A 60,948-nucleotide genomic window follows, 5' to 3' on the forward strand; every position below is an offset into this window, starting at 1 on the left:
GACGCCGAGACAAGGTATACATTTATTGAGAAATTATGCTTATGCTTATATTATGCTTGTACAAAATTGAGACATTACCTAGTGCCTAGTACTTGCATTATAGCTTGTCAAACCGATGTCATCAAGTACATGTTGCATAGCCCAATTCTTAGTGGTAGAATTGGCAAGTGGGCTTATGCTTTAATTGAATATGATTTGGCTTATGAATCTCTAAAATCCATGAAAGGCCAAATCATTGCTAATTTTATTGTTGAGCATCGGATTGATGACAAGCATGATATTGATATAAACCTTGTCTCGTTAGTACCATGGAGATTATATTTTGATGGTTCGGTTCGTAGCAATGGCCAAGGTATTGGTATTGTTTATATATCTCCTCATGGTGCTGTTTTTGAAGCCTCGTGCCGCTTAGAATATTTTTGCACAAATAATCAAGCCGAATATGAAGCATTGTTATTCAGGTTAGAGATGTTTCTTGCCATAGGTGCTACACATATTGAGGCTTTTGGTGATTAGTTATTAGTAGTGTAGCAAATATCCAAAGTTTTCCAGTGTTTTGACGAATCACTTAATGTTTATCTTGATAAGTGTCTAGATATAATTTCTACTTTGGATTATTTTAGCATTGCTCATATATCTAGACATGACAACTGGAAAGCAAATGGGTTGGCACAACAAGCATCCGGCTATCATGTGGATCATGGCATGTTTCATATTTCTCAAAGGCCCATGTCTAGTCTTGCCAATAGAGGGGAGGCCGAACCGGAGCCCACCGTTTCGGCCACTAACGAAATATTCAATGCAGGAGAAATCAAGACAGGAGGAAACCCATTGTTGATTACTTGCGTGATCCTAGTAGAAGGGTGGACAGGGCTGTTCGGCGTATGGCTTTTAAATACACAATGAGATATGATGGTCTCTATCGCTGAACGGTTGATGATGTTCTTCTAAAGTGCTTGGACGAGGACCAAGCGAGAGTTGCTATGGGGGAGGTCCATGAAGGTATTTGTGGCACTCATCAGTCGGCTCCCAAGATGAAATGGTTGCTACGACATGCTGGATTTTATTGGCCGACTATGATTAATGATTGCTTCAGATATTACAAAGGGTGTGAAGCTTGTCAAAAATTTGGTGATATTCAGTTGGCTCCTGCTGCTATGTTACATCCCATTATCAAGCCGTGGCCTTTCAGAGGATGGGGTTTAGACTTTATTGGACAAATTCATCCGTCTTCCTCAAAGGGGCATCGGTTCGTATTGGTGGCAACCGATTATTTCACTAAATGGTCTGAAGCATTACCTCTCAAGAACATGACACATGTGGAGGTAATTAAATTCATAACCGAGCACATTATTCATAGATTCGACATTCCTCAAACGTTGAATACAGATCAAGGCTCATCTTTTATGTCACACCAAGTCAGAGAATTTGCCGAATCTTGTAACATAAAGTTGCTCAATTCCTCTCCATATTATGCCCAAGCCAATGGACAGGTTGAGTCTAGTAATAAAATTTTAATCAAACTCATCAAGAAGAACATTGAGGATAATCTAAGGAGATGGCATGAGCTACTGTCCGAAGCTTTGTGGGCGCACAGAATCTCAAGGCATGGTGCTACAAAGGTAACTCCATATGAGCTCGTATATGGTCAAGAGGTCGTTTTACCAGTGGAAGTGAATTTGAATGCTTTGAGAATAGCCAAACCGAATGATTTATCGGCGGTGGACTTTTATAACTTGATGATGGACAATATTGATGAAGTCGCTGATAAATGTTTGGCTGCTCTGGAGGCCATAGAGAGAGATAAGTTGAGGGTGGCAAGAGCTTACAATAAAAAGGTCAAGTTGAAGACTTTTCAAGTTGGCGATCTCGTGTAGAAGATGATTCTACCAATTGGTTCGAAAGACAAAAAATTCGGGAAGTGGTCTCCAAGTTGGGAAGGTCCTTTTAGGATTACAAGAGTAGTTCCTGGAAATTCATATTTGGTGGAATCCATACAAGGGGCATTGTTACCTCGAGCTCTCAATGGGAAATATTTAAAGAAGTGCCACCCAAGTGTGTGGCAAGAAGCCTAGATAGGCAACGGCCGATAAATAACTATCGCCCTTAGCATAAACATGGCCGATATATACCTATTGCCCTAAGAACATATAAATGGCCGATGGAGTGTTGACATAGTCCTTAGAACAAACTTGGTACAAGTTATTTTTCGGCATGCTAGCTTTGGCGAAAAACAGGGGGGCATGTGTTGACGCTCAAAAGTGGCACGTTTATAAAGAGTGGCTTGAAGCTATGTCAAGATTAATTCAAACTTACTATTGAAAGTCATCATGAAATGGCTCTTTTTGAGAAGATGAAGATGAATATGAAGATGGTCTAAAACGGAGCTTGGATGTAAAAGTTATGACAAGTTCAGAGATCCTCATGTCGACACCAGATTAAAGAATGTCCAGTAACCCAATAAATATGGCTTCAAATGGAGAAAGTTTCAACAAGAAAGTTGTGCGTCTCGTCGAAACGATCGATTTTTTCATATAAAGATCGTCCCAATCCGAGGTCTTATGCAAAAGTTAGAGCCCGCACAGCGCGACCCTCCAGTGAGCAAAATATGACGCCCGGAACCAGACACATATGTGGGTATGTCTGATGAGCTGCGTGAATAATTAGCTGTTTTGCGCGAGCGATTTGACCTTCGAAATGACCTCTGATGAAAAAAATGTTCAACATGAAAGTTGTTCCTCTCGTCGAAACGATCAATATTGCTTTTGGGTTCGTTTCCATCTGAGGTCGTTCACCACCTCAAAAAAGACCCACAATGTGCAGCCAATTTTAGACAGAACAGCTTTGGAAAGTTCGGACAAAACCAATCCGAATTTGACTAGGGTTTTGGACGTGAATCCAAGCCTTTTCCTTGCACGGGAAGTCCAGCCCCCTCTTATATACCTAAGGGGTGACGGCCGATTGAACAACACACAGTAGCAAACACATCTACAGCTTTTTCATCTACGTCTTGTCCTTCCCTCGTTCTTGCTCCCTCGTTCTTCGTGTTGGAGAGCTGCGAATCGCGAGGCTCTAGGGGCGGCTTGGCCGACCTAGGGCAGCCCATAGCTGCCGCACTCCCCAACGGGGTCCCTCCCGGGAGTGTAGGGTTTTGGGTCCTCAAAAGCTCTCGCCGGTCGACTTGCAAATCGCGCTTCTGGTGAGACTCCTTCGACGTGAGCTGCGGTGCATCACCCCCGGCGTCGAGGGTACACGTGACGTGTCCGTGTGCGAACACAAGTCCCGTAGCATGCGCGTATGGTAAACGTTGTGTAACAAATTTGAAACATGAGGTGTTATTTGATTGTCTTCCTTATGAGTGGCGGTCGGGGACGAGCGATGGTCTTTTCCAACCAATCTATCCCCCTAGGAGCATGCGCGTAATACTTGGTTTTTGATGACTTGTAGATTTTTGCAATAAGTATGTCAGTTCTTTATGACTAATGTTGAGTCCATAGATTATACGCACTCTCACCCTTCCATCATTGTTAGCCTCTTCGGTACCGTGCATTGCCCTTTCTCACCTTGAGAGTTGGTGCAAACTTCACCGGTGCATCCAAACCCCGTGATACAATACGCTCTATCACACATAAACCTCCTTATATCTTCCTCAAAACAGCCACCATACCTACCTATTATGACATTTCCATAGCCATTCCGAGATATATTGCCATGCAACTTTCCACCGTTCCATTTATTATGACACACATCATCATTGTCATATCGCCTTGCATGATCATGTAGTTGACATCTTATTTGTGGCAAACCACCGTTCATAATTCTTTCATACATGTCACTCATGAGTCATTGCACATCCCGGTACACCGCCGGAGTCATTCATATAGAGTCATATCTTGTTCTAGTATCGAGTTGTAATCATTGAGTTGTAAATAAATAGAAATGTGATGATCATCATTAATAGAGCATTGTCCCCCCCAAAAACAAGAAAGGCCAAATAAAAAAAGAAGGCCCAAAAAATATATAAAAATAAAAAGGGGCAATGCTACTATCCTTTTTTCCACACTTGTGCTTCAAAGTAGCACCATGATCTTTATGATAGAGAGTCTCTTGTTTTGTCATTTTGGTATACTAGTGGGAATTTTTCATTATAGAACTTGGCTTGTATATTCCAACAATGGGCCTCCTCAAGTGCCCTAGGTCTTCGTAAGCAAGAAAGTTTGATGCACACCCACTTAGTTTCTTTTGTTGAGCTTTCATACATTTATAGCTCTAGTGCATTCGTTGCATGGCAATCCCTACTCCTTGCATTGACATCAATTGATGGGCATCTCCCTAGCCCATTGATTAGCCGCATAAATGTGAGACTTTCTCCTTTTTGTCTTCTCCACATAACCCCCTTCATTATATTCTATTCCACCCATAGTGCTATATCCATGGCTCACGCTCATGTATTGTGTGAAAGTTGAAAAAAGTTTGAGATTACTAAAGTATGAAACAATTGCTTGGCTTGTCATCGGGGTTGTGCATGATGAGAGCATTCTTGTGTGACGAAAAAGGAGCATGTCCAAACTATATGATTTTGTAGGGATGAACTTTCTTTGGCCATGTTATTTTGAGAAGACATGATTGCTTAGTTAGTATGCTTGAAGTATTATTATTTTTGTGTCAATATTAAACTTTTATCTTGAATCTTTTGGATCTGAACATTCATGCCACAATAAAGAAAATTACATTGAGAAATATGTTAGGAAGCATTCCACATCAAAAATTCTGTTTTTATCATTTACCTACTCGAGGACGAGCAGGAATTAAGCTTGGGGATGCTTGATATGTCTCCAACGTATCTATAATTTTTATTGCTCCATGCTATTATATATTCTATTTTGGACGTCTAATGGGCTTATTTATACACTTTTATATTATTTTTGGGACTAACCTATTAACCGGAGGCCCAGCCCAAATTGTTGTTTTTTTTTGCATATTTCAGTGTTTCGCAGAAAAAGAATATCAAACGGAGTCCAAACGGAATGAAACCTTCGGGAGCGTGATTTTTGGAACAAACGTGATCCAGAGGACTTGGAGTGGACGTCAAGCAACCAACGAGAAGGCCACGAGGCAGGAAGGCACCTACTGCTACCTCTTGAGCACTGCGTTGGTTTTGCCTTGAAGAGGAAAGGGTGATGCAGCAAAGTAGCGTAAGTATTTTCCTCAGTTTTTGAGAACCAAGGTATCAATCCAGTAGGAGGCTACGCGCGAGTCCCTCGCACCTACACAAAACAAATAAGTCCTCGCAACCAATGCGATAAGGGGTTGTCAATCCCTACACGGTCACTTACGAGAGTGAGATATGATAGATATGATAAGATAATATTTTTGGTATTTTTATGATAAAGATGCAAAGTAAAATAAAAGGCAATAAAAATAACTAAGTGTTGGAAGATTAATATGATGGAAGAGAGACCCGGGGGCCATAGGTTTCACTAGTGGTTTCTCTCAAGAGCATAAGTATTTTACGGTGGGTGAACAAATTACTGTTGATCAATTGACAGAATTGAGCATAGTTATGAGAATATCTAGGTATGATCATGTATATAGGCATCACGTCCGAGACAAGTAGACCGGCCCCTGCCTGCATCTACTACTATTACTCCACACATCGACCGCTATCCAGCATGCATCTAGAGTATTAAGTTCATAAGAACAGAATAACGCTTTAAACAAGATGACATGATGTAGAGGGATAAATTCATGCAATATGATAAGAACTCCATCTTGTTATCCTCGATGGCAACAATACAATACAATAGTGCCTTGCTGCCCCTACTATCACTGGAAAAGGACACTGCAAGATTGAACCCAAAGCTAAGCACTTCTCGCATTGCAAGAAAGATCAATCTAGTAGGCCAAACCAAACTGATAATTCGAAGAGACTTGCAAAGATAACCAATCATACATAAAAGAATTCAGAGAAGATTCAAATATTGTTCATAGATAAACTTGATCATAAACCCATAATTCTTCACTCTCAAAACACACCGCAAAAGAAGATCACATAGAATAGATCTCCACGAGAGAGGGGGAGAACTTTGTATTGAGATCCAAAAAGAGAGAAGAAGCCATCTGGCTAATAACTCTGGTCCCGAAGGTCTGAGGTAAACTACTCACACATCATTGGAGAGGTTATGGTGTTGATGTAGAAGCCCTCCGTGATCGATGCCCCCTCCGGCAGAGCTCCGGAACAGGCCCCAAGATGGGATCTCGTGGATACAGAAAGTTGCGGTGGTGGAATTAGGGTTTTGGCTCCGTTTCTGATCATTTGGGGTACGTAGGTATATATAGGAGGAAGGAGTACGTCGGTGGAGCAACAAGGGGCCCACGAGGGTGGAGGGCGCGCATGGGGGGTAGGCGCGCCCCCTACCTCGTGGCTTCCCTGTTGGTTGCTTGACATAGGGTCCAAGTCTCCTGGATCATGTTCGTTCTGAAAATCACGTTCCCGAAGGTTTCATTCCGTTTGGACTCCGTTTGATATTCTTTTTTTGCGAAACTCTGAAATAGGCAAAAAAAACAGTAATTCTGGGTTGGGCCTCCGGTTAATAGGTTAGTCCCAAAAATAATATGAAAGTGAATAATAAAGCCCAATAATGTCCAAAACAGAAGATAATATAGCATGGAGAAATCAAAAATTATATATACGTTGGAGACGTATCAAGCATCCCCAAGCTTAGTTCCTGCTCGTCCTCGAGTAGGTAAATGATAAAAACAGAATTTTTGATGTGGAATGCTACTAGGCATAATTTCAATGTAATTCTTCTTAATTGTGGCATGAATATTCAGATCCGAAAGATTCAAGATAAAAGTTTAATATTGACATAGAAATATATACTTTAAGCATACTAACTAAGCAATTATGTCTTCCTAAAATAACATGGCCAAAGAAAGTTCATCCCTACAAAATCATATAGTTTAGTCATGCTCCATTTTCGTCACACAAGAATGTTCTCATCATGCACAACCCCGATGACAAGCCAAGCAATTGTTTCATACTTTAGTAATCTCAAACTTTATAAACCTTCACGCAATACATGAGCGTGAGCCATGGATATAGCACTATGGGTGGAATAGAGTATAATGATGGGGGTTATGTGGAGGAGACAAAAAAGGAGAAAGTCTCACATCAACGAGGCTAATCAATGAGCTATGGAGATGCCCATCGATTGATGTTAATGCAAGGAGTAGGGATTGCCATGCAACGGATGCACTAGAGCTATAAATGTATGAAAGCTCAACAAAAGAAACTAGTGGGTGACTCTCTATCATGAAGATCATGGTGCTACTTTGAAGCACAAGTGTGGAAAAAAAGATAGTAGCATTGTCCCTTTTCATTTTTTAGGCCTTCTTTTTTTTATTTGGCCTTTCTCTTTTTTTATTGGGACAATGCTCTATTAAATGATGATCATCACACTTCTATTTATTTACAACTCAATGATTACAACTCGATACTAGAACAAGGTATGACTCTATATGAATGCCTCCGGCGGTGTACCGGGATATGCAATGAACCAAGAGTGACATGTATGAAAGAATTATTGTCACGGCCCTAGAATTTGATTGCAATTAGTATCATAAGCATCCATGCATCATGTCTATATTTGTTTGAAATTTGAAATGGGGATGACAAGCCCTAGCACTAAATGAAATGCAATTAGGATCAAAATAAAAATATTTTCAATGAACCCAGAATGCCCTTTAGAAAAGTTCATTATTTTTGATAAAGGTGAAAACCTCTGCCAAAAATGATGCACATATTTTTAGGCCATTCTAGATTTTTGAATAACCCATATTGTATTTGAATTGGGGCATTTAAATACTATTAATATTTTTAAATGCTCCAATAATTCTGAAAATAGTTAAGGGCCTCTATAATAATTCATTTAATGCCCACAATTATTTTCAGGATTTATTAAAATGATTTGGGTTATAAACTAAATCAAAACAAAATAACATAAATAGAAAACAGAAACAGAATTAGAAAAAGAGAAAGAGAATTACCTCAGCCTACCTGGCGGCCCAGCTGGCCCAGCCAGCCCACCAGGGGCACGGGCGTCTTCTTCCCCGCGCCAGCGCACGAAGCAGCTCGCTGGAGCGCGCCGACGCCGCCCTGGCCACCTCCTGCTTCCTCCCTGGGCCTTCTAGCGACGCCACGGAGACGCCCCGTGGCCCCTCGCTCCTCTCCCTCACTCTCTGCTCTCCCCCTCGCCTCTGCTCCCTCTCCCGAGCACACCTGAGCGGAGCTCGTCGTCGCCGACGCAATTTACCGCGGCCACCGTCCATCCCGTGCCTCCCCGATGGGTCCAGAGGAACCACCTCGACCCCCGCGTCCTCTGCACCAATCCAGGCGCCACCAGGAGCTCCGAGATGACAACCCCGAGCTCTTCTTCCTCCTCGGAACCGTGGGTCACCGCCGGTCGATTCGCGCCACCGAGGACGTCCCCAAGCCCGCTGAGCCGTTCTTCGACCTCCCTGTGAGCTCCTGTTGTTTCCGCCTCGCTCTCCCCCTCCGTTCCTATTCCCTAGCCCCGTCTTCCGATCGAGCCCGAAGCTCCCCGCCGCCGGCCATGTCGCCATCGTAGCTACGGCCGCGAAACCTGGCGTTCGAGCTCATCGTTGCACTCACCGCACTTCCGTGAGTCGAACACGACTAACCACGGCTCCTCCCTTGCTCGGCATCGCCCAAACCATTGCCGGCCGAACTCCGGCTACTGCCCAACTCGTCGTCGCCGCCGCTACAGGCCACCCCAGCTCCAGTCGCTGCCACCACTGGATGCGCGCGTGTGCCAGCAACCCATAGCCGCAAACCTCGCCCGAAACCGTCGCCCGTAGCTCAATCCCGAGCGGACTCCGCCGCGGCTTGAGGTCGCTGCCGGCCAACTCCGGCGACAGCCGACATGGCGGGGTCATTAGTGCTAATCCCCGCCAGCTGGACCGCACCTAGTCACTGACAGCGGGCCCCGCAGTGGGTCAAAGCCCAGTTAGCGCCGGGTTTGACCCGGGGTTGACCTCTGTTTGACCCTTGAGTCACTGACATGCGGGCCTCGCCCAGCTAACCAGTTAGTTAGAGTTAAACTTAATTAAGTTAGTTTAGTTAGTCACTGACCAGTGGGCCCAGTGTTGTTTAGTTAGTTTAGTTAACCCAAATAGTTAACTGTGAGACTGACTAGTGGGGCCTAGCCATCAGGTTTGACCTGGACAGCCCTGTTGACCTGCTGACGCCAGCATGATGCAATGCTGACGCAGTTAATCATTTTCTGGGTTTAAAATAATTCAGAAATTCCAGAAAATGACTTAAACTTCAAAAAATCATAGAAATTAAACCGTAACTCCAAATGAAATAATTTATATATGAAAAATTATCAGAAAAATTCAAGGAATCTATTTATGGCATTTTCATGCATGTTAGAACAACTTATGGCTGTTGTTTAGGCCAATTCACATAAATGGAATTTAAACTCTCACATATGGAGTTTGAATTTGAACCTAGGGTTCAAACCAACTCCATTTAACATGTTGCTAGTTGCATTAGCTCAAACCACAGCATATTGACATGTCATGATCATGCATCATATTGTGCATTGCATTGATTGTGTTTCTTTCTCTGTTGCCGGTATTTGTCCCCTCTCGATAGACGTTGTGATCGTTGACACTGATGAAGACTCAATGCTATCTTCAGAAGTGCCAGGCAAGCAAAAACCCCTTGTTCATTCCGATACAATCCCACTCTCTCTCTCCTGCTCTCTTTTACTGCATTAGGACAACAACGATTCAACTGTTACATGTTGCGGTAGTTGAACCCCTTTCCTCTGCATGACCTGTCATTGCCACAGTAAATAGATGAAACCCACTAGCATGAGTAGGAGTTGTTTGAGCCCTGATGTGCCTACTCATTCATGCTTGTTTGTCATGCCTGCTAATGCATAGAGTCGTGTCAGGTCTGATTCATCGGGAATGAATCGGAGGTGTGTGAACATGTCCTACTGTGTGTGAGCTAAGTGTGTGAACACGTTTTGGTAAAGGTAGCGGTGAGAGGCCATGTAGGAGTACATGGTGGGTTGTCTCATTGAAGTCGTCCTCAGGAACTGAGTTCTGTGTTTGTGATCCATGAAACAGTTACTACCACGCATTGGGCCCGAAACCAATGGACCCTCTCGGCTTCTTGATCACCCTTGCCCTCTGTCCAGGAGTTGCAACTAGTTTCTGGTGTTTATAGGATATGTGTTGGTGGCCGTGCGTAGCGCTGACCCTAGGGGTGGGCTATGATGCGGTAGATACACCGTGGTCGGGCATGCCGGGCGCCCGTTTGGTGTCTCGGAACCCTGTACACATCGTACGGGGCCGTATGTGGAAACCTCGACCGGACTCCCTGCGGATGGAACCTGGATAGGCGATAAACCTGGACTAGAGACTTGAGTGTTTAGGTAGGCCGTGGCCGACACCCTCGTTGGGCTTCCGCTTGAAGGTTGCCGAGTACATGTCGTGTAAACGGCGGTAAGTGGTGAGAGCGTGTGTGAAGAACTACACCCCTGCAGGGTTAACATCATCTATTCGAATAGCCGTGTCCGCGGTAATGGACTTCTGGGTTGCCTATAACAGTTCATAGACAAGTGAAAGTGGATACTCTAAAACTCGCAAGATAAGTGTGAGTGCTATGGATGGCCTTCTCATAGGGAGACGGGAGCGGATCCATAGTGGTGTATTGGATGGTGAATATGTGGACTCGTGTGCGCCACCTCAAAGAGTTGCTTGTAGTCGTGGTTCAGGATAGCCACCGAGTCAAAGCTGGCTTGCTGCAGTTAAACTCCACCATACCTTCGTTGATAATGATGCATATGTAGTTAGATCTGATGTAAGTCTTGCTGGGTACATTTGTACTCATGTTTGCCTATTTTATGTTTTGCAGAGAGACGCCAGTCTCGCTAGAAGTTCCGTGTGGACTTCAACGTTTAGCTTGATACCTCAGCTACGATCTTGTGCCCTCGGCAGGATCTAGTAGATAGTCAGGCTTCTTAGCCCTTTTCATTTGTAGATGTCTGTACTCAGACATGTTAAGCTTCCGCATGTGCTTTGGTTTGTATGCTTTGAATGTTGGGTCATGAGAACCATGTTTGTATTTCTCGCTCCTCGGAGCCTAATGAATAAATGTTTGAGTCGTAAAGTCTTGTTATGATGCCATGTTGTATTTACACATGTCGAACATATTGTGTGTATGATTGAAATGCTTGGTATGTGTGGGATCCGACAATCTAGTTGTTTATCCTTGGCAGCCTCTCTTATGGGGAAATGTAGTCTTGTGCTTCCATGAGCCATAGTAGTCCGCTACAGCCCGGTTCACCGGAGTCCTGTTAGCCCAGCACTACTACTCAGGACACTTGACTGGCCGGCATGTGTTTCACTTCGATCCTGTGTCTGTCCCTTCGGGGAAATGTCACGCGGTAACATCCGGAGTCCTGCCTAGCCTGCTACAGCCCGGGTTCCCGGAGTCCTGTTAGCCCAATGCTATAGCCCGGATTTACACGCTGCTGACCGACATGCTCGATGTGATTCATGTATGCCTATCCCCATAGGTTAGTGCTGCTTTGGGTTCACGACTAGCCATGTCGGCCCGGGTTCTCTGTCATATGGATGCTAGCGACACTATCATATACGTGAGCCAAAAGACGCAAACGGTCCCGGGCCATGGTAAGGCTACACCCGTGGTAATACCGTGCGTGAGGCCGCAAAGTGATATGAGGTGTTACCGGCTAGATCGACGTGACTTGGAATCAGGGTCCTGACAATTATGAACGGTGGCTTTGCCACAAATACTATGTCAACTACATGATCATGCTAAACAATATGACAATGATGAACGTGTCATGATAAACGTGATGGTGGGAAGTTGCATGGAAATATATCTCGGAATGGCTATGGAAATGCCATAATAGATAGGTATGGTGGCTGTTTTGAGGAAGATATAAGGAGGTTTATGTGTGAAAGAGTGTATCATATCACGGGGTTTGGATGGACCGGCGAAGTTTGCACCAACTCTCAATGTGAGAAAGGGCAATGCACGGTACCGAAGTGGCTAGCAATGATGGAAAGGTGAGAGTGCGTATAATCCATGGACTCAACATTAGTAATAAAGAACTCACATACTTATTGCGAAAATCTACAAGTCATCAAAAACCAAGAACTACGCGCATGCTCCTAGGGGGATAGATTGGTAGGAAAAGACCATCGCTCGTCCCCGACCGCCACTCATAAGGAGGACAATCAAAGAACACCTCATGTTTCAAATTTGTTACATAACGTTTACCATACGTGCATGTACGGGACTTGCAAACTTCAACACAAGTATTTCTCAAATTCACAACTACTCAACTAGCACAACTTTAATAGCACTACCTCCATATCTCAAAACTATCATCAAGCATCAAACTTCTCTTAGTATTCAAAACACACATAAGAAAGTTTTTACTAATCTTGAATACCTAGCATATTATGATTATTTAAGCAAATTACCATGCTATTTAAGACTCTCAAAATAATCTAAGTGAAGCATGACAGATCAATAGTTTCTATAAAACAAATCCACCACCGTGCTCTAAAAGATATAAGTGAAGTACTAGAGCAAAACTATATAACTCAAAAGATATAAGTGAAGCACATAGAGTATTCTAATAATTTCCGAATCATGTGTTTCTCTCTCAAAAGGTGTGTACAGAAAATATGATTGTGGTAAACTAAATATCAAATACTTAAATCATACAAGACGCTCCAAGAAAAACACATATCAAGTGGTGAATAAAAATATAGCTCCAAGTAAAGTTACCGATGGAAGTAGACGAAAGAGGGGATGCCTTCCGGGGCATCCCCAAGCTTTGGCTTTTTGGTGTCCTTAGATTATCTTGGGGGTGACATGGGCATCCCCAATCTTAGGCTCTTGCCACTCCTTGTTCCATAATACATCAAATCCTTACCCAAAACTTGAAAACTTCACAACACAAAACTTAAAGTAGAAAATCTCGTGAGCTCCGTTAGCGAACGAAAACAAAACACCACTTCAAGGTACTGTCATGAACTCATTATTTATTTATATTTGTGTTAAACCTACTATATTCCAACTTCTCTATGGTTTATAAACTATTTTACTAGCCATAGATTCATCAAAATAAGCAAACAACACACGAAAAACAGAATCTGTCAAAAATAGAACAGTCTGTAGTAATCTGTAGCTAGCGCAAGATCTGGAACCCTAAAAATTCTAAAATAAATTGCTGGACGTGAGGAATTTATCTATTAATCATCTGCAAAAATAATTAACTAAGTAGAACTTTCCAAATAAAAATGGCAGCAGTTCTCGTGAGTGCTAAAGTTTCTGTTTTTTTACAGCAAGATTAATAAGACTTTCCCCAAGTCTTCCCAATGGTTTTACTTGGCACAAACACTAATTAAACACAAAAAACACAACCAAACCAGAGGCTAGATAAATTATTTATTACTAAACAGGAGCAAAAAATCAAGGAATAAAAATAAAATTGGGTTGCCTCCCAACAAGCGCCATCGTTTAACGCCCCTAGCTAGGAATAAAAGCAATGATAGATCTAGGTATTGTCATCTTTATTCTTAATTCTTTTAGCGGAGTTATGCTCGAATCCGGGAGGTTCTTTACGTTTCCTTCATATTCGGAAATCTTGAGATCTAAAGAGTCCAACTGCTTATTGCAAAGGGTAATCAACATAGTCATGCGGTGGAGATTCCCGCTAACGCTCTTAAGAGGTTCAAGAGACTTTTGTAAAATCTTAGTTACTTCGCAAATTTTCTCAAAAACTTGCGTTTCCTCTTGGGTATGATGAGGCCCTTTTTGTTGAGGTAGAGTTCCTACTATACCTTCTATAATTTCATGCGCAATACTGGGATCAAATTCAATAAAATTGCCTTTGGCAATGCAATCCAAGAATTGTCTATGAGACATATTTAGTCCAACATAAAAGTTGCGAAGCAAAATTCTAAAATTCACCTCTAGGGTACAATTACGATAAGATTCCATCATTCTAAACCAAGTATCTTTTAAGTTTTCTCCTTGTCTTTGTTTGAAGTGAAGAACCTCAAACTCGGGAGACAAAGGAGCAGATAAGGGACTAGCCATAACGACAAGGAAACGGAAAAGAGGCGAACGGAAAAGAGAGGGAGAATAAAACGGTAAGGGTGAAGTGGGGGAGAGGAAAACGAGAGGCAAATGGCAAATAATGTAATGCGGGAGATAAGGGTTTGTGATGGTTACTTGGTATGTTGACTTTTGCGTAGACCTCCCCGGCAACGGCGCCAGAAATCCTTCTTACTACCTCTTGAGCACTGCGTTGGTTTTCCCTTGAAGAGGAAAGGGTGATGCAGCAAAGTAGCGTAAGTATTTCCCTCAGTTTTTGAGAACCAAGGTATCAATCCAGTAGGAGGCTACGCGCGAGTCCCTCGCACCTACACAAAACAAATAAATTCTCGCAACCAACGCGATAAGGGGTTGTCAATCCCTACACGGTCACTTACGAGAGTGAGATCTGATAGATATGATAAGATAATATTTTTGGTATTTTTATGATAAAGATGCAAATTAAATAAAAGGAAATGAAAATAACTAAGTGTTGGAAGATTAATATGATGGAAGATAGACCCGGGGGCCATAGGTTTCACTAGTGGTTTCTCTCAAGAGCATAAGTATTTTACGGTGGGTGAACAAATTACTGTTGAGCAATTGATAGAATTGACCATAATTATGAGAATATCTAGGTATGATCATGTATATAGGCATCACGTCCGAGACAAGTAGACCGACTCGTGCCTACATCTACTACTATTACTCCACACATCGACTGCTATCCAGCATGCATCTAGAGTATTAAGTTCATAAGAACAGAGTAACGCTTTAAGCAAGATGACATGATGTAGAGGGATAAATTCATGCAATATGATAAAAAAACATCTTGTTATCCTCGATGGCAACAATACAATACGTGCCTTGCTGCCCCTACTATCACTGGAAAAGGACACCGCAAGATTGAACCCAAAGCTAAGCACTTCTCCCATTGCAAGAAAGATCAATCTAGTTGGCCAAACCAAACTAATAATTTGAAGAGACTTGCAAAGATAACCAATTATACATAAAAGAATTTAGAGAAGATTCAAATGTTGTTCATAGATAAACTTGATCATAAACCCACAATTCATCGGTCTCAACAAACACACCGCAAAAGAAGATTACATCAAATAGATCTCCACGAGAGAGGGGGAGAACTTTGTATTGAGATCCAAAAAGAGAGAAGAAATCATCTAGCTAATAACTATGGACCCGAAGGTCTGAGGTAAACTACTCACACATCATCAGAGAGGCTATGGTGTTGATGTAGAAGCCCTCCGTGATCGATGCCCCCTCCGGCGGAGCTCCGGAACAGGTCCCAAGATAGGATCTCGTGGATATAGGAAGTTACGACGGTGGAATTAGGGTTTTGGCTCCGTTTCTGATCGTTTGGGGATACGTAGGTATATATAGGAGGAAGGAGTACGTCGGTGGAGCAACAGGGGGCCCACGAGGGTGGAGGGCGCGCCTGGGGGGTAGGCACGCCCCCCTACCTTGTGGCTTCCCTGTTGGTTGCTTGACGTAGGGTCCAAGTCTCCTGGATCATGTTCGTTCCGAAAATCACGTTCCCGAAGGTTTCATTCCGTTTGGACTCCGTTTTGATATTCTTTTTTTGCGAAACTCTGAAATAGGCAAAAAAACAGCAATTCTGGGTTGGGCATCCGGTTAATAGGTTAGTCCCAAAATTAATATAAAAGTGAATAATAAAGCCCAATAATGTCCAAAACAGAAGATAATATAGCATGGAGCAATCAAAAATTATAGATACGGTGGAGACGTATCACCTACCCCCCTGGGCGCGCCCTCCAGCCTCGTGGGCCCCTCGTGGCTCCACCGACCTACTTCTTCCTCCTATATATACCTACGTATCCTGAAAACACCGGGGAGCACCACGAAAACCTAATTCCACTGCCGCAACCTTCTGTACCCGTGAGATCCCATCTTGGGGCCTTTTCCGGCGCTCCGCCGGAGGGGACATTGATCACGGAGGGCTTCTACATCAACACCATAGCCCCTCCAGCAATGTGTGAGTAGTTTACCTCACACCTTCGGGTCCATAGTTATTAGCTAGATGGCTTCTTCTCTCTCTTTGGATCTCAATACAAAGTTCTCCTCGATTCTCTTGGAGATCTATTCGATGTAATCTTCTTTTGCGGTGTGTTTGTCGAGATCCGATGAATTGTGGGTTTATGATCGAGATTATCTATTAACAATATTTGAATCTTCTCTGAATTCTTTTATGTATGATTGGTTATCTTTGCAAGTCTCTTCGAATTTTCAGTTTGGTTTGGCCTACTAGATTGATCTTTCTTGCAATGGGAGAAGTGATTAGCTTTGGGTTCAATCTTGCGGTGCTCGATCCCACTGACAGTAAGGGAAACGACACGTATTGTATTGTTGCCATCGAGGATAAAAAGATGAGGTTTATATCATATTGCATGAGTTTATCCCACTACATCATGTCATCTTGCTTAAAGCGTTACTCTGTTTTTATGAACTTAATACTCTAGATGCATGCTGGATATCGGTCGATGTGTGGAATAATAGTAGTAGATGCAGCAGGAGTCGGTCTACTTGTCACGGACGTGATGCTTATATACATGATCATACCTAGATATTCTCATAACTATACTCAATTCTATCAATCGCTCGACAGTAATTTGTTCACCCACCGTAATACTTATGCTATCTTGAGAGAAGCCACTAGTGAAACCTATGGCCCTCGGGTCTATCTTCCATCATATTAATCTTCCGTCAACTAGCTATTTCTGACACCGTTTATTTTGCAATCTTTACTTTCAATCTATATCATAAAAAATACCAAAAATATTTATCTTATTATTATTATCTCTATCAGATCTCACTCTTGCAAGCGGTTGTGAAGGGATTGACAACCCCTTTATCGCGTTGATTGCGAGGTTCTTATTTGTTTGTGTAGGTACGAGGTGACTCGCGCATGATCTCCTACTGGATTGATACCTTGGTTCTTAAAAACTGAGGGAAATACTTGCGCTGCTTTGCTGCATCACCTTTTCCACTTCAAGGGAAAACCAACGCATGCTCAAGAGGTAGCAAGAAGGATTTCTGGCGCCGTTGCCGGGGAGATCTACGCCAAGTCAAGACATACCAAGTACCCATCACAACTCTTATCCTTCGCATTAAATTATTTGCCATTTGCCTCTCGTTTTCCTCTCCCCCACTTCACCCTTGCCGTTTTATTCGCCCTCTTTTCCTTTCGTTCTCCCATTCTGTTTGTTTTTTCTTCTTTTCGCTTGTTTGCTTGTGTGTTGGATTGCTTTCTTATCACGATGGCTCAAGATAATACTAAATTATGTGACTTTGCCAATACCATCAATAATGATTTTATTAGCACTCTGATTTCTCCTCTTACCGATGCGGAATCTTGTGAAATTAATACTGCTTTCTTGAATCTTGTCATGAAAGATCCGTTTTCTAGCCTTCCTACTGAAGATGTCGCTACCCATCTAAACAACTTTGTTGATTTGTGTGATATGCAAAAGAAAAAATATGTGATAATGATATTGTTAAACTTAAGCTATTTCCGTTTTCGCTTAGAGATCGTGCTAAAGCTTCGTTTTCGTCTTTGCCTAAAATAGTATTGATTCATGGAATAAGTGCAAATATGCTTTTATCTCTAAGTATTTTCCTCCCGCTAAGATCATCTCTCTTAGAAACGATATTATGAATTTTAAGCAACTTGATCATGAACATGTTGCACAATCTTGGGAGAGGATGAAATTAATGATACGTAATTGCCCTACACATGGATTGAATTTATGGATGATTATACAAAAAAATTATGCCGGATTGAATTTTGCTTCTAGAAATCTTTTAGATTCGGCCGCGGGAGGCACTTTTACGGAAATCACTTTAGGAGAAGCTACTAAACTCCTAGATAATATTATGGTTAATTATTCTCAATGGCACACCGAAAGATCTATTAGTAAAAAAGTTCATGCGATTGAAGAGATTAATGTTCTAAGTGGAAAGATAGATGAACTTATGAAATTGTTTGCTAATAAGAGTGCTCCTACTGATCCTAATGATATGCCTTTGTCTACTTTGATTGAGAATAATAATGAATCTATGGATGTGAATCTTGTTGGTAGGTACAATTTTGGTAACAACGCGTATAGAGGTAATTTTAATTCTAGGCCGTTTTCTAGTAATTCCTCTAATAATTATGGTAATTCCTACAACAGCTCTTATGGAAATTATAATAAGATGCCCTATGATTTTGAATCTAGTATTAAATAATTTATTAGTTCGCAAAAGAGTTTCAATGCTTTGATTGAAGAAAAATTACTTAAGATTAATGAGTTGGCTAGGAACGTGGATAGAATTTCTCTTGATGTTGATTCTTTGAAATTTGAATCTAGTCCACCTAAGCATGATATCAATGAGTCTCTCAAAGCCATGGGAATTTCCATTGATGAGTTCAAAGAAAGAACCGCTAGAATGCGTGCTAAGAAAGATTGATTTGTGAAGGCGTGTTCTTCTAGTTTTTATGAGAATAAAGATGAAGATCTAAAAGTGATTGATGTGTCCCCTATTAAATCCTCGTTTTACAATATGGATCTTGATAATGATTGGACTGGAGATGAGTCAACTTTAGTTAGAAGGCGTCCCATAAATTCGGAGTTTTTAGATTTTGATGCGAAAATTGGTAAAAGTGGGATTGAAGAGGTTAAAACTTAGATAACAACGAACCCAATATCTTGGATTTCAAGAAATTTAATTATGATAATTGCTCTTTGATAGATTGTATTTCCTTGTTGTAATCCGTGCTAAATTCTTCTCATGCTTATAGTCAAAATAAAGCTTTATTAAACATATCATTGCTGCTTTGATGCAATCTTATGCAGAAAAACTTGAGTTGGAAGTTTCTATCGCTAGAAAACTTTATGATGAGTGGGAACCTACAATTAAAATTAAAATTAAAGATCATGAATGCTATGCTTTGTGTGATTTGGGTGCTAGTGTTTCCACGATCCCAAAAACTTTGTGTGATTTGCTAGGTTTCCGTGAATTTGATGATTGCTCTTTAAACTTGCACCTTACGGATTCCAGTATTAAAAAACCTATGGGAAGAATTAATGATGTTCTTATTGTTGCAAATAGGAATTATGTGTCCGTAGATTTCATTGTTCTTGATATAGATTGCAATCCTTCATGTCCTATTATTCTTGGTAGACCTTTCCTTACAACGATTGGTGCAATTATTGATATGAAGGAAGGAAATATTAGATTTCAATTTTCGTTAAGGAAAGTCATGGAGCACTTCCCTAGAAAGAAAATTAAATTATCATATGAATCTATTATGAGAGCCACTTATGGATTGCCTACCAAAGATGGCAATACCTAGATCTATCCTCGTTTTTATGCCTAGCTAGGGGCGTTAGACGATAGCGCTTGTTGGGAGGCAACCCAATTTTATTTTTGTTCCTTACTTTTTGTTCCTGTTTAGCACGCGCACTATCGATCCAATGGCTCCGCCTCGCGCAGGCTTGCATGGGGGACGCAACAAAGTTGAGTTGCAGATTAAAAATTCGTTGATGCTTGGATTGGGGCGGCAAGTAGGCGGCGGTGCTGGGCTCGATCCGGCATCTCACGTCGGTAGGGTGGGGGATGGGGGCACGACCGGCGCAGTGGGAGTGTTCCGACGGCGGGGAGAGGATGGGCTCTGGCGGCGCTAGAGATTTGTCTGTTTCTAGAGAGAAGGAGAAACCTCCAGACAAACATGTCTCAACTCAATCTCAACCTTTGATTCAAGATCGGATGGTTCATATGGCCCGAAGGCAGACACACTATCATCACCAACTCGCATTTTTATAGGAGTAAAGATCACATGGTGAAAATGCAACGTTGGCACTGGAGATGCACTGATGTTTATGTGATCTTACTTTCGTTTATTTGTATTCTCTCAGAAAAGTATGCAGACGAGACACAGATATTAAAAGAGGATTCAGGCCATGCAACTTCGCCTAGGTACGATATAAATCAAAAGCTTTAAGCCATCTAGTTTCCTGCAAACGGACACACACTACAATTCCGTGCTGGGTCGGCCCGTTTATCCTTTATTTCCTTTTTGTTTTAAACTTCAAAAGCCAAGCGCATGATTGTGACTCGAACATATGACCTCCACGTTACAGTTCACTACGGTAGCCACCTTGATGTGATTTGTTACATTCTCTTTCCTCTTTTCTTCCTTCCTCTTTTACTTTTACTTTTACTTTTCCTTGTTCTTTTTTCTTTCTTTTCTCAAAATGAGCGAAGTTTTTAATCAAAATTGATGAATTTTTTTCAAAGTCTAGTAACGTTTTTCAAATTTTGTGAATGAAAAATCAAATTTGATGAACTTTTTTTGAATTCGTCAACTTTTTTATCAAAATTGATGAACTTTTTCCAAATCCGTGAACTATTTTTCAAAATTCGTTGAACTTTTTTTCAAAATGCACGTACTTTTTTTAATCAAAATTGATGAACTTTTTGCAAATCCATGAACTTTTTTTCAAAATCCAGTGAATTTTTTGAAAATTGTGAAAAAAATCAAATTTGATGAACATTTTTTGAATTCATGAACTTTTTTATTAAAATCAATGAACTTTTTTTTCAAATCCAGTGACCTTTTTCCCAAATCCGGTGAAGATTTTTCAAAATTAATAATTGTTTTCGAACTTGTGAATATTTTTATCATATCTATATTCTCTTTTTAAAAATCGATGAGCTTTTATAAAATTTGTGAATTATTTTTAAAAAAAATATGTCTTCTTTTTCAACTTATTCATAATTGGACTGAAAACAAGGGTCAAATAGCGCTCTTTTCGGATATCGCCGTGCTGCAGTGGTTATTGCGCTAATTTGGTAGACGATAGCATGCGAGTTCGATCCCTGGATCTTGCACAAAAATAATCATTGATTATTTTTTTTCTCGCTGGACACGAGTGATGCTGGGCTGGCCCAGCAGGGATCGCCTTCGAGCGCCAACTTACCTAAGCGGCGTTGACAGGCGGCGGGACTTCCAAGTCGTGGAATTTGTCCATGAAGGCAGAGAGTTCAATACACATGCGCATAATTTCGTTAAGTGTTTTCTGTCTCTAGATCACGGTCGGTATGTTTGGCTCCTGGAGCCTTGGGATGTAATAACTTTACCCATTGTCGTTGATTAATAAAGACCGTGGTAAATCCTAAGAAAAAGAAAGAAAAAAACTAAGCGGCCCTGAGGACACCCAACAGGAGCTGCCCATTCGCTCGCTGCATTTCGGCAGGGGGATATCAATGCTGTACGTTAACCCGCAAAAAAAAATGCTGTACGTTATCATGGAATTCAGTCAAGAACAGTACATAACCTCAATTTCGGCTGCCACAAATTAAACATATACTCCCTCTGTTCTTAAATATTTGTCTTTTAGAGATTTCAAATGAACTATCGCATACGGATGTATATAGACATATTTTAGAGTATAGATTCACTCATTTTATTCCGTATGTAGTCACTTATTGAAATATCTAAAAAGATAAATATTTAGGAACGAAGGGAGTATTGTCTAACGTTTAGGCGGCATAAAACTTTGCGGACGTCCCGCTTCAGCCAGTCTCCATCCTGCGCGGGAAACGTCCCAGCGGCTACGAGACACGCCACGTCGCCATAAAGGGTGACAACGAGTTTTGGGCCCTCCTCCTGTTCGCCGATCAGTAACAACGCCACTGCGCGCGAGCTTAACCAGAAGCAGTGGGAGGCGGACTGTGGACATGTCCTGTAGATGATCGGCGCCGTCGCTGTCCTCGGCAGCCGATGCGACGACGCGATACAGATCGCGGAGGAGATGCACCTTTATCCCTCTGAATCTGATCCGCGCCTATAAGTTATGGCCGCGGAAGCTGCGTGGTACTTGCAGCAGCTAAACGGAACTAATTAGCCAGCCATGGGGAACACGCCGGGGAAGGAGAATCCAGAGGAGAAGAAGAAGCTGGAGAAGCTGCGGAGCGCGGCGCAGCGGCAGAAGGCGAAGCTGTACATCGTCGCGGCCTGCATCGCCCTGCTCGTCTGCGGCTGCCGCAGCAACAACAACCAACCAAGGCGTACGTGTGTGCATTATACTATACTTATCCAGCCTGACAGTATATAATGAAGAGCCATGCATACGTAGTAAGTAGTACATCACATCGGAACTCCACAGGCATCAGTGCTATGATAGCTTTGGCAGTCTGAAACTACATTTTTCTTCAGTTCAGAGATTTAATTATTTGGTGACAACAGTTCATGAGCTTCAACCAGTTTGGGTGTGAGTCTACAGTCTAGTGATCTGTTGTATCTCAGTATCCAGCAAGGCCAGTTGCTCAGTTCAACCCGCATTTTTTTTTGTTTGTACCGACATTTCAGTTGTAAACTCGTCCGACTCCTGCGATTATGAAATGTGGTCGAGAGCTGCAATCATCTGCATAGCGGTTACGGACTGATTGATTCAGTTTAATCATGGAGCTACAGCCTTTACTTATTACTACATTACATGATTGCAGGTCAGAAACGGGATAGGAAGAAGTAGCGGGCAGAAAACCACAAATCGGCAAAAAATAATACCACCATCATAGTATATCTATCTATCTACTGAACTTGACTGGTATACAACAGTTTGAAGTTTGAACACGCCAATACAGTTGGTACTTGCCGATTTGCTCCGCTATCTGTCTCCGGGTCGCTCGTCACTCGTGAGCCGTGATACAAAACGAAGAACTCAAGCCAGGGAGGGAGGAAAGAGAACAAGAACGAGAGCAAAATTCAGATGATTCAGGCCATCTCTGTTTCTGTTTCTTCATCTCTTTTTGCGGGAATTCAGGTCATCTCTTGCCTCCGTTCCGTTTGAAGTGACGAACAATGGAACAAGAACGAGAAGAAGAAAAACATGGCGAAATTAAATTTGGAGCTAGGCTGGAAGGCCCAAGAGCCCAAGACACACACGATCCAGAATAAGACCATATTTTGCCTTTCCAGTTGATGATGCAGAGTTGCCTCAAAAAGAAAGAAGTTGATGATGCAGAGCCGCCCTACTGCTTTGCAAGGATTTGATCGGGGTTAAATAAAGACCATGAATCACAAAAAGATTATGTACTGCCCACTATTATTGGACTGTGAAATGAGTCGACCATTGTAGATTCGCCATGATGTCGATGGACTATATAGGCATGTAGAAGCCGCCACGTGTCTTTTGGAATCTCAAAGCAGTTCTTCCCCACAAGACAGACTTGATCCTTTTCTTTATCGATTTCATTTGACGACTGAGCCTTCGGGGGAATGGAAATGGGCGAGGCCTCGCACCCGGGGCATCCGAGAGCGGATGGGAGTTGGCAAAGTGATAAGAGAGGGCTGAGGCCAACTCATTGGGGATTTGAGGTGCTCGGCCGGCCTGTACGCTTGTCTAGCAGCGGGGTCGAGCGCGCCGGAAGCTAGGCCAATACGATGCCTGAGGGAGGAGGGCCACGGCAGATCTGGGCGACGGAACAAGGAGGGCAAGGGGTCGACGCTGGCAGCGGCGGCGGCGGGACTATACAAGGACTGGCAAAATATCATTGCAACATGGACTATACAAGTGAACAGTATTTAAATCTTGCACTAAATGACTTTTCAAAAATGTGGAGCTTTGACATATAAATATCATACATTATTTAGCACTGCCACAAAAAGTTTGAGGATTACTTGAATTCATTTCAATTTTGTTTAATACTGCCCCCAAAGAAAAGCCTGGCTAGTGGGACCCGGTCTGTAAGAACCGCTGAGTATGGGCTTGTGCTATCTGAAAACAATCTGGACCCGGTCTGGAGAAATATCATTGCAGCATTGCAACCGGGAGGCTAATTATATGGCGCGGAATTTAGATAGACATGTTTTTTGCTTTGAACTCTTCTATATTTTGGGACTATGACCCCCTAGTTTCATCGTTCCGGATGTTACAAACGATCTATCTCTATTTAAGTTGCAATAAAGAAGCGGAAGCATTCTTTTCACATGTAAATGGGCTGCTACATTAGCTGCCCTATGAACAAAACTGAACTGAAAACCAGTAAACCTGCTGCTGCTGAGGTCCTCAACTTCTTCCTTCAGGACTATGCAACTTCCGATATGTCATCACCATCATTGCTCCATAAGTTCAAAGGGACATGGTCACATGGGCATCACTCTCTAGCATTACCTTGGTCATTTTTACATCAACCTCTATCTGAACACCACATCGCAAAGACATTTGCAGCAGTCTGGAGTCCTCCATTTCCATCCGTCATCAGACACCCTGTAGTATCCTCATAGGAACTTGTTGAAAACTAGCATCAACATTGATTTTCACGATGTCCAAATACACCAATCTTCTCTGTGTCTTATATATTCTCGACTCCGGTGACCTGTATCTGTTACTTTCCCGAATTTATGAGATGAGCGGCAAACTCCAGTGTAAAGACACAAAGTGAGTAGGTGACGCATTCCCGTCTTGTTATTCTCTTGTTCTCACAAGGATTTATCATCTTGCGATGTTTTAGGTCCAGATTCAGAGCGCAGCTCATGAAACAAAACAGCAAATTCAGTTGCGATAGTTTTATCCACAACCTGGTTTGAACTAACTACTATCCATACTATATTTTGCAACTTCTTTTCAATATCAAGATGGGGTTTTAAATGGCATCTGAATTTCTGTGACATGACAAAAAATCGCAACCATGTCTAAAGAAACAGATTTTCAGAGTGAGGCCACAACGGTAGCACCACCACACTGAGTGAGGCCACAAGATAGTCTTCTATGCCTACAGGGATGCACTCAGTCAAAGCACGGAAAGAAAAAAACATATATTTCTAGTACTATGTCACTTTAATTTAAATCCCTTTAAAATTCAACAGTATTGAAAAGATATTTCATTACTCAAATAAAAAGTAAAGGAATATTCTGAAGAGGTTGCACTCAATGCACAAAGCAATAGTGTAAACTAACTGTGCAAATGGATTCGTACGAAAATAATTCTATAGACTGCAAAACCCGGCAAACCAAAAAAATGTTCATTCATATAGAAAAAAATTAATAGATTTCTTTGGACAGAGAGACAAGACTGACAATAGGTATAAGGCTTTCTTTTTCCCAAATGATAAGTGCCAATACAGAAAAGGAAATAACAGAAGTTCGTGTGATTACATAGTGAAGTGCATATACAGAAGTAAAAGCAATCAGATCAGCTACAGAGCTGTAGCCTTATGAGACGTACAAGATTATTTCTAGTAACTAAACTGAAATATGTCATGGCTGTTGCCCTCTTAAATACACAAAAGAATACCAATAGTGTGCAGTGTGCTCAAATGAACACTTTACAGCAGTGTATAATACCAACAAAACCTTAACATGATTTGTATTAATTGGCGTTTATTTTTCCTTCAAAATATGGCACCTTAAGATCAAGTTAGCGCCTGAAGTGTCCACATACCTATCATGTTGTGATAGCGAATACTTTGATCTCATACGGTCACGCCCACGCATTTTTCGTTGTTCAGCCCTTTCCTCTCCACCACATAACCCAGTCTAAAGCAAGTTTTTCATTGCTGTCAAAGTAAAAAGGAGTCCAGAAAAAGACTGTTGATGCTACACAGTTTTCCACCGGTTTGTATGGTTGTCATGAACTCTTGACTTTTGGCTCCACCGTGCCTTTTACTGCTATGACCAGACCATTAAGGCTTGGGCATTTATATCTGCAGTATCTGCATCTTCAGGTTTGCCATCCTCTCCAGTTCATCATGCATCTCCTCATAGATTTCACCTTGCTCCTCTTCCTGTGCACCCAAGAAAATTCTGCCGCGACGGACTCCATCTTTGACCGGCCAAGCACTTGCTGTCAGTGACAAGCTCGTCTCCAAAAATGGCAGGTACGCGCTTGGCTTCTTCAACACAAGCAGCAGCCAAGACACCACCAACTGGTACCTTGGCATATGGTTCAATACAGTCCCCAAGTTTACTTCCGCATGGGTCGCAAATAGGGATACACCAATCAAGAGCACCACCGCACTAGAGCTCACAATCTCCCATGATGGCAACCTTGTCATCTTAAACGGGTCCACCAAGTCTATAATCTGGAGCACACAAGCAAACATCACAAGAAATAGCACCACTGCTATGCTTTTGAGTAGTGGAAATCTCATCCTGACAGACTCTTCAAACTCAGCAGAGGTTCTGTGGCAGAGCTTTGATCACCCCACAGATACACTTTTCCCTGGGGCAAAGCTTGGATGGGATCAGGTCACTGGCCTGAACCGTAAGCTCGTCTCTTGGAAGAACTTGATTGGCCCAGCTACCGGTGTGTACTGTCATAGGTTAGACCCCAGTGGTGTCAATCAGTTATTGCTTACACCATTGAACTCCTCCATACCATATTGGTCGAGCGGTGTATGGAACAACAAATACTTTCTCTCAATAGCAGAGATGACAAGCAGCAACCAAGTTTCGAACACAACATTTGTCCACAACGACCAAGAGAAGTACATGGTATTTAACTTAGTCGATGAATCTATGGTTACTCATTTTGCAGTTGACGTCTCAGGTCGATTAAAACAATCCATTTGGTTGGAGAGTTCACAGGATTGGACAATGATCTATGCCCAACCAAAACTTCAGTGTGATGTCTATGCAATCTGTGGACCTTTCACAATTTGCAATGATAATGAGCTTCCATATTGCAATTGTATGGAGGGCTTCACCATAACATCCCCCGAGGATTGGGAGCTAGAGGATCGAACCAGTGGCTGCTCAAGAATTACTCTGTTAGAATGCATTAGCAATAAAAGCACAACTCATACAACAGACAAGTTCTACTCTGTGCCATATGTTGAGTTGCCGCAGAATGCCCCAAAAGTCGAAGCTCCTGCAAGCCCGAATGAGTGCGCACAAATTTGCCTGAATAATTGCTCTTGCATGGCATATTCCTTCAATGATGAAAAATGTTCTATCTGGCATAATGAATTGCTCAACATAAGAGAACTACAATGTAGTGGTACTACATGTTCAACCGGAGAAACTCTTAATCTTCGTGTTTCTGCTAAAGATTTCCACAGATTGACAAACAACAGAAAGGAAATTTGTTATTGGAGTTGCAACTGGTGCAGGCATTTCTGCTCTAGGTTTATGTGCACTTTCTCTCCTGGTAATGATTTGGAGAAACAGAAGTAAGAGCTCTAGCCATACACTGGATGGTGTTCAAGGTTGTAACAGAATCATTGCATTTAGATACACTGATTTACAGCGCGCCACAACAAAATTCAAAGATAAGTTGGGGGCAGGCAGTTTTGGTTCTGTATTTTAGGGTTTTTTAAATGACTCAGTAGCTATAGCAGTGAAAAGGCTTGACGGTGCTTATCAAGGAGAGAAGCAATTCAGAGCTGAAGTGAGCTCGATTGGAGCTGTCCAGCACATCAATTTAGTTAAGCTTGTCGGTTTCTGTTGTGAGGGTTCCAAGAGGTTGCTTGTTTATGAACACATGTCAAATCGCTCCCTTGATGTCCATTTATTTCGAAACAATACGACGATATTGAGTTGGACTATTAGATATCAGATAGCCATAGGGGTTGCTCGAGGTTTAACCTACTTGCATGAGGGATGTCGAGACTGCATCATACACTGTGATATTAAGCCAGAAAACATACTTCTTGATGATTCATTCATTCCCAAAGTTGCAGACTTTGGGATGGCAAAGCTTTTGGGAAGGGTCCGAAGGGAATTTAGCCGAGTACTGACTACAATGAGAGGAACTGCTGGGTACCTTGCACCTGAATGGATCAGTGGTGTTGCTGTTACACAAAAAGTCGATGTGTATAGCTATGGGATGATGTTGCTGGAAATTATATTTGGAAAAAGGAATTCAAGTGCATCATGTTCTAGTGGTGGCAGCAACTGTGATGTTTATTTCCCTGTTCATGCCGCACACAAGCTTCTTGAAGGAGACGTTGGGAGTTTGGTAGATCACATGCTACATGGTGATGTCAATCTAGACGAGGCTAAATTGGCTTGCAAGGTCGCATGTTGGTGCATCCAAGACCATGAGCATGATCGACCAACAATGGGACAGGTAGTTCAGATTCTCGAAGGGTTAGTTGAGATCAGGATGCCCTCGGTACCAAGAGTGCTCGAAGCTATGGCTGAAAGTTCGCATTCCGTGTGGTCCTAATCCCTTTGTATGAGGCAAACTAGTGGGTTGCATGCCAAAATGTTATAATAGAGTTGTGTGTATTGGACATATGTACTATACAAATGCAGTGCCTATGATTGGAGATGCAATTATATTCCATGCAATAAAGTTGTAATGGTTTGAATGTACCCAGTACCATTGTTGTCTCGGTCCATGTTGTAATCAGCACCATAGATATTTCTCTTCCTTTCCTTTTTCTCCGCTTAAAATGGCAACACCAATCTGCTAATCTGGTAGTGTCATCCTTGCTCGGTGATAGCAAGCTAGACTGCAGTGAAGAGGTTGCACATATGCTCACCTGATCACGCGAGACAACTTTTGTGGGCGGTAGGGAAGACGGTGCTTATCTCCATCTCTGGCGCGAGAAACTGCAAAATTAAATGAGGGGAAAATTAGATAAGTCCAATGGCGAACCGTGACGCGAATGGAAAAGGGTCACAGTCAGACTCACCGGTCCGACCTCACCTCCAGGGCATCCGAGAGAGTCGCTGGGGTAGTTGCTCGGCATCTGGTTTTGTAAGGCCATCTCCCACGACCCCAAAACATCCGGGTCTGTCCGTTTGAAGTTAAACGAACAAAAGAGACGACCTAACGTGTATAACCTCATTCATAAAAAACGTCCGTTTCTGATCCGTCTCGCCCCATCTTGGACCCAAATTTGAGCTGGGTTTACGTCCAAAGCGACCACAAGCGGACGCTTTCTGAGTCGTCCTCATCCGGCAGTGTCCCCTTTGCATGTGACCCAGGGCCGCCTGTCATCCTCTCTCCTCTTCTCTCTCACGTGGCCCACCATGCCCACCTACCATCTTTTCCTCCTCCCCATGCCCGTGCACACCACTGTGCTGCAGCCGTGGGCGAGAGCGACGCGTGCCGGAGCGCGGGCGTGGAAGAGCGGCGTGCGGCGCGGCTGCGAGCTGGGGGCGGTATGCGGCATGGAGAGGCGAGGCGACCACGGTCGCGGTGGTGGGCGACGGGCGGCGGGGCGCGACTGCAGGAGCGGCTTCGCGCGGCGTTGGGCGTCGAGCCGGAGCGGGCCGGCGGCTACGGGGGAGGGCGGCGAGCTCGCGCGGCTGCAGGCGCAAGCAGGGGCGAGCACGCGCGCGGCGGTAGGCGAGCGCGCGGGCAGGGGCGAGCACGCGCGCGGCGGTAGGCGAGCGCGCGGGCAGGGGCGAGCACGCGCGCGCGGCGGCGGCGGCAGGGCGAGGCCGGGCGAGCGCGCGCGGCGACAGGCGGGGGCGAGCACGCGCGGCGGCTCGGCGCGAGCCGCAGCGAGGCGGCCGCGCGCGGTGCGAGGCGTGGCGAGGCGGGCTCGAGCGGGCGGGGCGAGGCGCGGCGGCCAGGGCGAGCGCGCGCGGCGGCAGGCGGGGCCGAGCCGCAACGAGGCGGCCGCGCGCGGTGCGAGGCACGGCGAGTCGGGGCGAGGCGCGGCTGCAGCACAGAGCAGGCGCAGGCGCGGGACGCGGGCGGGGCGTGGCCCGGCAGCGAGCGCGGCGGGCGGGCAGGGCGCGTGGCGCGGGCGTGGCGTGGAGGCGGGGCGCGAGCGGGCGCGACGCGGCGCGCACCGGCCAGCATGCTGCAGCGGGGAACGGGCGGAGCGAGAGCGCGAGGTCGCGGGCGGGTGAGACGCATGGCCCAGACGGACAGTTTAGGATTGGTTGATGCGTTGGGCGCCTCGAACTATACCCGGACGTGCATGTCCGTTTTGCCATCCACTGCCACCCTAAATGAACAGATTTTGGATGAAACGAACATCTGTTTGAGATCGTGCGGTGGAGATGGCATAAAGGAGGGTGGTCACAGGCAAGTGCTCGACCCGAGCGAGCGCCAGTGCGGCGAGGGCGGAGGCTAGGCGGACCGCTGCAGGTCTGGGTGACGCGACACATAGAAGCCGCGGGATCTCATTGTGCGGTGACGCTGGTTGATATGGCGGCGCTGATTCGGTGGGGCGGCGGGGGCTATAGAGGAGCCAGAGGTCAGGGGAAGGCCTGGCGAGTGGGACCCGGTGATTAATGGGAAACAGCAGAATCACAATGATGCTGAAGGCAATTAGTAAGGGGAATTAACTTTTTGATGGACAAAGGCAGGGCAAGATGTTTGCAACGAAGCTCATTCACCTCACAAGGGAAATGCATCTGAACAACAGCCAAGTCGTCGACAGAACATAGCATTGGTACAACACTACTCTTCTGAATATCCGTCTGTCTTACGCCCCTCAAAAAGACTCCGTCGTAAGACCGGATGCAGCCCCAAGCAAATGTAAAATATCCTTGATCAGCTCCAAATTTGACCAAGAGAACTCATCCCATGAGCATCTTCCAACAGTTCGCCCCCATTTGATTTTGCACCGAATAGAATGCTTGTCATGGTGTTCCATTGTTTCTACTCGTTTCTCTTGTGCCCCTGTGGCATTTTGGCATGCACAAAATCTCTTTGTGTTTGCTGTACTTTCAGCTCCGGAGACCTGTATCTGTATCTGCTATCTTCACTCCTTCATGAGCGGGACGGCTCCGACCACACGGTGAGAATTCTCCCCGTCTCCTTATCTTCTCTTCTCAAGAATTTGTCAAGTTGTGAAATTTCGGGTCCAGATCCAAACTGTACAGCTCAGGAACACAAAAACAACAACTTCAGGTGTACTGGTCTTACTGAGCATATAACCATTAGGGGGGGGGGGGGGGGGGGGGGGGATCTAACTGGGCATAATTCACAGCAGCCTAGCTTGAATTACCTACTATTCGTACAGTTTAGAATGTCGTCTGAATTCCTGTGACATGAAAAATATATTGTGTTCTTGTTTACAGGAAAAAGAAAACATAAATGTTTAGTGTGTAATTTCAAGGTCAGGTGCAACGCTTGCACCACAAGGGCGACAACAGAAGACATATTCTGACAACACTGAAGCTGAGAAAAAAGCATGGATTTCTAATGTCATTAATCCCACAGTATTGAAAAGATATTTGGTTCCTCAAATAAAACAAATAGGAATGTTTCGAAGAGGTTGCAGCCAATGAAAAAAAATGTAATATTGTGGAAATAGACCCATATTAAAATAATTCAATAGACTGCAATCCTACAAATCAAAAAGTTCATGTAGAAAAAATTACTAGATTTCTTTGGACAGACAGACGCTACTGACGATGTGTACAAAGGCTTTCTTTTTAGATCATCAGGGTCGAGCTGCAGCCAAATACAGGAAATGAAACAACTGAAGTTAGTGAGATTACGTAGTGAAACACATGTACAGAAGTAAAAGCAATCGGATCAGAGTTGTAGTGTCGTGAGAAGTACTAGATTATTTGTTGTAACTAAACATGCCATGGCTGCTGCCCTCTTAAATACATGAAAGAATACAAACAGTTGTGGCCAAAACAAAACTTTACAGCAAAGTGTATAATAGAACCAAAAACTTAATATGATTTGTATTAATTGAGGTTTATTTTCTTAAAAATATGGCACCTTCAGATCAAGCTAGCGCCTGAAGTGTCTGCATACTTGTCATGTTGTGATAGCGAATACTTTGATCATGCTCACACAAGTCTCTTTCCTCTCCACTCTCCAGTCTCCACCACGCAAACCCAGTCCAAAGCAAGTTTTTCACTGCTGTCAAAGCAAAAAACGAGTCCAGAATAAGACTGCTGATACTATTCAGTTTTCCACCGGTTTGTATGGTTGTCATGAACTCGACTTTTGCCTCCACCGTGCCCTTTACGGCTATGACCAGACAATTGAGGCTTGAACACTTATATCTGTAGTATCTGCATCCTCAGGTTTTCCATCCTCTTCAGTTCATCATGCATCTCCTCATAGATTTCACCTTGCTCCTCTTCCTGTGCACCCAAGCAAATTCTGCCGCGACGAACGCCATCTGGGCCGGCCAAGCACTTACTGTCAACGACAAGCTCGTCTCCAAAAATGGCAGGTACGTGCTTGGTTTCTTCAACACAAGCAGCAACAAACTGATACGTCTCCAACGTATCTATAATTTTTGATTGCTCCATGCTATGTTATCTACTGTTTTGGGCAATATTGGGCTTTATTATTCACTTTTATATTATTTTTAGGACTAACCTATTAACCGGAGGTCCAGCCCAGATTTGCTGTTTTTTTGCCTATTTCAGTGTTTCGAAGAAAAAGGAATATCAAACGGAGTCGAAACGGAACGAAATCAACTAGAGAAGTTATTTTTGGAAGGAAAGCTACCGGATGGATTTGGACCCCACGTCAGGAGAGAAGGGAGGTGCCCACGAGGGTGGAGGGCGCGCCCACCCCCTAGGGCACGCCCCCTGCCTCGTGGGGCCCCCGAAGCTCCACCGACGTACTTCCTGCACCCATATATACCTACGTGTCCTAAAACTTCCAGAACACACAATAGATCGGGAGTTCCGCCGCCAGAAGCCTCCGTAGCCACCGAAAGCCAATGTAGACCCGCTCCGGCACCCTACCGGAGGGGGCAATCCCTCTCCGGTGGCCATCTACATCATCCCGGTGCTCTCCATGACGAGGAGGGAGTAGTTCTCCCTCGGGGCTGAGGGTATGTACCAATAGCTGTGTGTTTGATCTCTCTCTCTCGTGTTCTTGGTTTGGCACGATCTTGATGTATCGCGAGCTTTGCTATTATAGTTGGATCTTATCATGTTTTCTCCCCCCTCTACTCTCTTGTAATGGATTGAGTTTCCCCTTTGAAGTTATCTTATCGGATTGAGTCTTTAAAGATTTGAGAACACTTGATGTATGTCTTGTCGTGCGTATCTGTGGTGACAATGGGATATCACGTGATTCACTTGATGTATGTTTTGGTGATCAACTTACGGGTTCCGCCCATAAACCTATGCATAGGAGTTGGCACACGTTTTCGTCGTGATTCTCCGGTAGAAACTTTGGGGCACTCTTTGAGGTCCTTTGTGTTGGTTGAATAGATGAATCTGAGATTGTGTGATGCATATCGTATAACCATACCCACGGATACTTGAGGTGACATTGGAGTATCTAGGTGACATTAGGGTTTTGATTGATTTGTGTCTTAAGGTGTTATTCTAGTACGAACTCTAGGGCTGTTTGTGATAATTATAGGAATACCCCAATGGATTGATTGGAAATAATAACTTTCAGGTGGTTTCGTACCCTACCATAATCTCTTCGTTCCTTCTCCGCTATTAGTGACTTTGGAGCGACTCTTTGTTGCATGTTGAGGGATAGTTATGTGATCCAATTATGTTATTATTGTTGAGGGAACTTGCACTAGTGAAAGTATGAACCCTAGGCCTTATTTACTATCATTGCAATACCGTCTACGCTCACTTTTATCATTAGTTACCTTGCTGTTTTTATATTTTCATATTACAAATACCTTTATCTACTATCCATATACCACTTGTATCACCATCTCTTCGCCGAACTAGTGCACCTATACAATTTACCATTGTATTGGCTGTATTGGGGACACAAGAGACTCTTTGTTATTTGGTTGCAGGGTTGCTTGAGAGAGACCATCTTCATCCTACGCCTCCTACGGATTGATAAACCTTAGGTCATCCACTTGAGGGAAATTTGCTACTGTCCTAAAAACCTCTGCACTTGGAGGCCCAACAACGTCTACAAGAAAAATGTTGTGTAGTAGACATCAAGCTCTTTTCTAGTGCCGTTTTCGGGAAGGTTAGCGCTTGAAGGTATTGAAGGAAATATGCCCTAGAGGCAATAATAAAGTTATTATATATTTCCTTATATCATGATAAATGTTTATTATTCATGCTAGAATTGTATTAACCGGAAACATAATACATGTGTGAATACATAGACAAACAGAGTGTCACTAGTATACCTCTACTTGACTAGCTCGTTGATTAAAGATGGTTATGTTTCCTAACCATAGACATGAGTTGTCATTTGATTAACGGGATCACATCATTAGGAGAATGATGTGATTGACTTAACCCATTCTGTTAGCTTAGCACTTGATCGTTTAGTTTGTTGCTATTGCTTTCGTCACAACATAACTGGGTGATTATAAAGGTGCTCTATAGGTGTCTCCGAAGGTACTTGTAGGGTTGGCGTATTTCAAGATTAGGATTTGTCACTTCGATTGTCGGAGAGGTATCTCTGGGCCCTCTCGGTAATGCACATCACCTAAGCCTTGCAAGCATTGCAACTAATGAGTTAGTTGTGAGATGATGTATTACGGAACGAGTAAAGAGACTTGCCGGTAACGAGATTGAACTAGGTATTGAGATGCCGACGATCGAATCTCAGGCAAGTAACATACCGATGACAAAGGGAACAACGTATGTTGTTATGCGGTCTGACCGATAAAGATCTTCGTAGAATATGTAGGAGTCAATATGAGCATCCAGGTTCCGCTATTGGTTGTTGACCAGAGACATGTCTCGGTCATGTCTACATAGTTTTCGAACCCGTAGGGTCCGCACGCTTAACGCTACGATGACAGTTATATTATGAGTTTATATGTTTTGATGTACCGAAGGAGTTCGGAGTCCCGGATGAGATCGTGGACATGACGAGGAGTCTCGAAATGGTCGAGACGTAAAGATCGATATATTGGACGACTATATTCGGACATCGGAAAAGTTCCGAGTGATTCGGGTATTTTTCGGAGTACCGGAGAGTTACGGGAATTCGCCGGGGAGTATGTGGGCCTTATTGGGCTTTAGGGGAAAGAGAGAGGAGAGGTTGGGCGCCCCCCCAAGGGCTAGTCCGAATTGGACTAGTGGGAGGGCCTGCGCCCCCTCCTTCCTTCTCTTCTCCCTTCCCTTGCCTCGACTCCTACTCCTACTACTTGGAAGGGGGGAATCCTACTCCTGGTGGGAGTAGGACTCCTCCAGGGCGCGCCATAGGGGCCGGCCCTCTCCCCCCTCCTCCACTCCTTTATATACGTGGTCAAGGGGCACCCCATAGACACAACAATTGATGATTGATCTCTTAGCCGTGTGCGGTGCCCCCTTCCACCATAATCCTTGATAATATTGTAGCGGTGCTTAGGCGAAGCCCTGCGACGGTAGAACATCAAGATCGTCACCACGTCGTCGTGCTGACGGAACTCTTCCCCGACATTCTGCTGGATCGGAGTCCGGGGATCGTCATCGAGCTGAACGTGTGCTAGAACTCGAAGGTGTCGTAGTTTCGGTGCTTGATCGGTCGGGCCGTGAAGACGTACGACTACATCAACCGCGTTATGCCAACGCTTCCGCTTTTGGTCTACGAGGGTACGTAGACAACACTCTCCTCTCTCGTTGCTATGCATCACCATGATCTTGCGTGTGCGTAGGAAATTTTTTGAAATTACTACGTTCCCCAACAGTGGCATCCGAGCCTAGGTTTTATGCGTAGGTAAGAACGGTTCTTGCTAAGCCCGTAGCAACCACGTAAAACTTGCAACAACAAAGTAGAGGACATCTAACTTGTTTTTGCAGGGCATGTTGTGATGTGATATGGTCAAGACATGATGCTAAATTTTATTGTATGAGATGATCATGTTTTGTAACCGAGTTATCGGCAACTGGCAGGAGCCATATGGTTGTCGCTTTATTGTATGCAATGCAATCGCGTTGTAATGCTTTACTTTATCACTAAGCGGTAGCGATAGTCATGGAAGCATAAGATTGGCGAGACGACAACAATGCTACGATGGAGATCAAGGTGTCACGCCGGTGACGATGGTGATCATGACGATACTTCGGAGATGGAGATCACAAGTACAAGATGATGATGGCCATATCATATCACTTATATTGATTGGATGTGATGTTTATCTTTTATGCATCTTATCTTGCTTTGATTGACGGTAGCATTATAAGATGATCCCTCACTAAATTATCAAAGTATAAGTGTTCTCCCTGAGTATGCACCGTTGCGAAAGTTCTTCGTGCTGAGACACCACGTGATGATCGGGTGTGATAGGCTCTACGTTCAAATACAACGGGTGCAAAACAGTTGCACACGCGGAATACTCAGGTTAAACTTGACGAGCCTAACATATAACAGATATGGCCTCGGAACACGGAGACCGAAAGGTCGAGCGTGAATCATATAGTAGATATGATCAACATAGTGATGTTCACCATTGAAACTACTCCATCTCACGTGATGATCGGACATGGTTTAGTTGATTTGGATCACGTAATCACTTAGAGGATTAGAGGGATGTCTATCTAAGTGGGAGTTCTTAAGTAATATGATTAATTGAACTTTAATTTATCATGAACTTAGTCCTGGTAGTATTAGCATATCTATGTTGTAGATCAATAGCTCGCGTTTAGCTCCCCTCTTTTATTTTTGATATGTTCCTAGAGAAAACTAAGTTGAAAGATGTTAGTAGCAATGATACGGTTGGATCCGTGATCTGAGGTTTATCCTCATTGCTGCACAGAAGAATTATGTTTTTGATGCACCGCTAGGTGACAAACCTATTGCAGGAGCAAATACAGATGTTATGAACATTTGTCTAGCTCAATATGATGACTACTTGATAGTTTAGTGCACCATGCTTAAACGGCTTAGAATCGGGACTTCAAAGATGTTTTGAACGTCATGGACCATATGAGATGTTCCAGGAGTTGAAGTTAATATTTCAAGGAAATACCCGAGTTGAGAGATATGAAGTCTCCAACAAGCTCTATAGCTAAAAGATGGAGGAGAATAGCTCAAGCAGTGAGCATGTGCTCAGATTGTCTGGGTACTACAATCGCTTGAATCAAGTGGGAGTTAATCTTCCAGATAAAATAGTGATTGACAGAATTCTCTAGTCACCATCACTAAGTTAGTAGAACTTCGTGATGAACTATGATATGCAAGGGATAACAGAAACGATTCCCAAGCTCTTCGTAATGCTAAAATCGACGAAGGTAGAAATCAATAAAAATATCAAGTGTTGATGGTAGACAAGACCACTAGTTTCAAGAAAAGGGCAAAGGGAAGAAGGGGAACTTCAAGAAGAACGGCAAGCAAGTTGCTGCTCAAGTGAAGAAGCCCAAGTCTGGTCCTAAGCCTGAGACTAAGTGCTTCTACTGCAAAGGGACTGTTCACTAGAAGCGGAACTGCACCAAGTATTTGGCGGATAAGAAGGATGGCAAAGTGAACAAAGGTATATTTGATATACAGATTATTGATGTGTATTTTACTAGTGTTCGTAGCAACCCCTCGGTATTTGACACTGGTTCAGTTGCTAAGAGTAGTAACTCGAAACGGGAGTTGCAGAATGAACATAGACTAGTTAAGGGTGAAGTGACGATGTGTGTTGGAAGTGGTTCCAAGATTGATATGATCATCATCGCACACTCCCTATACTTTTGGGATTAGTGTTGAACCTAAATAAGTGTTATTTGGTGTTTGCGTTGAGCATGAATATGATTTGATCATGTTTATTGCAATACGGTTATTCATTTAAGTAAGAGAATAAATTGTTGTTCTGTTTACATGAATAAAACCTTATATGGTTACACACCCAATGAAAATGGTTTGTTGGATCTCGATCATAGTGATACACATATTCATAATATTGAAACCAAAAGATGCAAAGTTAATAATGATGGTGCAACTTATTTGTGGCACTGCCATTTAGGTCATATTGGTGTAAAGCGCATGAAGAAAATCCATGCTGATGGGCTTTTGGAATCACTTGATTATGAATCAGTTGATGCTTGCAAACCATGCCTCATGGGCAAGATGACTAAGACTCCGTTCTCCGGAACAATGGAGCGAGCAACATATTTGTTGGAAATCATACATACTGATGTATGTGGTCCGATGAATATTGAGGCTCGTGGCAGGTATCATTATTTTCTGATCTTCACAGATGATTTGAGCAGTTATGAGTATATCTACTTGATGAAACACAAGTCTGAAACATTTGAAAAGTTCAAAGAATTTTAGAGTGAAGTGAAGAATCATCGTAACAAAAATAAAAGTTTCTATGATATAATCGCAGAAGTAAAATATTTGAGTTACGAGTTTGGCCTTCAGTTAAAAACAATGTGAAATAGTTTCCCTACTCACGCCACCTGGAACACCACAGTGTAATGGTGTGTCCGGACGTCATAACCGTACTTTATTAGATATGGTGCGATCTATGATGTCTCTTACTGATCTACCACTATTGTTTTGGGGTTATGCATTAGAGACAGCTGCATTCACGTTAAATAGGGCACCATATAAATCCGTTGAGACGACACCGTATGAACTATGGTTTGGCAAGACACCTAAGTTGTCGTTTCTTAAAGTTTGAGGTTGCAATGCTTATGTGAAAAAGTTTCAACCTGATAAGCTCTAACCCAAATCGGAGAAGTGCGTCTTCATAGGATACCCAAAAGAAAATGTTGGGTACACCTTCTATCACAGATCCGAAGGCAATATATTTGTTGCTTTGAATGGATCCTTTCTAGAAAAGGAGTTTCTCTCGAAAGAAGTGAGTGGGAGGAAAGTAGAACTTGATGAGGTAACTGTACCTACTACCTTATTGGAAAGTAGTTCATCATAGAAATCTGTTCCTGTGACTACTACACCGATTAGTGAGGAAGCTAATGATGATGATCATGTAACTTCAGATCAAGTTACTATCGAACCTCGTAGGTAAACCAGACTGAGATCCGCACCAGAGTGGTACGGTAATCCTGTTCTGGAGGTCATGTTACTTGACCATGACGAGCCTACGAACTATGAGGAAGCGATGATGAGCCCAGATTCCACGAAATGGCTTGAGGCCATGAAATCTGAGATGAGATCCATGTATGAGAACAAAGTATGGACTTTGATTGACTTGCCCAATGATCGGCGAGCCATTGAGATTAAATGGATCTTTAAGAGGAAGACGGACGCTGATAGTAGTGTTACTATCTACAAAGCTAGAATTGTCGCAAAAAGGTTTTCGACAAGTTCAAGGTGTTGACTACGATGAGAGTTTCTCACTCGTATCTATGCTTAAGTCTGTCTGAATCATGTTAGCAATTGCCGCATTTTATGAAATCTGGCAAATGGATAAACAAAACTGCATTCCTTAATGGATTTATTAAAGAAGAGTTGTATATGATGCAACCAGAAGGTTTTGTCAATCCTAAAGGTACTAACAAAATATGCAAGCTCCAACAATCCATCTATGGACTGGTGCAAGCATCTCGGAGTTGGAATATACGCTTTGATAAGTTCATCAAAGCATATAGTTTTATACAGACTTGTGGTGAAGCCTGTATTTACAAGAAAGTGAGTGGGAGCACTACAGTATTTCTGATAAGTATATGTGAAAGACATATTGTTGATCGGAGATAATGTAGAATTATTCTGCAAAGCATAAAGGAATGTTTGAAAGGAGTTTTTCAAAGAAAGACCTCGGTGAAGCTGCTTACATATTGAGCATCAAGATCTATAGAGATAGATCAATACGCTTGATAAGTTTTTTCAATGAGTACATACCTTGACAAGATTTTGAAGTAGTTCACAATGGAACAGTTAAAGAAGGAGTTCTTGCCTGTGTTACAAGGTGTGAAGTTGAGTAAGACTCAAAACCCGACCACGACAGAAGATAGAGAGAGAATGAAAGTCATTCCCTATGCCTCAGCCATAAGTTCTATAAAGTATGCCATGCTGTGTACCAGACCTATTGTATACCCTGTCCTGAGTTTGGCAAAGGAGTACAATAGTGATCTAGGAGTAGATCACTGGACATTGGTCAAAATTATCCTTAGTGGAATAAGGATATGTTTCTCGATTATGGAAGTGACAAAACGTTCGTCATAAAGTGTTACGTCGATGCAAATTTTGACACTGATCCAGATGACTCTAAATCTCAATCTGGATACATATTGAAAGTGGGAGCAATTAGCTAGAGTAGATCTGTGCAGAGCATTGTTGACATAGAAATTTGCAAAATACTTACGGATCTGAATGTGGCAGACCCGTTGACTAAAATTCTCTCACAAGCAAAACATGATCACACCTCAGTACTCTTTGGGTGTTAATCACATAGCGATGTGAACTAGATTATTGACTCTAGTAAACCTCTGGGTGTTGGTCACATGTCGATGTGAACTATGGGTGTTAATCACATGGTGATGTGAACTATTGATGTTAAATCACATGGCGATGTGAACTAGATTATTGACTCTAGTGCAAGTGGGAGACTGAAGGAAATATGCCCTAGAGGCAATAATAAAGTTATTATATATTTCCTTATATCATGATAAATGTTTATCATTCATGCTAGAATTGTATTAACCAGAAACATAATACATATGTGAATACATAGACAAACAGAGTGTCACTAGTATGCCTCTACTTGACTAGCTCGTTGATTAAAGATGGTTATGTTTCCTAACCATAGACATGAGTTGTCATTTGATTAACGGGATCACATCATTAGGAGAATGATGTGATTGACTTGACCCATTCCGTTAGCTTAGCACTTGATCGTTTAGTTTGTTGCTATTGCTTTCTTCATGACTTATACATGTTCCTATGACTATGAGATTATGCAACTCCCGTTTACCGGAGGAACACTTTGTGTGCTACCAAATGTCACAATGTAATTGGGTGATTATAAAGGTTCTCTACAGGTGTCTCCGAAGGTACTTGTTGGGTTGGCGTATTTCGAGATTAGGATTTGTCACTCCGATTGTCGGAGAGGTATCTCTGGGCCCTCTCGATAATGCACATCACCTAAGCCTTGCAAGCATTGCAACTAATGAGTTAGTTGCAAGATGATGTATTACGGAACGAGTAAAGAGACTTGCCGGTAACGAGATTGAACTAGGTATTGAGATGCCGACGATCGAATCTCGGGCAAGTAACATACCGATGACAAAGGGAACAACGTATGTTGTTATGCGGTCTGACCGATAAAGATCTTCGTAGAATATGTAGGAGCCAATATGAGCATCCAGGTTCCGCTATTGGTTATTGACCGGAGACGTGTCTCGGTCATGTCTACATAGTTTTCGAACCCGTAGGGTCCGCACGCTTAACGCTACGATGACAGTTCTATTATGAGTTTATATATTTTGATGTACCGAAGGAGTTCGGAGTCCCGGATGAGATCGGGGACATGACGAGGAGTCTCGAAATGGTCGAGACGTAAAGATCGATATATTGGACAACTATATTCGGACATTGAAAAGGTTCCGAGTGATTCGGGTATTTTTCGGAGTACCGGAGAGTTACGGGAATTCGCCGGGGAGTATATGGGCCTTATTGGGCTTTAGGGGAAAGAGAGAGGAGAGGTTGGGCGCCCCCCCCCCCAAGGCCTAGTCCGAATTGGACTAGGGGGAGGGGCTGCGCCCCCTCCTTCCTTCTCTTCTCCCTTCCCTTGCCTTGACTCCTACTCCTACTACTTGGAAGGGGGGAATCCTACTCCCGGTGGGAGTAGGATTCCTCTAGGGCGCGCCATAGGGGCCGGCCCTCTCCCCCCTCCTCCACTCCTTTATATACGTGGCCAAGGGGAACCACATAGACACAACAATTGATGATTGATCTCTTAGCCGTGTGCGATGCCCCCTTCCACCATAATCCTCGATAATATTGTAGTGGTGCTTAGGCGAAGCCCTGCGACGGTAGAACATCAAGATCGTCACCACGCCATCGTGCTGACGGAACTCTTCCCCGACATTCTGCTGGATCGGATTCCGGAGATCGTCATCGAGCTGAACGTGTGCTAGAACTCGGAGGTGCCGTAGTTTCGGTGCTTGATCGGTCGGGCCGTGAAGACGTACGACTACATCAACCGCGTTGTGCTAATGCTTCCGCTTTCGGTCTACGAGGGTACGTAGACAACACTCTCCTCTCTCGTTGCTATGCATCACCATGATCTTGCGTGTGCGTAGGAATTTTTTTGAAATTACTACGTTCCCCAACAGCTATCTCTTTAGATCTTGCAATCGAGTCTTTTAACTTATTGTTTTATCACTAGTTTAGTTTATAAAAGAAAACTATAAAAAATGGAATTAAGTTTGCTTCATACGCTTCATCTTTTTAATATCTTTCGTGAGTATGATGGAATTGAAAATTGTGCTCATGTGCTAGAAGAAGAATGCATTAGAATGTTTGGAACTAAATATTTGAATGATGAGCATGATTGCAATGTTGTTAGTACGAATTCTTTGAATATCCATGAAACTAATAATGATTGCACTAGTTATGATGAAAATGTCTCGTATAAACATGTCAATTTTTGTGGAGTGCATTGGGTTTGTAAGTACACACTAAATAGAGAAGATAGATATTGCAAGAAGCATAAGTACTTAGAAACTAAACTGTTGTAAGAAGAGCTAGATGATTGTGCTGAAAATTTAAATTTTCTTGGCCATACTTGTGAGCTTTGTAATGAACGTGGTCATTTAATTATCCGATGCAAATTGTTTCATGATCTAATCGTGTCCAAAATTTGTGATGACTTGATTTCCCTTGCACATTATAATGAACTTAGTTTTCTTATGGGCTACGAAGAAATGAAACGTATAACTAAGGATATTCCAAAATTTTCCCTTGATAGAGTTCTTCATTTTGACCTAGAGGAAATTTATATGTATTGTGCGGTGAATTGCATTGAAAATTCTTATATTGCCAATTACATAAAGAAAAGAAAACAAATAGAAGATGAAGAGAATACTAATGAAAGGGAAGAGACTTCCCAATATCCTCCTATTATTTCTTATGATGAATCAGGTAACGAGGAGGAGCCTCCTATTCAACCAATCTCATTAATAAGGAGCTCCAAAAAGAGGATTGAACCCACACATGATGTGGTGAAGAAGAAGAAATGAAAAATGAAGAGAGGTAAAAAGATATCTCTCTCAAATAATGCTGCTCCTATTACTATTGTGCCTCATGAAAATATAATTGTGGAAGATAATGATACTTCTTATGATCTTGAAAATCTTTTGGCACTTGCTTGGAATAATATGATAATTGCTATACTATTGGTGATATCCATCCTATTAATGATGAGAGTGATTATGCTTATAATATGAAAAGGCCCAAGCTTGGGGATGCTATGTTTGATGAAGATGATGTTTTTGAGAATATATTTGCTGCAATTAATATTTTCCCCAAGCTTGGGGATGCTAAACTTAATGAAGATGATATTTTTAGTATCCCAAGTTTTGATATGCAAATTTATAATGATAATAACATGCCTCCTACTTATGATAATTATTGTGATGATACATATGCTATAAAAAGTAGTGAGGACTATATTTATAAAACTTGTCATGATTATGGTTACCCCTTTTCTGAACATTACTCTTCTGATGTGGAAACAATTTATAGTATTCGAGTCTCTTATGATACTCCCACTATTCCGAATGAGAAGAATCTTGCTTATGTGGAGAGTAGTAAATTTTCTATGCTTGTAGATCATGAAAAGAATGCTTTAGGTACTGGTTATATTGTTGAATTCATTCATGATGCTACTGAAAATTATTATAAGGGAGGAATATATGCTTGTAGGAATTGCAATAATATCAAGTTTCCTCTCTATGTGCTTAAAATTTTGAAGTTATGCTTGTTTTGCCCTCCTACGCAAGTTGATTATTGTTACCATAAGTTGTTTAATCACAAAATCCCTATGCATAGGAAGAGGGTTAGACTTAAATGTGCTAGTCATATTCTTCATGATGCTCTATTTATGTTTCAATTCTTATCTTTTATGTGAGCATCATTGAAATCATCATGCCTAGCTAGGGGCGTTAAACGATAGCGCTTGTTGGGAGGCAACCCAATTTTATTCTTGTTACTTGCTTTTTGTTCCTGTTTAGTAATAAATAATTCATCTAGCCTCTGTTTATATGTGGATTTATGCTTTTAATTAGTGTTTGTGCCAAGTAGAACCTTTGGGAAGACTTGGGGAAAGTCTTGTTGATCATGCTGTAAAAAACAGAAACTTTAGCGCTCACGAGAATTGCTGCCATTTTTATTTGGAGAGTGCTATTTAGTTAATTCTTTTGGCAGATGATTAATAGATAAATTCCTCATCCGGAAATTTATTTGAGAATTTTATGAGTTCCATAAGTATACGTTTGATTGAGATTACTACAGACTATTCTGTTTTTGACAGATTCTGTTTTTCATGTGTTGTTTACTTATTTTGTTGAATCTATGGCTAGTCAAAGAGTTTATAAACCATAGAGAGGTTGGAATACAGTAGGTTTAACACCAATATAAATAAAGAATGAGTTCATTACAGTACCTTGAAGTGGTGATTTATTTTCTTATACTAACGGAGCTTACGAGTTTTCTGTTAAGTTTTGTTTTGTGACGTTTTTAAGTTTTGGGTAAGGATTTGATGGACTATGGAATAAGGGGTGGCAAGAACCTAAGCTTGGGGATGCCCAAGGAACCCCAAGATAATATTCAAGGACAACCAAAAGCCTAAGCTTGGGGATGCCCCGGAAGGCATCCCCTCTTTCGTCTTCGTTCATTGGTAACTTTACTTGGAGCTATATTTTTATTCACCACATGATATGTATTCTGCTTGGAGTGTCAATTTATTTTGTTAGGATTTGCTTGCTGTTATTTAGAAAAATGTTTTGTATATTTTATTTCAATAAAAGTGGCATTGATAGCCTTTACTATGCCTATTTTACAAGTCCACATGTTGCTGTTTGAAAACAGAAAGTTTACCGCTGTTGCAATAATTCCCTAGAAAAGTCAGAATGTGATAAATGTTGAAACCTTTTGCATATTAAGCTCTGATAAATTTAATACAGTGGGAATTTTCTTTTATAATTTTTTTTGGAGCTAGGGAAGTATGGATGTTGCTGTTGGGGAACGTAGCAATTTTAAAAATTTCCTACGCACACGCAAGATCATGGTGATGCATAGCAACGAGAGGGGAGAGTGTTGTCTACGTACCCTCGTAGACCAGAAGCGGAAGAGTTAGCACAACGCGGTTGATGTAGTCGTACGTCTTCACGGCCCGACCAATCAAGCAACGAAACTACGGCACCTCCGAGTTCTAGCACACGTTCAGCTCGATGACGATCCCCGGACTCCGATCCAGCAGAATGTCGGGGAAGAGTTCCGTCAGCACGGCGGCGTGGTGACGATCTTGATGTTCTACCGTCGCAGGGCTTCGCCTAAGCACCGCTACAATATTATCGAGGATTATGGTGGAGGAGGGCACCGCACACGGCTAATAGATCTCAAGGATCAATTGTTGTGTCTATGGGATGCCCCTTGGCCACGTATATAAAGGAGTGGAGGAGGGGGGAGAGGGTCGGCCCCTATGGCGCGCCCTGGAGGAGTCCTACTCCCACCGGGAGTAGGATTCCCCCCCCCTTCCAAGTAGTAGTAGGAGTCAAGGCAAGGGAAGGGAGAAGAGAAGGAAGGAGGGGGCGCAGCCCCTCCCCTTAGTCCAATTCGTACTAGGCCTTGGGGGGGCGCCCAACCTCTCCTCTCTCTTTCCCCTAAAGCCCAATAAGGCCCATATACTCCCCGGCAAATTCTCGTAACTCTCCGGTACTCCGAAAAATACTTGAATCACTCGGAACCTTTCCGATGTACGAATATAGTCGTCCAATATATCGATCTTTACGTCTCGACCATTTCGAGACTCCTCGTCATGTCCCCGATCTCATCCGGGACTCCAAACTCCTTCGGTACATGAAAACTTATAAACTCATAATATAACTGTCATCGAAACCTTAAGCGTGCGGACCCTACGGGTTCGAGAACTATGTAGACATGACCGAGACACGTCTCTGGTCAATAACCAATAGCGGAACATGGATGCTCATATTGGCTCCCACATATTCTACGAAGATCTTTATCGGTCAAACCGCATAACAACATACGTTGTTCCCTTTGTCATCGGTATGTTACTTGCCCGAGATTCGATCGTCGGTATCTCAATACCTAGTTCAATCTCGTTACCGGAAAGTCTCTTTTACTCGTTCTGTAATACATCATCCCACAACTAACTTATTAGTTGCAATGCTTGCAAGGCTTAAGTGATGTGCATTACCGAGAGGGCCCAGAGATACCTCTCCGACAATCGCAGTGACAAATCCTAATCTCGAAATACGCCAACCCAACAAGTACCTTCGGAGACACCTGTAGAGCACCTTTATAATCACCCAGTTACGTTGTGATGTTTGGTAGCACACAAAGTGTTCCTCCGGTAAACGGGAGTTGCATAATCTCATAGTCATAGGAACATGTATAAGTTATGAAGAAAGCAATAGCAACAAACTAAAAGATCAAGTGCTAAGCTAATGGAATGGGTCAAGTCAATCACATCATTCTCCTAATGATGTGATCCCGTTAATCAAATGACAACTCATGTCTATGGCTAGGAAACATAACCATCTTCGATCAACGAGCTAGTCAAGCAGAGGCATACTAGTGACACTATTTTGTCTATGTATTCACACATGTATTATATTTCTGGTTAATACAATTCTAGCATGAATAATAAACATTTATCATGAAATAAGGAAATAAATAATAACTTTATTATTGCCTCTAGGGCATATTTCCTTCAGTCTCCCACTTGCACTAGAGTCAATAATCTAGTTCACATCGCCATGTGATTTAACATCAATAGTTCACATCACCATGTGATTAACACCCATAGTTCACATCGTCATGTGACCAACACCCAAAGGGTTACTAGATTCAATAATCTAGCTAGTTCACATCACTATGTGATTAACGCCCAAAGAGTACTATGGTGTGATCATGTTTTGCTTGTGAGAGAAGTTTAGTCAACGGGTCTGCCGCATACAGATCCGTAAGTATTTTGCAAATTTCTATGTCAATAATGCTCTGCACTAAGCTACTCTAGCTAATTGCTCCCACTTTCAATATGTATCCAGATTGAGACTTTGAGTCATCTGGATTAATGTCAAAACTTGCATCGACGTAACCCTTTACGACGAACCTTTTGTCACCTCCATAATCGAGAAACATATCCTTATTCCACTAAGGATAATTTTGACCAATGTCCAGTGATCTACTCCTAGATCACTATTGTACTCCCTTGCCAAACTCAGGGCAGGGTATACAATAGGTCTGGTACATAGCATGGCATACTTTATAGAACCTATGGCTGAGGCATAGGGAATGACTTTCATTCTCTCTCTATCTTCTGCCGTGGTCGGGTTTTGAGTCTTACTCAACTTCACACCTTGTAACACAGGCAAGAACTTCTTCTTTGACTGTTCCATTTTGAACTACTTCAAAATCTTGTCAAGGTATGTACTCATTGAAAAACTTATCAAGCGTCTTGATCTATCTCTATAGATCTTGATGCTCAATATGTAAGCAGCTTCACCGAGGTCTTTCTTCGAAAAAATCCTTTCAAACATTCCTTTATGCTTTGCAGAATAATTCTACATAATTTCCGATCAACAATATGTCATTCACATATACTTATCAGAAATGCTGTAGTGCTCCCACTCACTTTCTTGTAAATACAGGCTTCACCACAAGTCTGTATAAAACTATATGCTTTGATCAACTTATCAAAGCGTATATTCCAACTCTGAGATGCTTGCACCAGTCCATAGATGGATCGTTGGAGCTTGCATATTTTGTTAGCACCTTTAGGATTGACAAAACCTTCTGATTGCATCATATACAACTCTTCTTTAGTAAATCCATTAAGGAATGCAGTTTTGTTTATCCATTTGCCAGATGACAATTGCTAACATGATTCGGACAGACTTAAGCATAGATACGAGTGAGAAACTCTCATCGTAGTCAACACCTTGAACTTGTCGAAAACATTTTTGTGACAATTCTAGCTTTGTAGATAGTAACACTACTATCAGCGTTTGTCTTCCTCTTGAAGATCTATTTAATCTCAATGGCTTGCCGATCAATGGGCAAGTCAATCAAAGTCCACACTTTGTTCTCATACATGGATCCCATCTCAGATTTTATGGCCTCAAGCCATTTCGTGGAATCTGGGCTCATCATCGCTTCCTCATATATAGTTCATAGGCTCGTCATGGTCAAGTAACATGACCTCCAGAACAGGATTACCGTACCACTCTGGTGCGGATCTCACTCTGGTTTACCTACAAGGTTTGGTAGTAACTTGATCTGAAGTTTACATGATCATCATCATTAGCTTTACTAATTGGTGTAGTAGTCGCAGGAACAGATTTCTGTGATGAACTACTTTCCAATAAGGGAGTAGGTACAGTTACCTCATCAAGTTCTACTTTCCTCCCACTCACTTCTTTCGAGAGAAACTCCTCTAGAAAGGATCCATTCTCAGCAACGAATATCTTGCCTTCGGATCTGTGATAGAAGGTGTACCCAACATTTTCTTTTTGGGCATCCTATGAGGACGCACTTCTCCGATTTGGGTTTGAGCTTATCAGGTTGAAACCTTTTCACATAAGCATTGCAACCTCAAACTTTTAAGAAACGACAACTTAGGTTTCTTGCCAAACCATAGTTCATACGGTGTCGTCTCAACGGAATTTAGATGGTGCCCTATTTAACGTGAATGTAGCTGTCTCTAATGCATAACCTCAAAACTATAGTGGTTAATCGGTAAGAAACATCATAGATTGCACTATATCCAATAATAGTACGGTTATGACGTTCGGACACACCATTATGATGTGGTGTTCCAGGTGGCACGATTTTGTGAAACTATTCCACATTGTTTTAATTGAAGACCAAACTCGTAACTCAAATATTTGTCTCTACGATCAGATCATAGAAACTTTATTTTCTTGTCACGATGATTTTCCACTTCACTCTGAAGTTTTTGAACTTTTCAAATGTTTCAGACTTATGTTTCATCAAGTAGATATACCCATATCTGCTCAAATCATCTGTGAAGGTCAGAAAATAACGATACCCGCCGCGAGCCTCAACATTCATTGGACTGCATACATCAGTATGTATTATTTCCAGTAAGTCGGTTGCTTGCTCCATTGTTCCGGAGAACGGAGTCTTAGTCATCTTGCCCATGAGGCACGGTTCGCAAGCATCAACTGATTCATAATCAACTGATTCCAAAAGCCCATCAGCATGGATTTTCTTCATGCGCTTTACACCAATATGACCTAAACGGCAGTGCCACAAATAAGTTGCACTATCATTATTAACTTTGCATCTTTTGGCTTCAATATTATGAGAATGTGTATTACCACAATCGAGATCCAACAAACCATTTTCATTGGGTGTATGACCATAGAAGGTTTTATTCATGTAAACAAAACAACAATTTATTCTCTTACTTAAATGAATAACCGTATTGCAATAAACATGATCAAATCATATTCATGCTCAACGCAAACACCAAATAACACTTATTTAGGTTCAACACTAATCCCGAAAGTATAGGGAGTGTGCGATGATGATCATATCAATGTTGGAACCACTTCCAACACACATCATCACTTCACCCTTAACTAGTCTCTGTTCATTCTGCAACTCCCGTTTCGAGTTACTACTCTTAGCAACTGAACCAGTATCAGATACCGAGGGGTTGCTACGAACACTAGTAAAGTACATATCAATAACATGTATATCAAATATACCTATGTTCACTTTGCCATCCTTCTTATCTGCCAATTACTTGGGGTAGTTCCGCTTCTAGTGACCAGTCCCTTTGCAGTGGAAGCACTTAGTCTCAGGCTTAGGTCCAGATTTGGGCTTCTTCACTTGAGCAGCAACTTGCTTGCCGTTCTTCTTGAAGTTCCCTTTCTTTCCCTTTGCCCTTTTCCTGAAACTAGTGGTCTTGTTAACCATCAACACTTGATGTTTTTCTTGATTTCTACCTTCATCGATTTCAGCATTACGAAGATCTTGGGAACTTCTTTCGTCATCCCTTGCATATTATAGTTCATCACGAAGTTCTACTAACTTGGTGATGGTGACTAGAGAATTTTGTCAATCACTATTTTATCTGGAAGATTAACTCCCACTTGATTCAAGCGATTGTAGTACCCAGACAATCTGAGCACATGCTCACTGCTTGAGCTATTCTCCTCCATCTTTTAGCTATAGAACTTGTTGGAGACTTCATATCTCTCAACTCGGGTATTTTACTTGAAATATTAACTTCGACTCCTGGAACATCTCATATGGTCCATGACGTTCAAAACGTCTTTGAAGTCCTGATTCTAAGCTGTTAAGCATGGTGCACTAAACTATCAAGTAGTCATCATATTGAGCTAGCCAAACGTTCATAACGTCTTTATCTGCTCCTGCAATAGGTCTGTCACCTTGCGGTGCATCAAGAACATAATTCTTCTGTGCAGCAATGAGGATAAACCTCAGATCACGGATCTAATCCGCATCATTGCTACTAACATCTTTCAACTTAGTTTTCTCTAGGAACATATCAAAAATAAAATAGGGGAGCTAAAAGCGAGCTATTGATCTACAACATAGATATGCTAATACTACCAGGACTAAGTTCATGATAAATTTAAGTTCAATTAATCATATTACTTAAGAACTCCCACTTAGATAGACATCCCTCTAATCCTCTAAGTGATCACGTGATCCAAATCAACTAAACCACGTACGATCATCACGTGAGATGGAGTAGTTTCAATGGTGAACATCACTATGTTGATCATATCTACTATATGATTCACGCTCGACCTTTCGGTCTTCGTGTTCCGAGGCCATATCTGTTATATACTAGGCTCGTCAAGTTTAACCTGAGTATTCCGCGTGTGCAACTCTTTTGCACCCGTTGTATTTGAACGTAGAGCCTATCACACCCGATCATCACGTGGTATCCAGCATGAAGAACTTTCGCAACGGTGCATACTCAGGGAGAACACTTATACCTTGATAATTTAGTGAGAGATTATCTTATAAAGCTACCACCGAACTAAGCAAAATAAGATGTATAAAAGATGCATCAAGAACATAATTCTTCTGTGCAGCAATGAGGATAAACCTCAGATCACGGATCTAATCCGCATCATTGCTACTAACATCTTTCAACTTAGTTTTCTCTAGGAACATATCAAAAATAAAATAGGGGAGCTAAAAGCGAGCTATTGATCTACAACATAGATATGCTAATACTACCAGGACTAAGTTCATGATAAATTTAAGTTCAATTAATCATATTACTTAAGAACTCCCACTTAGATAGACATCCCTCTAATCCTCTAAGTGATCACGTGATCCAAATCAACTAAACCACGTCCGATCATCATGTGAGATGGAGTAGTTTCAATGGTGAACATCACTATGTTGATCATATCTACTATATGATTCACGCTCGACCTTTCGGTCTTCGTGTTCCGAGGCCATATCTGTTATATACTAGGCTCGTCAAGTTTAACCTGAGTATTCCGCGTGTGCAACTCTTTTGCACCCGTTGTATTTGAACGTAGAGCCTATCACACCCGATCATCACGTGGTGTCCAGCATGAAGAACTTTCGCAACGGTGCATACTCAGGGAGAACACTTATACCTTGATAATTTAGTGAGAGATTATCTTATAAAGCTACCACCGAACTAAGCAAAATAAGATGTATAAAAGATAAACATCACATGCAATCATAATATGTGACATGATATGGCCATCATCATCTTGTGCCTTTGATCTCCATCTCCAAAGCATCGTCATGATCTCCATCGTCACCGGCATGACACCATGATCTCCATCATCTTGATCTATATCAATGTGTCGTCACATGGTTGTCTCGCCAACAATTGCTCTTGCAACTATTGCTATCGCATAGCGATAAAGTAAAGCAATTATTTGGCGCTTGCATCTTATGCAATAGAGAGATAACCATAAGGCTTTTGCCGGTTGCCGATAACTTCAACAAAACATGATCATCTCATACAACAACTTATATCTCATCACGTCTTGACCATATCACATCACAACATGCCCTGCAAAAACAAGTTAGACGTCCTCTACTTTGTTGTTGCAAGTTTTACGTGGCTGCTACGGGCTGAGTAAGAACCGTTCTTACCTACGCATCGAAACCACAACGATAGTTTGTCAAGTTGGTGCTCTTTTAACCTTCGCAAGGACCGGGCGTAGCCACACTTGGTTCAACTAAAGTTGGAGAAACTGACACCCGCCAGCCACCTGTGTGCAAAGCACGTCGGTAGAACCAGTCTCGCATAAGCGTACGCGTAATGTCGGTCCGGGCCGCTTCATCCAACAATACCGCCGAACCAAAGTGTGACATGCTGGTAAGCAGTATGACTTATATCGCCCACAACTCACTTGTGTTCTAATCGTGCATATTACATCAACGCATAAAACCTGGCTCGGATGCCACTTTTGGGGAACGTAGCAATTTCAAAAATTGCCTATGCACACGCAAGATCATGGTGATGCATAGCAACGAGAGGGGAGAGTGTTGTCTACGCACCCTCGTAGACCGGAAGCGGAAGCGTTAGCACAACGCGGTTGATGTAGTCGTACGTCTTCACGGCCCGACCGATCAAGCACCGAAACTACGGCACCTCCGAGTTCTAGCACACGTTCAGCTCGATGACGATCCCTGGACTCCGATCCAGCAGAATGTCGGGGAATAGTTCCATCAGCACGACGGCGTGGTGACGATCTTGATGTTCTACCGTCGTAGGGCTTCGCCTAAGCATCGCTACAATATTATCGAGGATTATGGTGGAGGAGGGCACCGCACACGGCTAATAGATCTCAAGGATAAATTGTTGTGTCTATGGGGTGCCCTTGGCCACGTATATAAAGGAGTGGAGGAGGGGGATAGGGCCGGCCCCTATGGCGCGCCCTGGAGGAGTCCTACTCTCACCGGGAGTAGGATTCCCCCCTTCCAAGTAGTAGGAGTAGGAGTCAAGGCAAGGGAAGGGAGAAGAGAAGGAAGGAGGGGGCGCAGCCCCTCCCCTTAGTCCAATTCGGACTAGGCCTTGGGGGGGGCGCCCAACCTCTCCTCTCTCTTTCCCCTAAAGCCCAATAAGGCCCATATACTCCCGGCGAATTCCCGTAACTCTCCGGTACTCCGAAAAATACCCGAATCACTCAGAACCTTTCCGATGTCCGAATATAGTCGTCCAATATATCGATCTTTACGTCTCGACCATTTCGAGACTCCTCGCCATGTCCCCGATCTCATCCATGACTCCGAACTCCTTCGCTACATCAAAACTCATAAACTCATAATATAACTGTCATCGAAACCTTAAGCGTGCGGACCCTACGGGTTCGAGAACTATGTAGACATGACCGAGACACGTCTCCGGTCAATAACCAATAGCGGAACCTGGATGCTCATATTGGCTCCCACATATTCTACGAAGATCTTTATCGGTCAAACCGCATAACAACATACGTTGTTCCCTTTGTCATCGGTATGTTACTTGCCCGAGATTCGATCGTCGGTATCTCAATACCTAGTTCAATCTCGTTACCGGCAAGTCTCTTTTACTCGTTCCGTAATACATCATCCCGCAACTAACTTATTAGTTGCAATGCTTGCAAGGCTTAAGTGATGTGCATTACCGAGAGGGCCCAAAGATACCTCTCCAACAATCGGAGTGACAAATCCTAATCTCGAAATACGCTAACCCAACAAGTACCTTTGGAGACACCTGTAGAGCACCTTTATAATCACCCAGTTACGTTGTGACGTTTGGTAGCACACAAAGTGTTCCTTCGGTAAACGGGAGTTGCATAATCTCATAGTCATAGGAACATGTATAAGTTATGAAGAAAGCAATAGCAACAAACTAAACGATCAAGTGCTAAGCTAATGGAATGGGTCAAGTCAATCACATTATTCTCCTAATGATTTGATCCCGTTAATCAAATGACAACTCATGTCTATGGCTAGGAAACATAACCATCTTCGATCCACGAGCTAGTCAAGTAGAGGCATACTAGTGACACTCTGTTTGTCTATGTATTCACACATGTATTATGTTTCCGGTTAATACAATTCTAGCATGAATAATAAACATTTATCATGAAATAAGGAAATAAATAATAACTTTATTATTGCCTCTAGGGCATATTTCCTTCAGTTGCAGCATTCTTTACAGACTATCCTGTTTAGGCAGATTGCTGTTGTGTTTGCATTGTTTGCATTTGGTTGCTTCTTTAATGATTCTATTTGAGGATATGACTATTAAATATGCAGAGGCATTTAGTATGCAATGTTGAATAATAATTTTAGTGATTTGCTACAGTAGAGTATGATAAGGTTTTTGCAATGGTTTATACTAACTTATCTCACGAGTCCTTGTTGAATTTTGTGTGGATGAAGCTTTTGAGATTTAGGGAGACCGTGATATGAGAGGAATTAAGGAGACACAAAAGCTCAAGCTTGGGGATGCCCAAGGCACCCCAAGATAATATTTCAAGAAGTCTCAAGCGTCTAAGCTTGGGGATGCCCCGGTTGGCATCCCACCTTTCTTCTTCAACAACTATCGGTTAGTATCGGTTGATCCTAAGTTTTTGCTTCTTCACATGATGTTTGCTATTGTTAGATGTCATTTTATTTTGTTTTGCTTTCTGTTTGAACAAAGTATCAAGATCTGAAATTCTTAAATGTTAGAGAGTCTTCACATAGTTGCATAATTATTCGACTACTCATTGATCTTCACTTATATCTTTCGGAGTAGTTTGTCATTTGCTCTAGTGCTTCACTTATACCTTTTAGAGCATGGTGGTGGTTTTATTTTGAAGAAATAGATGAACTCTCATGCTTCACTTATATTATTTTGAGAGTCTTAAATAGCATGGCAATTTTCTTAAAATCTTAATATGCTAGGTACATAAGATTAATAATAAAATTCTCTTATGAGGGTGTTGAATACTAAGTGAAGTTTGATGCTTCATGATTGTTTTGAGATATGGAGGTAATAATATCAAAGTCGTGCTAGTTGAGTAATTGTGAAATTGAGAAATACTTGTGTTAAAGTTTGCAAGTCCCGTAGCATGCACGTATGGTAAACGTTATGCAACAAATTTGAAACATGAGGTGTTATTTGATTGTCTTCCTTATGAGTGGCGGTCGGGGATGAGCGGTGGTCTTTTCCTACCAATCTATCCCCCTAGGAGCATGCGCGTAGTACCGAGGTTTTTGATGACTTGTAGATTTTTGCAATAAGTATGTGAGTTCTTTATGACTAATGTTGAGTCCATGGATTATACGCACTCTCACCCTTCCATCCTTGCTAGCCTTTTCGGTACTGTGCATTGGCCTTTCTCACATTGAGAGTTGGTGCAAACTTCGCAGGTGCATCCAAACCCCGTGATATGATACGCTCTATCACACATAAACCTCCTTATATCTTCCTCAAAACAGCCACCATACCTACCTATTATGGCATTTCCATAGCCATTCCGAGATATATTGCCATGCAACTTTCCACCATTCCGTTTATTATGACACGCATCATCATTGTCATATTGCTTTGCATGATCATGTAGTTGACATCATATTTGTGGCAAAGCCACCGTCCATAATTTTTCATACATGTCACACTTGATTCATCGCAATCCCGGTACACCGCCGGAGGCATTCATATAGAGTGATCTTTATTCTAGTATCGAGTTTTAATCATTGAGTTGTAAATAAATAGAAGTGTGATTATCATCATTATTAGAGCATTGTCCCAAGTCAGGAATAAAAAAAGAGAAGGCCCCAAAAAAGAGAAAGGCCATAAAAAAGAGAAGGCCCAAAAAAATAAAAATGGGAGAAAAAGAGAGAAGGGACAATGCTACTATCCTTTTACCACACTTGTGCTTCAAAGTAGCACCATGATCTTCATAGTAGAGAGTCTCTTGTTTTGTCACTTTCATATAACAGTGGGAATTTTTCATTATAGAACTTGGCTTGTTTATTCCAACAATGGGCCTCCTCAAGTGCCCTAGGTCTTTGTGAGCAAGCAAGTTGGATGCACACCCACTTAGTTTCTTTTGTTGAGCTTTCATACATTTATAGCTCTAGTGCATCCGTTGCATGGCAATCCCTACTCCTTGCATTAACATCAATCGGTGGGCATCTCCATAGCCCATTGATTAGCCTCGTTGATGTGAGACTTTCTCCTTTTTGTCTTCTCCACATAACCCCCCTCATTATATTCTATTCCACCCATAGTGCTATATCCATGGCTCGCGCTCATGTATTGCGTGAAAGTTTATGAGTTTGAGATTACCAAAGTATGAAACAATTGCTTGGCTTGTCATCGAGGTTGTGCATGATGAGAGCATTCTTGTGTGACGAAAATGAAACATGACTAAACTATATGATTTTGTAGGGATGAACTTTCTTTGGCCATGTTATTTTGAGAAGACATAATTGCTTAGTTAGTATGCTTGAAGTATTATCATTTTATGTCAATATGAATTTTGTCTTGAATCTTTCGGATCTGAATATTCATATCACAATTAAGAAGAGTTACATTGAAATTATGCCAACTAGCATTCCACATCAAAAATTCTTTCTTTTATCATTTACCTACTCAAGGACGAGCAGGAATTAAGCTTGGGGATGCTTGATACGTCTCCAACGTATCTATAATTTTTGATTGCTCCATGCTATGTTATCTACTGTTTTGGGCAATATTGGGCTTTATTACCCACTTTTATATTTTTTTGGGGACTAACCTATTAGCCGGAGGCCCAGCCCAGATTTGCTGGTTTTTTTGCCTATTTCAGTGTTTCGAAGAAAAGGAATATCAAACGGAGTCGAAACGGAATGAAATCAACTAGAGAAGTTATTTTTGGAAGGAAAGCTACCGGATGGACTTGGACCCCACATCGGGAGAGAAGGGAGGTGCCCATGAGGGTGGGGGGCGCCCACCCCCCTAGGGTGCGCCCCCTGCCTCGTGGGGCCCCCGAAGCTCCACCGGCGTACTTCCTGCACCCATATATACCTACGTATCCTAAAACTTCCAGAACCCACAATAGATCGGGAGTTCCGCCGCCAGAAGCCTCCGTAGCCACCGAAAGCCAATCTAGACCCGCTCCGGCACCCTGCCGGAGGGGGCAATCCCTCTCCGGTGGCCATCTTCATCATCCTGGTGCTCTTCATGACGAGGAGGGAGTAGTTCTCCCTCGGGGCTGAGGGTATGTACCAGTAGCTATGTGTTTGATCGCTCTCTCTCTCTCGTGTTCTTGGTTTGGCACGATCTTGATGTATCGCGAGCTTTGCTATTATAGTTGGATCTTGTTTTCTCCCCCCTCTACTCTCTTGTAATGGATTGAGTTTCCCCTTTGAAGTTATCTTATCGGATTGAGTCTTTAAAGATTTGAGAACACTTGATGTATGTCTTGCCGTGCGTATCTGTGGTGACAATGGGATATCACGTGATTCACTTGATGTATGTTTTGGTGATCAACTTGCGGGTTCCGCCCATGAACCTATGCATAGGGGTTGGCACACGTTTTTGTCGTGATTCTCCGGTAGAAACTTTGGGGCACTCTTTGAGGTCCTTTGTGTTGGTTGAATAAATGAATCTGAGATTGTGTGATGCATATCGTATAATCATACCCACGGATACTTGAGGTGACATTGGAGTATCTAGGTGACATTAGGGTTTTGATTGATTTGCATCTTAAAGTGTTATTCTAGTACGAACTCTAGGGCTGTTTGTGACAATTATAGGAATAGCCCAATGGATTGATTGGAAATAATAACTTTTAGGTGGTTTCGTACCCTACCATAATCTCTTCGTTCGTTCTCCGCTATTAGTGACTTTGGAGTGACTCTTTGTTGCATGTTGAGGGATAGTTATGTGATCCAATTATGTTATTATTGTTGGGGGAACTTGCACTAGTGAAAGTATGAACCCTAGGCCTTGTTTACTATCATTGCAATACCGTCTACGCTCACTTTTATCATTAGTTACCTTGCTGTTTTTATATTTTCAGATTACAAATACCTTTATCTACTATCCATATACCACTTGTATCACCATCTCTTCGTCAAACTAGTGCACCTATACAATTTACCATTGTATTGGCTGTGTTGGGGACACAAGAGACTCTTTGTTATTTGGTTGCAGGGTTGCTTGAGAGAGACCATCTTCATCCTATGCCTCCTACGGATTGATAAACCTTAGGTCATCCACTTGAGGGAAATTTGCTACTGTCCTAAAAACCTCTGCACTTGGAGGCCCAACAACGTCTACAAGAAGAAGGTTGTGTAGTAGACATCACAAACCCTCCCAAGACACCACCAACTGGTACCTTGGCATATGGTTCAATACAGTCCCCAAGTTTACTTCTGCATGGGTCGCAAATAGGGATACACCAATCAAGAGCACCACCGCACTAGAGCTCACAATCTTCCATGATGGCAACCTTGTCATCTTAAACCAGTCCACCAGGTCTATAATCTGGAGCACACAAGCAAACATCACAAGAAATAGCACCAGTGCTATGCTTTTGAGTAGTGGAAATCTCATCCTGACAGACTCTTCAAACTCAGCAGAGGTTCTATGGCAGAGCTTTGATCACCCCACAGATACACTTTTCCCTGGGGCAAAGCTTGGACCGGACAAGGTCACTGGCTTGAACCGTCAGATCGTCTCTTGGAAGAACTTGATGGACCTAGCTACCGGCGTGTACTGTCATACGTTAGACCCCAGTGGTGCCGATCAGTTCTTGCTTACACCATTGAACTCATCCATACCATATTGGTCAACCGGTGTATGGAACGACAAATACTTTGCCTTAATTCTAGAGATGACAGCAAACAACCCTGTTTCCATCGTAACATTTGTCAACAATGACCAAGAGAAGTATTTAACAATTAACTTTGTCAATGAATCTATGGTTACTCGTTTTGTAGTTGACGTGTCAGGTCGATTAAAACAGTTCATTTGGTTGGACGGTTCCCAGGATTGGATACTGGCCTTTGTCCAACCAAAACTTCAGTGTGATGTCTACGCAATTTGTGGACCTTTCACAATTTGCAACGAGAATGCGCCTCCACATTGCAATTGCATGGAGGGCTTCAGCATAACATCCCCCCAGGATTGGGAAATAGAAGATCGAACAAGTGGGTGCTCCAGAAATAATCCGTTAGACTGCATTAGCAACAAAAGCATATCTCATACAACAGACAAGTTCTACTCTTTGCCATGCGTTGAGTTGCATGCCTGAGAATGTCCCAAAACTCGAAGCTGCTACAAGCGCCAGTGAATGCGCACAAGTTTGCCTGAGTAATTGCTCTTGCACCGCATATTCCTTCAATGATGGAAGATGTTCTGTCTGGCATAATGAATTGCTCAGCATAAGAGCGCTACAATGTAGTGAGACTACAAGTACAACCGGAGGAACTCTTTACCTTTGTATTTCTGCTAAAGATTTCAACAGATTGGAAAACAACAGAAAGGGGATTGTTATTGGAGTTGCAATTGGTACAGACATTTCTGCTATAGGTTTATTTGCACTTGTTCTCCTGATAAAGATGTTGAGAAACAGAAGTAAGAGCTCTAGCCATATACTGGATGGTGTTCAAGGTTGTAACAGAATCATTGCATTTAGATACACTGATTTACAGCATGCCACAACAAAATTCAAAGATAAGTTGGGTGCGGGCAGTTTTGGTTCTATATTCAAGGGGGTTTTAAATGACTCGGTAGCTATAGCAGTGAAAAGGCTTGACGGTGCTTCTCAAGGAGAGGAGCAATTCAGAGCTGAAGTGAGCTCAATTGGAGCTATCCAGCACATCAATTTAGTTAAGCTTGTTGGTTTATGTTGTGAGGGTTCCAAGAGGTTGCTTGTTTATGAACACATGTCAAATCGCTCTCTTGATGTCCATTTATTTCGAAACAATTCAACAATATTGAGTTGGACTATTAGATATCAGATAGCCATAGGGGTTGCTCGAGGTTTAGCCTACTTGCATGAGGGATGTCGAGACTGCATCATACACTGCGATATTAAGCCAGAAAACATACTTCTTGATGATTCATTTATTCCCAAAGTTGCAGACTTTGGGATGGCGAAGCTTTTGGGGAGGGAATTCAGCCGAGTACTGACTACAATCAGAGGAACTGCAGGGTACCTTGCACCTGAATGGATCAGTGGCGTTGCTGTTACACCAAAAGTCGATGTGTATAGCTATGGGATGATGTTGCTTGAAATTATATCTGGAAAGAAGAACTCAAGTGCATCATATTCTAGCGGTGGCGACCTTGATGTTTCTTTCCCTGTTCATGCCGCACACAAGCTTTTTGAAGGAGACGTCGGGAGTTTGATAGATCAAGCGTTACATGGTGATCTTAATTTGGTTGGGGCTGAACTGGCTTGCAAGGTTGCATGTTGGTGCATCCAACACCATGAGCTTGATCGACCAACAATGGGACAGGTAGTTCAGATTCTTCAAGGGCTAGTTGAGATCAGGATGCCCCCCATACCAAGACACCTCGAAGCTATGGCTTAAAGCTCGCATTCAACGTGATCCCAATCCTTCTATGGAGCTACCAAGCAAAGGAAGTGCACTTCTCAATTAGTGATTTCAGTCATAAGCTCCTTTTGCTACCCTTAAAAAAGAGAGCTCCTTTTGCTACATTGTGGGCTGGGTTTTGACGTACTGGGCAGTGCTCCGTAGTGGCCGAGACGTACAATGCAATACCAACCTCCAATCTCTCCAATCCTTTCCACCTAAAAAACTCC

The 60,948-nt window shown here is 42.5% G+C and overlaps 2 pseudogenes; both read left to right on the forward strand.

Annotated features, from left to right (window-relative positions):
* Positions 1-25,949: 25,949 nt before the first annotated feature.
* LOC147960738 (G-type lectin S-receptor-like serine/threonine-protein kinase At2g19130 pseudogene) lies at positions 25,950-28,518 on the forward strand (annotated as a pseudogene).
* A 2,596-nt stretch (positions 28,519-31,114) lies between these two features.
* LOC147960739 (G-type lectin S-receptor-like serine/threonine-protein kinase At2g19130) lies at positions 31,115-60,715 on the forward strand (annotated as a pseudogene).
* Positions 60,716-60,948: the final 233 nt, after the last annotated feature.

This window comes from Triticum urartu, chromosome 7A, assembly GCF_056163025.1.
Source record: "Triticum urartu cultivar PI428250 chromosome 7A, HENAU_Tu73, whole genome shotgun sequence".
NCBI classification, from domain to species: domain Eukaryota; kingdom Viridiplantae; phylum Streptophyta; class Magnoliopsida; order Poales; family Poaceae; genus Triticum; species Triticum urartu.